The sequence below is a fragment of the Ammospiza nelsoni genome, chromosome Z (genome assembly GCF_027579445.1).
Source record: "Ammospiza nelsoni isolate bAmmNel1 chromosome Z, bAmmNel1.pri, whole genome shotgun sequence".
Taxonomy (NCBI): domain Eukaryota; kingdom Metazoa; phylum Chordata; class Aves; order Passeriformes; family Passerellidae; genus Ammospiza; species Ammospiza nelsoni.
Genome location: NC_080669.1, coordinates 22,847,199 through 22,917,310, shown reverse-complemented (window position 1 = coordinate 22,917,310; position 70,112 = coordinate 22,847,199). Strand labels below are relative to the sequence as shown.

The 70,112-nt window shown below is 44.3% G+C and overlaps 4 protein-coding genes across 4 annotated transcripts in view; 2 read left to right on the top strand and 2 right to left on the bottom strand.

Annotated features, from left to right (window-relative positions):
• Positions 1–2,401, bottom strand: part of LOC132087046 (serine/threonine-protein kinase PAK 3-like) — a 9,471-nt gene extending 7,070 nt beyond the window's left edge. Inside the window, exons 1-3 of the mRNA XM_059493074.1 lie at positions 2,137–2,401; positions 1,185–1,222; positions 667–780 (exon numbers count right to left, since the gene is read on the bottom strand). Of these exons, the coding sequence (XP_059349057.1) occupies positions 667–780; positions 1,185–1,222; positions 2,137–2,401 (417 nt within the window). The remainder of the gene's footprint in view (positions 1–666; positions 781–1,184; positions 1,223–2,136) is intronic.
• An 8,910-nt stretch (positions 2,402–11,311) lies between these two features.
• LOC132087045 (serine/threonine-protein kinase PAK 3-like) lies at positions 11,312–20,796 on the bottom strand. The gene is made up of 11 exons (XM_059493073.1): positions 20,555–20,796; positions 19,062–19,175; positions 18,425–18,547; positions 18,111–18,197; positions 15,730–15,778; positions 14,504–14,616; positions 13,864–13,981; positions 13,115–13,214; positions 12,503–12,699; positions 11,785–11,922; positions 11,312–11,401 (listed from the first exon to the last, which is right to left on the bottom strand). The coding sequence occupies exons 1-11, from the start codon at positions 20,794–20,796 to the stop codon at positions 11,312–11,314; spliced, it is 1,371 nt and encodes a 456-aa protein (XP_059349056.1).
• A 21,862-nt stretch (positions 20,797–42,658) lies between these two features.
• MARVELD2 (MARVEL domain containing 2) lies at positions 42,659–50,766 on the top strand. The gene is made up of 6 exons (XM_059493144.1): positions 42,659–43,738; positions 45,263–45,295; positions 46,375–46,511; positions 47,333–47,504; positions 47,840–47,890; positions 48,786–50,766. Exons 1-6 carry the CDS (start codon positions 42,659–42,661, stop codon positions 48,900–48,902), a joined length of 1,590 nt encoding a protein of 529 aa, XP_059349127.1. The 3' UTR covers positions 48,903–50,766.
• Positions 50,767–53,520: 2,754 nt separating this feature from the next.
• Positions 53,521–67,047, top strand: LOC132086469 (general transcription factor IIH subunit 2). The gene is made up of 17 exons (XM_059492168.1): positions 53,521–53,568; positions 53,705–53,860; positions 53,953–54,030; positions 54,975–55,011; positions 55,625–55,711; positions 56,556–56,606; positions 57,006–57,060; positions 58,428–58,533; positions 59,488–59,578; positions 59,744–59,831; positions 60,389–60,496; positions 61,638–61,701; positions 62,561–62,664; positions 64,490–64,592; positions 64,879–64,918; positions 65,356–65,469; positions 66,570–67,047. Exons 2-17 carry the CDS (start codon positions 53,805–53,807, stop codon positions 66,576–66,578), a joined length of 1,191 nt encoding a protein of 396 aa, XP_059348151.1. The 5' UTR covers positions 53,521–53,568; positions 53,705–53,804; the 3' UTR covers positions 66,579–67,047.
• Positions 67,048–70,112: the final 3,065 nt, after the last annotated feature.

Genomic DNA, 70,112 nt, shown 5'->3' with positions numbered 1-70,112 from the left:
AGACACTGCTAACCAAAGCAGGCACTTACTGATGATCTTTGCTCTGGCCCTGGGCTGACAGCAGGGGCAGGTTCATCGGCACCTTCCTCCTCTTTAGCCTCTTCCTCGGGTACAGAGGCAGCCAGAGCAGGTGCTGACGCTGCCCTTCTGCTCTGTGGACACACAGCAGCATGAGGGACAGGAAAGAACCTGTCCTTCACAACCTTACCTATATTCAGCTACAGGCCCCGCTGCATCTCAGCTGATCCTTTAGCTACTGACAGCTGCTCTCTGTGCAGGGCCAGGTCCCTCCTGGGGACAGTGTCTCCAAATATCCTGCAAGCTTCTGAACTGCACCTTTGCACTGCTCTCTTCACTGGGGACAGGGAGCCTGCACAGCCACTGGGCACCAAGGGCCTCACTTGTACCCCAGGAGCATCCAAAGACATCCTAATGCTACCTCTTTTCTCTTGCTAAGAAAAAATCACAGCCCCTTTCAGAACAGTAGGAAGGTGATGCCTGAACATCCAAGTTCCACGCCCCTTTTCCAGGCCTCACAGCCTGGGGGAAGGGCAGGCAAGATTCCAGCCCTCAGCATCTTCAGCCAGGCACGGGAGGTGCTGTCTGATCAGAAACTTGCAGCTATGCTTTGCTCCAGCCACAGGAATACCCAGAGCTGCCACTTACTGATGCTGGATGCTCAGGCCCTGCAGGGGCACTTTGCTGGGCATCTTCCTCCCCTTTGGCCTCTTCTTCAGGAAGACACGCAGCCACAGGAGGCTCCGAGGTTCCTTTTGGGCTCTGCAGACAGACAGCACTGTCAGGGACACGTAACCTTCTTTATATTCAGCTCCAGAGCCAGATGCACTAAGGAGAAAGCATCTGCAGAGAAATGGGATTCTAAGGTGCTCAAACTCAAGTAAAACGGGCCAGTTTGATGGGACTGCACTCTCTTGTACAGGAGAAATTCCATCATGGCTTAAAGCACCCAGCAGCCCCACTTTCAGCTGCTTAAAAGCTCTGGAAAGGAACTGGAGAAAACAGCCTGGGCTTCTCCAGCTCCTGCTGCTGCCTAAGCTGCAAAGGGCCTGGACTGTACTTTCATTCATCCAGCCAGGCTGGCACTGGACTGCAACAGGCCCAGCTCACAGCTTGCTCCACAAGTGTCAAATGCCACCAACGCCAGAGGCTCCTTTGCCACTCACCCAAAGACCGGATTCTCTCCAGGCAAGGCTGATGTGACCTGCAACACACAAGGGAAAAAGAACCAGATGCTGTAAGAAAACTGCCTGTGCTGGCCAAGCCCACCAAAAAGTCAACCCAAAGACAGAGCATTCTGCTTTCACTGCATCACTCCAGCAGCATCCCTTGTGGCACACAGCAAGCAAGACAACAGCAGCACAAAATACTGCCTGGTGTCTACCTTTTGTCCTCTTTGGCCACTCAACCCACAGAAACCTGAGACTGAGAAAATCTCCAAGTGGTTCTCTAACAGTCATTGCTTCTGCCCCACCCCAGCCTGCAGCAGCTACAGCTCCTCTCTTTCCTGTACTTCAATTTTCTCAAGACATTGCATGCAGCAATTGCCATGAGCTTACTGCAAACCTTTCCCCAGGGAGGCTTCACCCCTGTCCCCCTGAGCCATGGTGGCTGTTCTATGGTGACACAGCAGTGGAACAGCTCCTGTGTCTGGGAGCATACAAGAACTCCTCTAAAATGTCTATCTCAGAGGCCTTTTCCAAGCGCGTTCTGTAATTTCATCACAGAACAAACGGCTCTTTTAGCGTGCAGGAAGCGTCAAGTTCCACAGGCACATGCTGGGATGAGGGAATGCAGACAAGAAGACTTGAACTGAGGGACTTCCCCTCAGTCCTGGAGAGCAGCGCACAGCTTTTACAAGGACTCCTGCCAAGCTCTCCCAGTCTTCCCATCCTGGAAGTTGTCTTGCTGGAGCCACCAAACTGAGGAGACTCCAGACTCCATTGCCACGGCAGGAGCGGAACCCCTGCAGGCTACATTACAAATGCTGCCCACGCCCCACTGGCGAGAGACACCCCCTTCTTAGCTGGAGCTCGGGGCAGGGGCATTATCCAGCTGAAGGCCTCTTTGTGGCATTTGGGTTTCCATATGCTGCACTGAACAAAAACGTCTACTTACGTGCCAGGTGGGTGAAAAAGTACCCGGAATAAGCCACAGTAAAGGCCGTGAAAGCTGCAGCACACACTCCCTCCATGGCTTGAGCGGCGCCGGTCAAGTCTGCACCAGACAAGACCTGTAGGAAGAAAAGAAAAATATTCAGAGTCGTGCTGGCAGAGACCTCGTCGATGAGCAGGTTCCCCTGCAGTGAGCGTGCACAGAGCTGCTCTGCACACTGAGCCCTTCCGGGCCTCGGCACAGCAACTCTGCCTGACAACGCTGCCATGCGGCCGCTGACATCACAATAGCAGTGCCCTGGGCTGCTTTGTGAGTTCATGCACAGAACCACACCTTCTCTACAGAGAATGCCAAAAAAACCCTGCAGAGTTCTCCTCTGCTACAAAGCAACACAAAAAGCCCTCCCGGTCCATAACCTCTTGCTCAAGGCATCTAAAATTAAAATCACACTAAGCCCCTCTAGCCCACACTGAGAAGACGAGCACCGAGAAGGGACCAGGATGTGAGGAACCCCATTACTGCTCTTTGGCCATTATTGCTTCTGAGCAAAACCCAGAAGGCTTCTTCCAGCTGGACCTTCCTTAGTTCTAGAAAGCAGGAGAAGCACTACTTCAATTACATTTAGAGGTCTCTCCCAGGTGCAGTGTTGAAGCCGGTTTGAAAAATTCAGGAGACTTCCACTTGAGGCAATATGAAAACCCTTGTATTTAGTGTGAGTCAGAACACCCACCCATGATCCTCTTGTTCAATTATTCAAATGATTACTAGAAAGTTCTGATTTCTCTGCATTACCATTGGATAATTATTACTGCATTACTTGTAAAATTTCAAACCATTCCTTCTTGTTGGATCCATTCTTCAAAGCCCACCTTAACCCCTCCCCTTCTGAAAATGTATAAGTATTGCTGCAGACCCTAGACCCCGGCTTTTTCTGCTTCGTTCTTTGTACTGTGCACACTGTTTAGTTTGTTGTTGTGCTAGTACAATTAAGGTGCTTTTGTGAACAACTGGATCAAGCAGTCTCGCTCATCAAAGTCGCCAGGGCCGTTTCTCAGGAAAGCCACTGGCCAACTACCCAGGAAAGGACCAGAGGGCTTCAGTACAGAGGCAAGGCCATGCATCTTTCAGCACTATTTATTGAAAGCATTTTACACCACAGCCATGGGTGTGGTTTCAGCAGGGAAATGCCATGGCACAAAATGCAAGGAGGATCCTTCTCTCTGACTCACTCCAGCAGAGAGGCCTTGGCACCAACGCAGCACCACCATGTTTTCCCCCCACTTTTGTCCTTCAACAGTAAATTTTAGGACACGGGGCTCAGATGGGTGGCACTGAAGTGACAGCTCTGACGCACAGCTGAAACCATCAGGGCCAGGGTGGCATGTGGGACTGCTTTTCTGCTCCAGCAGAACAAGGCAACCCAGAGTGGTGACACTGATACCAAGTGAGTTCAGCCAAGCCCAAAGGGAGTCCAGCCAAGCCAAGTGCAGCCCAGCAGGGTGGCAGGAAGAGGCAGCGAAGCGGCAGATCCCATTCCCACACACAAGCCCAGCGTGGCAGACTGATGGCAGCAGCAGTGCCAAACAGAGCTCCGCAGGGAGAGAGAGACACCCATCACCATCGCCACTGCCACCACCGCTGCCACAGAGAGGGAGCAGCAAGCTGCCACTGCAGCTCCAGAGCTGCTCCAGGCTGCACCAGCAGCTCCAATCTACCATCAGAACCATTCTGGAAGCCCTGGCCATCCTGTCTTTGCTCCAGGGGCCCCATGTGACACTTCACCTTGCTTGGTTAAGCCATTACCTCTTTTGTACAATTTTCTTCTTCTTCTTCTTCTTGTGTACTGCTCTTTTTTTTTTTTCTCCTCACTACATTGTAACTCTAACAATCTCAGATTCTCACAGATTGTTTTTACCATTGTCCCCCTCCATTGTCATGGAGAAGGTGAGAGAGGACTGGCTTGACAAGGACTACCTCAAGAAGAGGACAAAGAAAGGAGGGAAGGCCTTAGAAAGGAAAAACAACCCTCATGCTGCCTCTTTTAGAAGGAGTAAAAGTGAAAGTTTCTTAATATCCCTCCGAAAATCTCTGGAGTCCTGACAGCCAAGAAGCACAGAAACCTGGAAACCTTGTTGTGAGACACTAGAGGACACTGCTGCCTCAAAACCTTTCGGGCGCTTGTAGGTGGGGAAAGGGGCAGATCAAGCCTTGCTCTGCTGAGGCGATGCCCTACTCTGCACGCCCCACACCCCCAGGCCCCCATCCCAGCCCAGCTGTGGCCGCTGATCCCTGGCACACCGGAGACAATGCTCCACACCTGTGTCTGGAGCCCCTAACCCAGCTCCTAAATGGCCAGGAGAGTGGGAGCCCCATGTGGGGCAAGGCCCCAGGAAAGCCAAAGGCTATTTACCTCGGGATGTGCGGCCACCACATCTCTTGACACTACCTCCTCTTGGAATTTCTATCAGCTGAACAGCACTGGAACCTCGAGTGGTAGCTCTGTTGGTTCTTTTTGGTCATTTTCTCTTTCTTCTCCCAGTTCCATCCTCTCAGATTTTTGAGAAATTTAAAATCTAACAGACTTGGAGTTTGTTAAGTTGAATGGGCTAAGTTAATGCTTCAGGGAATGTTTTATATTGATTAAATCTTGATCAAAAATTTTTTTTGCCTTTAAAGTTCTCTGATTTTCAAAAGTTGCCAGGGAAGGGTTTTCTGTTGTTCCAACCCCTTGAGAACATCGCTTCAGTATCTATCCTGCTTTTCTAGCTCAGAATACATGAACAAGTTTAAGTCCTCTTAAAGCCTCTCATAGAGCAACGTTTTGGGGCCTTTCACCTTAATTGGCACAGCAAGCAGGGTACTCTTGAGGTGACATGGGCCTTTTCCATACAGCAGGAACTGCTCGTGACATAATAAAGGAGAAATGAGTTTTCAGTCAACGCTGCTATTTTCTGGCAGAAAAGTAATGGAATCCCTCCCAGAAACTGATCTGAACTCTTCTCCACTGACAGCCTTGCTAAAAGCTTCAATAGAAAGCTTGTCCAGCCCTAAAGAGAGACGGTGACTGAGGGAAACTGGCACCATCCAAAGTTACTTGTGCAGCAAATATGACCTTTGGTAGAAGAAAATTAAACATTCCCAGGAAAGGACCATGCCTGGTACCCATAGGCATGGAGGTTTGACTCAGAGAGCTGAATGTTGCCCACAGCTAGAAAAGGAGCTGAACCAGTTGCAAATTGCCTCAGGGCCTGAAACAACAGCCGGCCTCAGGCCCGAGCAGCAACTGAATGCCGGGATGAAGGCAGCCCCCAAAACATGAGAAACCACTGAAACACGCTGGTGCAAAGCCAAAGAGCTTTAGAGCTGCAATTTAACACTGCCGGGGAAGGCCTGGAAGCAGCGTCTTCCACACGCCAGCAACAGCCGGGCCGCCCTGCCTGCAAGGCCAGCCCCGCAGCCCCGGGCAGGCCTTTAACGCCTCAGAGTCCAAGCCCGGCCCTCAGCCTCAACTGCGCCCGCCCCTCACAAACACAGAGGCGGGACGGCCCCAAGGGCATGTCACCTTCCTCTGCTCCCTGCAGGACGCGTTCCACTCTGCACAGCCAATCTTCTTCCCTCCTCCTCCTCATCCCAACCCTGCCCGCGGATAAAGAAGGAATTCGCTTTTCAGGAGGCCGTGTCCGGTAGTGGTACCTCAGTCTGCGACAGAAGTGGTTGAATCACACGGGAAAATTAGCGATGATCCCAAAGAAAGTGAAATGGAGAGTGTTTTGAGAATTTCGCTATTGGGAGGAATGAAATAAATCTTTTGGAGAAGGGCAACAACCTGTGGTTTGCAAAGTTTGGACCCCGTGGGGAGGGGAGAACCTGCAAGCAATGCATGAGAAACAGCTGACGTCCCATTCACCTCCTTCTGTGTTATTGATCAAATTTATGGATGAAGGCTGAGAAAACAAAATCTCAGCACCACCTCCACAAAGTGAGTTGGGAGAGGGTGGGTGGTGAATTCAAATATCCCTAGACGCTCTCTGGAAAGAAAATGGGGAAGAAATGGAGACTCAGTTTCCCTGGATTCTCAATGAAGCTTTGCAAACTGCTCCTTCTGTGCCTCCTCCTGGCGGCCGTGGGCATTGAGCCTTGTCTGCCACCAGCGGCTGGAGGCCGAAATGCTGCTGGCTAGAGAATCTGTAACCTTTAGGAGCAAATGCTTTCATCAAGGTGCAAGTTTGTTGTTTTGGTCTCGCTAATGTGATAAATGGATGTGATTTTGCTAACAAAATTGCAAAAAGTATATCAATAGTTTTGGAAAATAATGGGGAAAAGTATATGTGATCAGTATTATGGAGCAGATGGGTTTTTTGAGCTGATACATCTACAAGGAGACAGGATAGAGGGATTGGATTTGACCTTGGGAATGGACTAGGTCAGGAACTGACTCCCAAACCAAAATTGGCAGCAACTGAAGTTAAGGCAACTCCCTGTGCAGGACCAGCTTTGGATATGAATAAAGTGGGGGCAATTCCAGATGGGGAGTCTAAAATAGTGGTCTTATCTATGAAATAAATAAGGGTTAATTGGAACATAATGCTTACTTCTATAACACCAAGCTTAATCTGCATGCACCACCTGCCAGGTTATCCAGAGGACATGTGAGGAAGACCTTCAGCCTTCCTCCAAGAAGACCCCAAAGAGACCAGAAGACCCCATGGCAACACTGGGAGCATGCGCTGTGCAGGAGAGTGACACAGATTGCAAGAATGGAAAATAGGAGGAGATTTATGGGAAACTACTGATGAATATGTATTAGCATACTGTATGTAAGTTGTGTCTGGATCCTTTTGCCTTCGTACGTGAGGCAGGGTGGGAAACCCTCCCCGTAGCCCGATCAATCGGTTTTTGCTTATGCTTTGTCCGAAGCACTACCAAATTTCTGTAACGACTGAATTTTACCTGATTGTATTATTTCATCTCAGTTAAAATTGCTGACCTCAATGAAAACTGCTGCTAAATTTTAAGTATGTGGTTTATGGAATTGGACATATGAGACCTCATTCTTAACACTAATAACCCTGAATGTTCAAGTGTATCCTCACCAGTCAGGAGACTGGGTGTATGTCCAGACCTGGAATCAAGAGCCACTTAAGCAGAGGTGGAGAGGACTTTTGATCCCATGGCTGTGAGCTTTACAGCGGGAGGCTCCTAAATGATGTGATTCAAGTTAGGTCTGGACACACGGAACTGTATTGGACAGTACAGGAAATGTGACCCCGCTGCAGATAAAGCTGCAATGCAACATGTCTAAAGTGAAAAACATCAAATGGTTTATCTTTCTGCTCATTTCCAGAGCAATGTCCCTAGTATGGCAGCATGGCTGTTTGTTTCTGAATCAGTCAACCATCCTAGCAGGACCTTGTACCTAATGACTACAACAGCAAGTGTGGCTTTGAGTGCCAGAGGGTGGAAGAGACCAAGAAAGAAAAGAGAGCCATGTCCTTCTCCCTAAGGACCTCTCTTAACATCACATACACAGAAAAAATCCTACCTGACCCTTGGAAAAGAAAGTTGCGTTTCTAGACTTCAGTCCAAATTTGCAAACTGGAATGGAACAGAATGTGTAGATCCAACAAAAAACCCAAGTTACCTAAATCTGAAAAGGTCTCAGAAGGACGGTTGCCTACTTCAGCTCAAGTTTGCCTACATGGTGCTAAGAACCCTCATCAGTATTGAAAAGGTACTGGAAAATTAAAATAAGATAACTCTTGCCAAATAAAGGTTTTTCGTGATTGCCACTTTGTTGAGGTCTTCTAAGTTTCTTTTTACAGACTTTTACTGTTGGTTTGATTAAAGCATCACCAAAACTTTCTCAGGCAGAGAACACAAAAGAATGCCAAGTGGATAGTTCCTCTGTATGAAGTAGGTCCAAGTGGGACTGAGTTTTCTTCTTCGAGAGCTGTTTCATGGAAAGATGAAGTGGTGACAGGACTGAAGAAGTGCTGTTCTTCGCTGCATTGAGTGTTTACATGTCTTTATCTTGCTAAGTTGTAAGACATTCACGTTCATATGTTTTATAGAAGTTTGTTGCGCGTAATAGTGAGAAATTTCTGTATTTTCTCTCTGGTAGCCACAGTGGGTGGGGAAGATTCCTCCCTAAACTTATCTTAGGAAAGTCTTTAGACCTCTTGCCATCTCCTCAGAGCAAAACAGAAAATCACTCCAGCAGGGCAAGTATGTGTAGTAATGGTAGGCGATGTGTAGAGCATGATTGTGCAGAAGAAAGGCATGTGGAACTGTTGGTGGTCCCTGGAAGCAGGGAGAAAAGGGGCTGACAGAGGAGCAGAGGTGGCAGCTGCAAAGCTCTCTCCAGCTGTAGATAAAGAAGGCAGAAGTGGTTAAGCTGACTGAAGAGAAGAAGGAAGATTTTGGGTTTGAGAAGCACTGAAGGGTTAGATAAAGTCAGGAAAGGTATTTGGTCTGAACCCAGTACCTTGAGTGAAATGATATGCTGAGGAGGTTGGAGCCTCTTGAGTTTTGTGATGTCTTTGATCCCCCACCCCGAGGCAATCCAGCCTGTTACGACTATGAAGTCATTTCATATGACCTTCCTGAGAAAGGCTGCTGTGCTGTCATTTTCTGAAACACAGTGAGAGGATCTCTCTCTGGGTGCCTGTTCCCTTCTCTGGCCCACATGACAGCCAAAGTGAGTCCATTGCCAGCGGGAGGGGTGTGCAAATGGAGGATGTCCTGGGGACAGCTGGCCAGCATGCAGCACTGCTATTGGGATGCCAAAATTCTGGTGGGGAGAAAGCTTCTTGTGTCTCATTTGCAAGCTGAGCTTCCTATCCCCTTTCAAACCCTTTCACAGTCTAGTGCTCTGTCAACACTACCTGAGTTCCATGATGGGAATTGTCAAGTCCTTTCAAAGAAGCCTTGCCGGAAAGAGAACAGGTCTGGCTTGCAGAGCATTGCTCTGTAGGCCTTAGGAAGTCGCTTTGCCAGCCCTTACCCACCTACTGCTCAAAAAACACATGTGAAAGACTGAAGCTTTGCCAGCTGGGACAGTGGCCCAAAGAGAAGGCGGTTAGGGGCAAAAGAATGAGAATTATTTTGGTGTTGGCACGTCAGGTACCAGGTGGGTGAAAAAAAAGCCCTCTGTGAATAGCTTAGCGGACAATCAGGGAGGGGAAGGTGCAAAGAAAGGAAGAGGTAGAAACATCAAAGGAATGAGAGGACTATGTACAGAAGTTGAAGGTAGCAAAAAGAAAACAAAAAAGAGTAATTGGATAAAATACGGAAAAAATTAAGCAAGTCTTCTCCTGGTGCTGGATGGTGCACTGGGGAATAGTGTCGGCAGATTTGGGTGCCCATCCCAAAGCCATCACCTGTTTTCCCTCTGCCCTGATGGGTCCAGGCAGGCTGTTGATCTGCATGGCCACTCCCAGTCAGCCCTTGAGTCCTCTGCTCTCCATGATAAGCTCACCATAAGCTGTCTGGCTGTCACCCGTTGTGGCTTCTCTTCTCCTGAGGCTTGGTGTTGGTGGTTGATTGTCTGATGTGTGGCTGTGTGGTCAGTTCTTGGCCCGTGCCCTCCAGAACAAACCCCCACAACTGCCCATTGTTTTGTTTTATTTAAAATTCAAAGTATAACAATCATAGTAAAAATAATAATCTTCTCTTAACTAAAACCAATACAATATTTAATAGACTTTACCTAAACTTGAGAATTAAAATAAACAGGTGGGTTCGTATTGCAGAGCATAACCAAGCAATACGTCAATACAATTTTCATTCCCCCTCGCTTCTCAGGGCCTGAGTGCTGGGCGCCTTCCCACCACTTCATTCCCCCTCACTTAGCCACAAAACAAAAGAGAACACAAAATCAAAAGGACTTGTAGTGGCACCATTCCCTGGTGCCCTTCAGCAAACGCACAAGTCAAAAGAAAAGGTTTCATGGGGGACTAGACCGGGGGGGACCTTCTGGTGGGGCAGGGCACAGGACTCCTTGTGGGGGCAACAGAGTCGGTCCTCCAGCTGTTTTATTGTCAGCTTTTCCTGTAGGTTTGATCCCTGAAACATGTATTACAACAAAAATGGGGGACTGCTAATACAAGAGGAAAGCAGGGGCAGGATTGAGGGCTCTCAGAAAGTGGGTTAGGGTAGAATCCAGGGCACCATGGCCGGTGCCGTCCTGGCAAGGAGACAGAAAAGGAGGGGAGATGGCAGATGGCTGGTGGCTCGCCGCTGCTCTTGAGCAGGTTCCATCTCCCGGCCTGTCCTTCTCAGGGATTGTGGGTTCAGGGAAGTAGGGGCAAACCACAAAAACTGGGAAAGGAAGTCTGTTGAATATTCTGCAACTACAATTTAAATTTAAATGGTTGTCAATTAGACCGTCAGTTACCGCCAAACATCGCAAAGTAAATGATTTTCAAGAATCACTGTATCGAACGTATCTTGAAACGATAAACAGAAATCCATGGGAGAGGTTAAAGTCTAGGGGAAATTCTTCCAGGCCACAGCCCCAGGAAGTGCCCCAGCAGGCCCACAGGCCTCCACAGTGGCTCAGGCAGATCCCAGCTGCACAAGTTTTCACTCCCTCACGTTGGCCTTAGTTCCCGTGGCAGAACTTGCCTTCCCGCTGGACACTCGCCTGCACCTGAGCCCGTGGAGAAGCCCGGCTCCCTCCCCCTCTGCCCACAGCCACAGCAGCATCCCCAGCAGTGACACCACTGCTCTGCTCCACTTTGCCCTACTCTGCTCCTCTAGTCACAGCTGCAAGCCTGTATCTCCTCTAGTCACAGCTGCAAGCCGGTATCTCTACAAGAGGTTATGGCCTGGAGGCAGTGAAGGAAGAAGACCTTCTAACAGGCTTCCAAACCCTGCCACAAACCCCATCCATGGGTCTTCCCACATTGAAGAAACACCTGCCCATTCAGAAGCAAATTTAGAGCTTATTCAGAGGCTGAGAACAAAGGGAAGCTTCCTGCACAGTCAAGGTTTTATTTATGACAGTATTTATTTTGACTACCAGTCTCAACACACTACAACCTATGATCTATAATCTTCAAACTACAAACTACGAGCTATAAACTACAAACTACAAACTACAAAATACAGACTACAAACTACGAGCTATAAACTACAAACTACAAACTACAAACTACAACAATGGCCTCTTCCAGGGCTAGTATCTCCTGTCGGCCATAAACTGCTGCGTGGCCATGATGAGAGGCGTCAGGTCAGAGGTTGGCTTGGCTGATGTTACGAACGGATGCTGCCCAAAGAGAAAAAGAAAACATGAACTTGACCTTTCCTCACAGGCTGAAACAGGCTTTCTCTGGCTACCAGAAAGATACAGAAAGCAGAAAGGAGGGCATTCTGGGCACCTCTGTCTCCACATCCAGGACCTTGCTACATGAGGCAAACATGGCTCCCAATCCCACAAATCCATGAATCCAGATGAGGAGATTTGGTCTAGGTGACCTTGAAAGGCTCCCTCCAAGGCATCCTAGGCCACGATTCTCCTTTGTTTTCCTTTGCAAGCCCCCAGACTGGAGATACTTAGGAGCGGGGCCCATCAGACGCCTTGGACTTGAGCAGATGAGGAGCCCCTGGCAGCGGGCAGCTGGCGCAGCCTGCAGCCGCTTTGCCTTTTACCTGCAGCAGTTCCTGGGCAGACCAGCGCCTGTCCTCGTCCCTCTCCAGGCAGCAGTGCAGAAAGTCTCGCAACCACGCCGACTGTTGCCTGGGCTTCTGCAGCTTCGGCCTGCCCCCGCTGCTGATCAGCTCTTGAACCTAGAGAAGAAGGAAATGCCACACTCTACCTGTCTCCTTCGCACCCCAAACTGCTCACACACACCCCACTGGAGAGCCTCCACTCTCCAGTGGCACTTCACTCCCTGCTAGATCCTGGGAGATACATTTCCAACCCCTGCTGAGAGGACCCAAAGCAGCCCTAGCCAGTCCAATATGCAAAGGCTCTTGCCTTCACCCCTGATTTCACTGGCTGATGCAATTAAGAGCAACTCCATCAGCAAAAGCACACTTGGCTTCTCTGAGAACTGACACCAGCTCTACAGGCGATTTGGAGGATGAACTTTGGTCTAACTCTACTGTTTCCAAGGATTATTCCATACAATGCAGCTCAGCACGGCTCACTGCTCCCTTAGGCAAAGCTTCCGTCAAGCAAAAGGCATCACGATTCTTTGTGCTGTTCCTGCACTGAACTGGCAGAGGGGATGATCTGGACAAGGAGCACGAGACACTATGCAGCCTGGAACCTCTCATCTCAAGGTGTTAGCAAGCTTGCCAGGCAGAGGCATGGGAGCAGATTTTGTTTGGGTGACAGCAGAATCTGAGAGCAGTTGCAGCGCACCGTGCGGGAGGTTTCATTCCAGTAAGGAGGCGCCCCTTCCACCATCTCGATCGCCACAATGCCAAAGGACCAGATGTCCACTTTGGGGCCATAGAGCTTCCTGGTGAAGATTTCAGGCGCCATCCAGTAAGTGGTCCCGACAGCTGATCTCCGTTTGTTCTGCTCAGCGGTGAGCTCAGCAGCAAGGCCAAAATCAGCTGAGGAGAAAAAAGGAGGCAGCGTGAGTGAGGAAAGCAAACAAAAGGAGTCCCCACTGTACCCATGTCCAAGAAGGCAGCGTGGAACCCAGCTGCCATAAAGGGGCCATGCTGCCATTCCTTGGGCCTGCAGCAAAAGAAATGCAGAACTGGCCACTTAGCAAAAGCCCCCAGTTTCAGACAGTGGCTTTTAGTGCCCTGAAGCTATTAGACTGTGAGTGCCTTGCTTGGGAAGGGACACATCCACAAGCCAAAGGCACTCCTGAGCCCTTGTTCCCAGCAACACCTCCCTGCACCTTGTGGCTGTGCTCTGCGCTTGCAGCAGGGCAGCCTGCGCTGCAAGGGAACCGGCAGTCACCCAAAGGCAGCCCCACACCACAGCCTGCCACGGCGGAGCCTGGTCAGCAACACCCACCCAACTTGACAGATCCGTCCAGACTCAGGAGAATGTTGCGGCTTTTGACGTCCCGGTGGATCACTTGCTTGGAGTGAAGGAAATCCAGGCCTTGCAGGCACTGAGAGGAAAAAGAAACACCAGCCTAAGTGGATTTTATCCCACAAGCAGGGAAGTGGCACATCTGCAACACTGCCACATTCCTGGGCCACGCTGAGCCATGGCAGGACAGGCTGCTGGCAAGGGCAAGAGCTTGCTGCTCCAACACGAGGACAGCAGTGCCTTTCTAAGTGAGGGTGCGTTTGCTTCTGAAAGAGAAAGGGCAATTGTTCCTCCGGCCGTGCCCTGCAACCACAGACTGACGGAGCACTGCTGCAGTGGCTGTGCTCTCTCCAGTCAGGCAACAGTGGATGCTTTTGCAAACACCACTTTGGGTGCAAGGCTCTCCTTTGAGGCTCAGCTCTCTGAGAGTCCTGCAAGTATCTCTTTGTCTTTGCCACTTGCTTGACATTGCACCACCAGCACTTTTGCCCTTCAGGGATGCAGGAATGCAGCTCACACAGGCTCCAGGCAAGTGTTTAGAGAGGCAAACACAAACACACTAGAAGAAGGGCAGGGACACTGGCAGGCACTTCAGGTGCTCTTACTACTGCCAGTCATAAGAGAAAGGCAGCAAGGAGGCTCAGGAGATGAAATCTCTCCTCTCCTTACCACTTGTTTGGAAGGACCATCGCGACCAAGCCATGGGAAGCACAAGCACCGTCCCTTACCTCCCGAGAGACAGCTGCTATCTCTCCTTCTGCCAGATGAGTCTCCCTGATGACATCGTGTAAGGAACCTCCGTCCATGTATTCCATCACCAGCCAGAGTTCCTCGTCCAGCAGGTAGCTGAAAGGGGGAAACAACAGCCTGGAGATGAATGTGCGCACTCACACCACCTGATGCATTCTCGTTTCTGTGTCTCTCTCAGAGGAAGACAGGAGGAAGTGAGGAGTCATTCACTATGCTCTACAGGCCTTGAACTCTGGGCAGTCTAAAAGACTGCTTGGTATCCACACCAACGCAACAGGCCAAGGGAAATACAATCTACAGTGCTTTGTCAGCACTTCAGACGCATGGGGGAAAAATCAAACCCCAAACCAAATAAAACCATGGGGAGAGAGCACAGGAACTTTGAGGCTGTTGGCTCAGTAAGATAGAGCCGAGTCTGGCCTTTGAAGGCGCCCTTCAAACTCGGTATGCCAGGAATGATTAACACAGCCCCAATGCAATCTCCTCCCAAGACGCTGTAGATCAGCCCAGAAACAGGAATGAACAGCTCCATCCTCTGCCAGCCACCAAAGGAGTGGCGGAACCTCTGGCTTGCAGGATGTGAATGACCTCTCGCGGCAGAACAGCAGAACCACTCACCTGTCTACATAGTTGACAAGGTTGGCATGCTTATTGCCACGCATGACCTGGATTTCATTCAGGCACAGTTCGCTGCCGCTCTCTTGCAAGAGACTGATTTTCTTTATGGCCACCTAAAACGACATAGAAAGCCATGAACCAAAGAAGTCTGTGGCACAGGACCACAAAGGCAACATGGAGACAGTGATTATGGGATGATAGTGCTGGGCTGGGCCAAGCTGCCTTGTGACAGGACATCAGAGCGCCTGCTTGGGCACTTCCCAAGACACGGAGCCACATATCCTTTGCCTTGGAAACCTGGGAGAAACACGCTCTAAGCTCTCCACCTCCAAGCTCTAACAACCCTCACTCTGCCCCAGGGCCAGTCTTCTCCCAAGGTATTACTTTATCATCCCCATGCTCATTCACACACCTCTTGCAAGCAGGAAGCCATTTTGTGCTGGTAGAAATGGAGCAAAACTGCTGGGAAACCTTTGGCACTTCTAGGGTGTTTGGTCATTCCTGCAGCAACCACTGGCATTCTCTATTGCACAACAACAAACCCAGCTCTTACAGACACGACAGAAAAAATGCCGTCCATAAAACATTCTGAGGCTTCTTCCCTTTAAGAAATACACCCCTACATACTTCACGGAAAAAATGCCTCCAAAAAGGACAATCCTAGCACTTCCTCACTTCAGGAACTTTTATTTTGCTCCACTAAAATATTTTCCTTCACACCACTGACATTTGCAATTACTGCCTGACTGCCAAAAGACATAACTCCTGCCTTGATCTCCTAGGCGTATACACCAGGCTCTGAGCAGGGCTTAGGCCCTTGAGAGACTCCTTGCAGACCACTCTCTCTGAGCACACTTCCAAGGGCAGCACTGCAGGTGCCTACAGAAGGACCAGCACCATTCCCATGTACTTGCTGACAGCCAGAAATGAGAACTCAGCAACCCTGCAGCCCCAAAGAGCAGTGCCATGCTCTGAGACGCCAGCTGGGCACTAAGACCCAGGCAGCGTGTCCTCCTCTGACAGATACCGCCTGGCCTCCTTGCATTCCCTGGGGCAGCTGAGGAGGACAAAATCTGTCCCCGCTGCATTTGGCAGGCGGACACTGCTCTGCACTTCATTCCCCTTTGCAGCAAAGCTCTACTGGCCACCCAAAGCTCAGCCACAGCTCACAGCCGAGGGGAGGGCACTCGAGAGCTGCAGAAGCTGCAGCGCTGCTTGACGCTTACCTCTTCTCCTGTGGCAGTCTCCACTGCCATGCACACCAGGCCAAAACCCCTAGAAACAAAACAGCAGCAGAGAAAGAAGAAGACCTTTAGTCCCTGCAAGGGCAAGACACTGCAGTCCAATGGGAAAAAAGCCCGTGGGCAAACAGTAAATGGAACAGGACCGATTCTCATCTTGATGTTTTCCCCCTTTTCTCTTTCTGTATCTGTACATGTGTGGGTTTTTTCCAGGAACTTGCTGGTTGGGCCTTCTCCCACCTCTCCTTGGAGTCTGTCTGCCAAACTCAAGCACCACCACTCAGGCCTCCTGAGAAGCCTGAAGCCATGTAACAGCCATGGAGGAAAGCCTCTAGACACAGATTCCTTCTTCAGCTTGCAAGCAATTTAGTGTCCAGCAACAGCCAGAGCAGGCAAAGGCTTCCATTGCTGCACACACAAATGGAGAAGTCCTCAAAACACAGCATCCCTGGACAGCTGTGTTCTGGGTCCAGAGCATTTGGCAGCTGCTTCTCTTCAATGCATCAGACACAGGGAGGACTCGACTTTTCTGCAGACTTCTTGTACATTTGGCTTCTCACAGAGGAAATGTTGCAAATCAGTCCCATTTCCAGGCAGCAGAGCCGGCTTTCAAAGGGAACAGCTTGGTGGATTCTTTGCAGGAAAGGCCTCAACCCAACAGGATCCACCAGGGGTCTGCCATCAGCCAGATGATGCCTTTTCCTCTGGAGTGCGTTGGCACTGGGCATTGCCCTGAAGCTTTGTCTTTTGCCACCTCAGCTACAAAAGACAGCTGCTTCTTTCATTTCGGCTTTTGCCTTGTAGACTAGGCGGTGGCCATCCTGACCACTGAACCCTGTTTTCAGCAAACTACTGGAAAGAAATGTTACCGAGAGCTGTTCCCTGACAGCTGTCAGCTGCTAACTTGACCTTTGAGGCAACAAAGTTTCTCCTCTTTTCATGCCCACGCATTCTGTGTTCTTTTGAGACATGCAAAAACGATTTCTCCTGGGAAAAGCGGCAAACAGGTGCAACACACTTGAGGGGCAGGAGATCTGCCAGGTGCTGCTCTTTGCTGCAGAAAAGACATTGCCAGCATCCAGGTGTCTTTGCCATGCCTTCGAACCACAGCTATAAATGCTGACCCGTACTGAGAGATCATCAGGCATCATCTTAACGCAGTGTCTGAACAGCTTTGGAGCTTGCCTGACGTCGCTCTGGGCAGATGTGACACCAGCAAAATGCACAGGCCCTCCCTTTGAAGAAGGAGCTGTGGCTGCACTCACCCTTTGCCAATAGTTTCCAGTTCTGTGTAGACAGCCTCAGGATCTCCCTCGCTCACCAGCATCTCTGTAAAAACCCAAGGAAAGATGCTCACTTCAAAAGAGATCCCACCCTGCAGCAGATCAGAAAGGCAGCCCCACTCTCTGCCACACTGGGCCCTTTCAACTCAGGCAGTCGGGAAGCAACAACACCACCGCACCGCCACCACCTCAAAAACAACAGCAGCAAGACAAGCAGCCCTGCAGCACAGATGGCCTGCACCAAACTAAAAGGCTAAACTAAAACCTAAGCACATGCAGAAACAGTCAGAGCAGACGGGGATCACAAACCTGTAACCAAGAGAAGTGATTGTTGTCTGGAAACATTAAGGGCAGCAGGAAAAACAAAACCTTGCTGTTCTTGGCAACCAACACTCTGTGACATTCAGCCAAACCTTGAATCCTTGCAAACATCAAAGGCATCTTGGCTCCTGGCATCATTGTTCTCAACAGCTGCCCTTTGCAGCACAGCAAGAATATTGCAAAGTGCTTCCAGCAGAAGCGCAATCTCCAGCTTTAAGCAGGACAATTTTGCCTAAACAATGGCCTTCTGCCTTTCAGGAGCAGGAGCTCATGTTCCAACCTACTGTGATGGGCCTTAGGAATGAGGTGCCTCAGCCCTTAGGACAGGCTGAGTTCTGAACATGACCTTGGCCGTGCCCCACAGGAGCTCCTTGAGGCCTGAGACTCACTGGCTGGGTCACGGCCTCCTGCTCAGCCAGAAACAATCTCTGGTTTGCCTTTTGCCTCCAGGGAAGCTCAGGCAAAGCCTAGCCAGGCTGAGCTGCTCTCAGAGGCAGGAGCAACAGCCCGGTGACCCCTCACCACCTCAAAGCACAACAACAGGTCCTGTGTGGAGGCCTCAGCACCTGGCGCTCAGCTGAGGAGGAACAGGAGCTGGCACAGCTCATGCCGACACACACGCACACACAGGGCACTGCTCCAGCAGACAAGGATCACAAAGGACCTACTCAGCATGGCCAGGCACTTGTCCTCTGTCCTCTCTCCCAGCTGCTCTCTGCTGCCAGAGGAGCTACTCGTGCTCCAGATGCACGAGCTGCTCACGCTTGACTTGCCAGCTTGGGGACTGGAGGCTCCTTCAGAGCCTTCTGCTGCAGCTCCTGCAGGTGCCAGGACAGAGGAGGTGGAGCTCTGGGACAAGAAATGAATGAGGGTCACAAATGTGCCTGGCAGAGATGCCCCTCCCATCCCATTTCAAATGCAAGCCCCTAGGAAGATGCTGCTGGCCACATCCAGGGCTCTTCACCTCTCAGCTTTTGCAGCCCGCTTCTCCAGCTCAAGGCCCAGAATCCAAAGGCTGCTTTTACACCACGCACAAAATTACACCACAGACACTGCTAACCAAAGCAGGCACTTACTGATGATCTTTGCTCTGGCCCTGGGCTGACAGCAGGGGCAGGTTCATCGGCACCTTCCTCCTCTTTAGCCTCTTCCTCGGGTACAGAGGCAGCCAGAGCAGGTGCTGACGCTGCCCTTCTGCTCTGTGGACACACAGCAGCATGAGGGACAGGAAAGAACCTGTCCTTCACAACCTTACCTATATTCAGCTACAGGCCCCGCTGCATCTCAGCTGATCCTTTAGCTACTGACAGCTGCTCTCTGTGCAGGGCCAGGTCCCTCCTGGGGACAGTGTCTCCAAATATCCTGCAAGCTTCTGAACTGCACCTTTGCACTGCTCTCTTCACTGGGGACAGGGAGCCTGCACAGCCACTGGGCACCAAGGGCCTCACTTGTACCCCAGGAGCATCCAAAGACATCCTAATGCTACCTCTTTTCTCTTGCTAAGAAAAAATCACAGCCCCTTTCAGAACAGTAGGAAGGTGATGCCTGAACATCCAAGTTCCACGCCCCTTTTCCAGGCCTCACAGCCTGGGGGAAGGGCAGGCAAGATTCCAGCCCTCAGCATCTTCAGCCAGGCACGGGAGGTGCTGTCTGATCAGAAACTTGCAGCTATGCTTTGCTCCAGCCACAGGAATACCCAGAGCTGCCACTTACTGATGCTGGATGCTCAGGCCCTGCAGGGGCACTTTGCTGGGCATCTTCCTCCCCTTTGGCCTCTTCTTCAGGAAGACACGCAGCCACAGGAGGCTCCGAGGTTCCTTTTGGGCTCTGCAGACAGACAGCACTGTCAGGGACACGTAACCTTCTTTATATTCAGCTCCAGAGCCAGATGCACTAAGGAGAAAGCATCTGCAGAGAAATGGGATTCTAAGGTGCTCAAACTCAAGTAAAACGGGCCAGTTTGATGGGACTGCACTCTCTTGTACAGGAGAAATTCCATCATGGCTTAAAGCACCCAGCAGCCCCACTTTCAGCTGCTTAAAAGCTCTGGAAAGGAACTGGAGAAAACAGCCTGGGCTTCTCCAGCTCCTGCTGCTGCCTAGGCTGCAAAGGGCCTGGACTGTACTTTCATTCATCCAGCCAGGCTGGCACTGGACTGCAACAGGCCCAGCTCACAGCTTGCTCCACAAGTGTCAAATGCCACCAACGCCAGAGGCTCCTTTGCCACTCACCCAAAGACCGGATTCTCTCCAGGCAAGGCTGATGTGACCTGCAACACACAAGGGAAAAAGAACCAGATGCTGTAAGAAAACTGCCTGTGCTGGCCAAGCCCACCAAAAAGTCAACCCAAAGACAGAGCATTCTGCTTTCACTGCATCACTCCAGCAGCATCCCTTGTGGCACACAGCAAGCAAGACAACAGCAGCACAAAATACTGCCTGGTGTCTACCTTTTGTCCTCTTTGGCCACTCAACCCACAGAAACCTGAGACTGAGAAAATCTCCAAGTGGTTCTCTAACAGTCATTGCTTCTGCCCCACCCCAGCCTGCAGCAGCTACAGCTCCTCTCTTTCCTGTACTTCAATTTTCTCAAGACATTGCATGCAGCAATTGCCATGAGCTTACTGCAAACCTTTCCCCAGGGAGGCTTCACCCCTGTCCCCCTGAGCCATGGTGGCTGTTCTATGGTGACACAGCAGTGGAACAGCTCCTGTGTCTGGGAGCATACAAGAACTCCTCTAAAATGTCTATCTCAGAGGCCTTTTCCAAGCGCGTTCTGTAATTTCATCACAGAACAAACGGCTCTTTTAGCGTGCAGGAAGCGTCAAGTTCCACAGGCACATGCTGGGATGAGGGAATGCAGACAAGAAGACTTGAACTGAGGGACTTCCCCTCAGTCCTGGAGAGCAGCGCACAGCTTTTACAAGGACTCCTGCCAAGCTCTCCCAGTCTTCCCATCCTGGAAGTTGTCTTGCTGGAGCCACCAAACTGAGGAGACTCCAGACTCCATTGCCACGGCAGGAGCGGAACCCCTGCAGGCTACATTACAAATGCTGCCCACGCCCCACTGGCGAGAGACACCCCCTTCTTAGCTGGAGCTCGGGGCAGGGGCATTATCCAGCTGAAGGCCTCTTTGTGGCATTTGGGTTTCCATATGCTGCACTGAACAAAAACGTCTACTTACGTGCCAGGTGGGTGAAAAAGTACCCGGAATAAGCCACAGTAAAGGCCGTGAAAGCTGCAGCACACACTCCCTCCATGGCTTGAGCGGCGCCGGTCAAGTCTGCACCAGACAAGACCTGTAGGAAGAAAAGAAAAATATTCAGAGTCGTGCTGGCAGAGACCTCGTCGATGAGCAGGTTCCCCTGCAGTGAGCGTGCACAGAGCTGCTCTGCACACTGAGCCCTTCCGGGCCTCGGCACAGCAACTCTGCCTGACAACGCTGCCATGCGGCCGCTGACATCACAATAGCAGTGCCCTGGGCTGCTTTGTGAGTTCATGCACAGAACCACACCTTCTCTACAGAGAATGCCAAAAAAACCCTGCAGAGTTCTCCTCTGCTACAAAGCAACACAAAAAGCCCTCCCGGTCCATAACCTCTTGCTCAAGGCATCTAAAATTAAAATCACACTAAGCCCCTCTAGCCCACACTGAGAAGACGAGCACCGAGAAGGGACCAGGATGTGAGGAACCCCATTACTGCTCTTTGGCCATTATTGCTTCTGAGCAAAACCCAGAAGGCTTCTTCCAGCTGGACCTTCCTTAGTTCTAGAAAGCAGGAGAAGCACTACTTCAATTACATTTAGAGGTCTCTCCCAGGTGCAGTGTTGAAGCCGGTTTGAAAAATTCAGGAGACTTCCACTTGAGGCAATATGAAAACCCTTGTATTTAGTGTGAGTCAGAACACCCACCCATGATCCTCTTGTTCAATTATTCAAATGATTACTAGAAAGTTCTGATTTCTCTGCATTACCATTGGATAATTATTACTGCATTACTTGTAAAATTTCAAACCATTCCTTCTTGTTGGATCCATTCTTCAAAGCCCACCTTAACCCCTCCCCTTCTGAAAATGTATAAGTATTGCTGCAGACCCTAGACCCCGGCTTTTTCTGCTTCGTTCTTTGTACTGTGCACACTGTTTAGTTTGTTGTTGTGCTAGTACAATTAAGGTGCTTTTGTGAACAACTGGATCAAGCAGTCTCGCTCATCAAAGTCGCCAGGGCCGTTTCTCAGGAAAGCCACTGGCCAACTACCCAGGAAAGGACCAGAGGGCTTCAGTACAGAGGCAAGGCCATGCATCTTTCAGCACTATTTATTGAAAGCATTTTACACCACAGCCATGGGTGTGGTTTCAGCAGGGAAATGCCATGGCACAAAATGCAAGGAGGATCCTTCTCTCTGACTCACTCCAGCAGAGAGGCCTTGGCACCAACGCAGCACCACCATGTTTTCCCCCCACTTTTGTCCTTCAACAGTAAATTTTAGGACACGGGGCTCAGATGGGTGGCACTGAAGTGACAGCTCTGACACACAGCTGAAACCATCAGGGCCAGGGTGGCATGTGGGACTGCTTTTCTGCTCCAGCAGAACAAGGCAACCCAGAGTGGTGACACTGATACCAAGTGAGTTCAGCCAAGCCCAAAGGGAGTCCAGCCAAGCCAAGCGCAGCCCAGCAGGGTGGCAGGAAGAGGCAGCGAAGCGGCAGATCCCATTCCCACACACAAGCCCAGCGTGGCAGACTGATGGCAGCAGCAGTGCCAAACAGAGCTCCGCAGGGAGAGAGAGACACCCATCACCATCGCCACTGCCACCACCGCTGCCACAGAGAGGGAGCAGCAAGCTGCCACTGCAGCTCCAGAGCTGCTCCAGGCCGCACCAGCAGCTCCAATCTACCATCAGAACCATTCTGGAAGCCCTGGCCATCCTGTCTTTGCTCCAGGGGCCCCATGTGACACTTCACCTTGCTTGGTTAAGCCATTACCTCTTTTGTACAATTTTCTTCTTCTTCTTCTTCTTGTGTACTGCTCTTTTTTTTTTTTCTCCTCACTACATTGTAACTCTAACAATCTCAGATTCTCACAGATTGTTTTTACCATTGTCCCCCTCCATTGTCATGGAGAAGGTGAGAGAGGACTGGCTTGACAAGGACTACCTCAAGAAGAGGACAAAGAAAGGAGGGAAGGCCTTAGAAAGGAAAAACAACCCTCATGCTGCCTCTTTTAGAAGGAGTAAAAGTGAAAGTTTCTTAATATCCCTCCGAAAATCTCTGGAGTCCTGACAGCCAAGAAGCACAGAAACCTGGAAACCTTGTTGTGAGACACTAGAGGACACTGCTGCCTCAAAACCTTTCGGGCGCTTGTAGGTGGGGAAAGGGGCAGATCAAGCCTTGCTCTGCTGAGGCGATGCCCTACTCTGCACGCCCCACACCCCCAGGCCCCCATCCCAGCCCAGCTGTGGCCGCTGATCCCTGGCACACCGGAGACAATGCTCCACACCTGTGTCTGGAGCCCCTAACCCAGCTCCTAAATGGCCAGGAGAGTGGGAGCCCCATGTGGGGCAAGGCCCCAGGAAAGCCAAAGGCTATTTACCTCGGGATGTGCGGCCACCACATCTCTTGACACTACCTCCTCTTGGAATTTCTATCAGCTGAACAGCACTGGAACCTCGAGTGGTAGCTCTGTTGGTTCTTTTTGGTCATTTTCTCTTTCTTCTCCCAGTTCCATCCTCTCAGATTTTTGAGAAATTTAAAATCTAACAGACTTGGAGTTTGTTAAGTTGAATGGGCTAAGTTAATGCTTCAGGGAATGTTTTATATTGATTAAATCTTGATCAAAAATTTTTTTTGCCTTTAAAGTTCTCTGATTTTCAAAAGTTGCCAGGGAAGGGTTTTCTGTTGTTCCAACCCCTTGAGAACATCGCTTCAGTATCTATCCTGCTTTTCTAGCTCAGAATACATGAACAAGTTTAAGTCCTCTTAAAGCCTCTCATAGAGCAACGTTTTGGGGCCTTTCACCTTAATTGGCACAGCAAGCAGGGTACTCTTGAGGTGACATGGGCCTTTTCCATACAGCAGGAACTGCTCGTGACATAATAAAGGAGAAATGAGTTTTCAGTCAACGCTGCTATTTTCTGGCAGAAAAGTAATGGAATCCCTCCCAGAAACTGATCTGAACTCTTCTCCACTGACAGCCTTGCTAAAAGCTTCAATAGAAAGCTTGTCCAGCCCTAAAGAGAGACGGTGACTGAGGGAAACTGGCACCATCCAAAGTTACTTGTGCAGCAAATATGACCTTTGGTAGAAGAAAATTAAACATTCCCAGGAAAGGACCATGCCTGGTACCCATAGGCATGGAGGTTTGACTCAGAGAGCTGAATGTTGCCCACAGCTAGAAAAGGAGCTGAACCAGTTGCAAATTGCCTCAGGGCCTGAAACAACAGCCGGCCTCAGGCCCGAGCAGCAACTGAATGCCGGGATGAAGGCAGCCCCCAAAACATGAGAAACCACTGAAACACGCTGGTGCAAAGCCAAAGAGCTTTAGAGCTGCAATTTAACACTGCCGGGGAAGGCCTGGAAGCAGCGTCTTCCACACGCCAGCAACAGCCGGGCCGCCCTGCCTGCAAGGCCAGCCCCGCAGCCCCGGGCAGGCCTTTAACGCCTCAGAGTCCAAGCCCGGCCCTCAGCCTCAACTGCGCCCGCCCCTCACAAACACAGAGGCGGGACGGCCCCAAGGGCATGTCACCTTCCTCTGCTCCCTGCAGGACGCGTTCCACTCTGCACAGCCAATCTTCTTCCCTCCTCCTCCTCATCCCAACCCTGCCCGCGGATAAAGAAGGAATTCGCTTTTCAGGAGGCCGTGTCCGGTAGTGGTACCTCAGTCTGCGACAGAAGTGGTTGAATCACACGGGAAAATTAGCGATGATCCCAAAGAAAGTGAAATGGAGAGTGTTTTGAGAATTTCGCTATTGGGAGGAATGAAATAAATCTTTTGGAGAAGGGCAACAACCTGTGGTTTGCAAAGTTTGGACCCCGTGGGGAGGGGAGAACCTGCAAGCAATGCATGAGAAACAGCTGACGTCCCATTCACCTCCTTCTGTGTTATTGATCAAATTTATGGATGAAGGCTGAGAAAACAAAATCTCAGCACCACCTCCACAAAGTGAGTTGGGAGAGGGTGGGTGGTGAATTCAAATATCCCTAGACGCTCTCTGGAAAGAAAATGGGGAAGAAATGGAGACTCAGTTTCCCTGGATTCTCAATGAAGCTTTGCAAACTGCTCCTTCTGTGCCTCCTCCTGGCGGCCGTGGGCATTGAGCCTTGTCTGCCACCAGCGGCTGGAGGCCGAAATGCTGCTGGCTAGAGAATCTGTAACCTTTAGGAGCAAATGCTTTCATCAAGGTGCAAGTTTGTTGTTTTGGTCTCGCTAATGTGATAAATGGATGTGATTTTGCTAACAAAATTGCAAAAAGTATATCAATAGTTTTGGAAAATAATGGGGAAAAGTATATGTGATCAGTATTATGGAGCAGATGGGTTTTTTGAGCTGATACATCTACAAGGAGACAGGATAGAGGGATTGGATTTGACCTTGGGAATGGACTAGGTCAGGAACTGACTCCCAAACCAAAATTGGCAGCAACTGAAGTTAAGGCAACTCCCTGTGCAGGACCAGCTTTGGATATGAATAAAGTGGGGGCAATTCCAGATGGGGAGTCTAAAATAGTGGTCTTATCTATGAAATAAATAAGGGTTAATTGGAACATAATGCTTACTTCTATAACACCAAGCTTAATCTGCATGCACCACCTGCCAGGTTATCCAGAGGACATGTGAGGAAGACCTTCAGCCTTCCTCCAAGAAGACCCCAAAGAGACCAGAAGACCCCATGGCAACACTGGGAGCATGCGCTGTGCAGGAGAGTGACACAGATTGCAAGAATGGAAAATAGGAGGAGATTTATGGGAAACTACTGATGAATATGTATTAGCATACTGTATGTAAGTTGTGTCTGGATCCTTTTGCCTTCGTACGTGAGGCAGGGTGGGAAACCCTCCCCGTAGCCCGATCAATCGGTTTTTGCTTATGCTTTGTCCGAAGCACTACCAAATTTCTGTAACGACTGAATTTTACCTGATTGTATTATTTCATCTCAGTTAAAATTGCTGACCTCAATGAAAACTGCTGCTAAATTTTAAGTATGTGGTTTATGGAATTGGACATATGAGACCTCATTCTTAACACTAATAACCCTGAATGTTCAAGTGTATCCTCACCAGTCAGGAGACTGGGTGTATGTCCAGACCTGGAATCAAGAGCCACTTAAGCAGAGGTGGAGAGGACTTTTGATCCCATGGCTGTGAGCTTTACAGCGGGAGGCTCCTAAATGATGTGATTCAAGTTAGGTCTGGACACACGGAACTGTATTGGACAGTACAGGAAATGTGACCCCGCTGCAGATAAAGCTGCAATGCAACATGTCTAAAGTGAAAAACATCAAATGGTTTATCTTTCTGCTCATTTCCAGAGCAATGTCCCTAGTATGGCAGCATGGCTGTTTGTTTCTGAATCAGTCAACCATCCTAGCAGGACCTTGTACCTAATGACTACAACAGCAAGTGTGGCTTTGAGGGCCAGAGGGTGGAAGAGACCAAGAAAGAAAAGAGAGCCATGTCCTTCTCCCTAAGGACCTCTCTTAACATCACATACACAGAAAAAATCCTACCTGACCCTTGGAAAAGAAAGTTGCGTTTCTAGACTTCAGTCCAAATTTGCAAACTGGAATGGAACAGAATGTGTAGATCCAACAAAAAACCCAAGTTACCTAAATCTGAAAAGGTCTCAGAAGGACGGTTGCCTACTTCAGCTCAAGTTTGCCTACATGGTGCTAAGAACCCTCATCAGTATTGAAAAGGTACTGGAAAATTAAAATAAGATAACTCTTGCCAAATAAAGGTTTTTCGTGATTGCCACTTTGTTGAGGTCTTCTAAGTTTCTTTTTACAGACTTTTACTGTTGGTTTGATTAAAGCATCACCAAAACTTTCTCAGGCAGAGAACACAAAAGAATGCCAAGTGGATAGTTCCTCTGTATGAAGTAGGTCCAAGTGGGACTGAGTTTTCTTCTTCGAGAGCTGTTTCATGGAAAGATGAAGTGGTGACAGGACTGAAGAAGTGCTGTTCTTCGCTGCATTGAGTGTTTACATGTCTTTATCTTGCTAAGTTGTAAGACATTCACGTTCATATGTTTTATAGAAGTTTGTTGCGCGTAATAGTGAGAAATTTCTGTATTTTCTCTCTGGTAGCCACAGTGGGTGGGGAAGATTCCTCCCTAAACTTATCTTAGGAAAGTCTTTAGACCTCTTGCCATCTCCTCAGAGCAAAACAGAAAATCACTCCAGCAGGGCAAGTATGTGTAGTAATGGTAGGCGATGTGTAGAGCATGATTGTGCAGAAGAAAGGCATGTGGAACTGTTGGTGGTCCCTGGAAGCAGGGAGAAAAGGGGCTGACAGAGGAGCAGAGGTGGCAGCTGCAAAGCTCTCTCCAGCTGTAGATAAAGAAGGCAGAAGTGGTTAAGCTGACTGAAGAGAAGAAGGAAGATTTTGGGTTTGAGAAGCACTGAAGGGTTAGATAAAGTCAGGAAAGGTATTTGGTCTGAACCCAGTACCTTGAGTGAAATGATATGCTGAGGAGGTTGGAGCCTCTTGAGTTTTGTGATGTCTTTGATCCCCCACCCCGAGGCAATCCAGCCTGTTACGACTATGAAGTCATTTCATATGACCTTCCTGAGAAAGGCTGCTGTGCTGTCATTTTCTGAAACACAGTGAGAGGATCTCTCTCTGGGTGCCTGTTCCCTTCTCTGGCCCACATGACAGCCAAAGTGAGTCCATTGCCAGCGGGAGGGGTGTGCAAATGGAGGATGTCCTGGGGACAGCTGGCCAGCATGCAGCACTGCTATTGGGATGCCAAAATTCTGGTGGGGAGAAAGCTTCTTGTGTCTCATTTGCAAGCTGAGCTTCCTATCCCCTTTCAAACCCTTTCACAGTCTAGTGCTCTGTCAACACTACCTGAGTTCCATGATGGGAATTGTCAAGTCCTTTCAAAGAAGCCTTGCCGGAAAGAGAACAGGTCTGGCTTGCAGAGCATTGCTCTGTAGGCCTTAGGAAGTCGCTTTGCCAGCCCTTACCCACCTACTGCTCAAAAAACACATGTGAAAGACTGAAGCTTTGCCAGCTGGGACAGTGGCCCAAAGAGAAGGCGGTTAGGGGCAAAAGAATGAGAATTATTTTGGTGTTGGCACGTCAGGTACCAGGTGGGTGAAAAAAAAGCCCTCTGTGAATAGCTTAGCGGACAATCAGGGAGGGGAAGGTGCAAAGAAAGGAAGAGGTAGAAACATCAAAGGAATGAGAGGACTATGTACAGAAGTTGAAGGTAGCAAAAAGAAAACAAAAAAGAGTAATTGGATAAAATACGGAAAAAATTAAGCAAGTCTTCTCCTGGTGCTGGATGGTGCACTGGGGAATAGTGTCGGCAGATTTGGGTGCCCGTCCCAAAGCCATCACCTGTTTTCCTTTTGGCCTGAATGGTGTTGTCACACAGGGGTCACAATAAATTATAAGCCTTTGCTTATCTTGTTTTCACGATTAAGAGAGTGACGTCAACTTCCCTAGAGAAGCTTCCTCTAGGGAATACAAAATGCATTTGGAATCCAGTTTGAAAACATAATTGGTCATTGCTTGAAAAACTCCCCAATGATAACTTTAGTACTTCACTGAGATCTCTTGCCAAGATTTAATTTTAAAGGTTTAAAGAATCTGGTTTTTTTAAATGGATTCATTATATGTCTTATTACCTGCGAGCATACACTCTTCTGCTATCAGGATCACCTGTCACCTGCAAAATATGTCCAAAGAATCACTTTCTGAAGGGAATGCCGTACCTTTTCAAGCTGTTTGTTTGTTTGCTGTTTTGTTTTGTTTGAACCAAAAGAAATATGCAACCTTAGAAGTATTAGAAGACAAATTATTTAATCATGGTGGGGGTAAAAGCCCTATCTGTTAATGTAAAAATGAGTGCAACAAAGATTGGTATCCCTGGGTTTTGGGGCTTCCTCAGGCAGCAGTCAGGACACACACAGAAGCTGACCTTCAATGTGCTGTGTTGGTTCAAGTGTCCCATCCCAATGAGCTGGACATCCCATTGTGATGTCACACATACAGTCACCTGGCAGTGAACTGTGATGTCTCCAGGGTTAGACTGCGACCTCACATCCCTTGCGACTTTCTTTCAGGCACAGAGAAAACCTGACTCAGGCTGACTCAGGTCTGATTTCCTGCCATGTGTGTCCACAAGGTCTGGAGGACTGAGAACAGGAACAGCAAGGGACCAAGTTTTCTGTTTTGTTGCAGTTTGTGAGATTCTTTTGTAATTCCAGTGATGGGGAGCAGCTTCTCAGGACTCCCTGAATTACCATGGAGAACAGACAAAGCCATGGGGGCAGAGTGGAGCTGTCCCATTTGCCATGATGAGCAAGAGGGTGTCGCTTATGTGACACCCTGTGGCCATGAGTTCTGCATGGGCTGCATCCTGCGTTGGGCAGAGAAGAAACCAGAGTGCCCACTCTGCAGAAGGTTGATAGAGTCTGTCAGATTTTCTCTGCAAGAGCAAAAATACCTAGAGTGTGTCATCACACCCCAGGGAGAATCACCAGACACCGGCAGCCAGGCAGAAAGATCTCTTGGCCTCCTGGATAGAAACAGCTTCCAGTGCCCTGGAGGAGTTCCTGTGCAAGGAACACCCTCCCCAGCTGAGCAGGGGTCTGCAGGGAGAGAGGCCGTGGGTAGCCTGCTGCCCAAGGTCTGGGCAGAACTTTTCCAAAAAGAAGAACATGTTCTTGACCCTATGCTGCCCTGGCTGCGCCAGAGGCTGGAGGCAGTGTATGGGTCCCAGTGGTGGCTGGCAGTGAGAGCAGAAAACAGCATCTTGTATACCCTGTGCCTCTGCGGTCCAGATGAGGAGGTCATGGTCCAGATGCTGCAGCCTCTCCTGGAGGAGTACACCGAACAGCTCGTTGATGCCACTGTCAATTTCATTGTGCGCCAGTGCAGTGAGGAGGCCCACAGGCTGCTGCGCTCCCATGCTGCTGGGAAGGAGGGCAACAGCCCTGAGGCCAGTTCCTGCCCCACCAGCTCCCAGGGAGAGACTCCCACCTGGCATCCAAGTCCTGCCAGCAGCCCGGCAAGCTCTGACATGGAGGATCAACCCAGCACATCAGAAGCTGCCCTCTGTGCCCTCTGCATGCTCCAGCCATCTGTGCAGATTGATAGAGAACAGGTGCAGCCCCAGAAAGAGCAGAGGGAGGTGATGCTGCCAAGTTCCTCTGCCCAGGGCAGCAGCCACAGTCCCATTGCACCTTTTCAGGACTGGAAACACACACACAGGGGGCCCCAGCACCCCACAGAAAGGAGGACCCCCAGTGCCCAGGACTCTCCTTTGGGTACAAATAGGCCCACAGAGAGAGAGAGGAGCTGCCCCATCTGCCATGATGCTCATGAGGATGCTGCTTATGCAATGCCCTGTGGCCACCAGTTCTGCCTGGGATGCATCATGCATTGGACAGACAGGAAACCAGCGTGCCCAGTCTGCAGCAGAATGATTTTGATTGTCAAGTTTTCTGTGCGTGAAGAAGACGACTATCTACAGTGTCTTGTCACACCCTCTGGAGAGTTGCCAGAGACCTGTAGCCAGGCAGGAAGAGCTCCCAGCCACGTGACTGAAAACAGCCCCCACTTCCCTGTGCCATCTCTGCCATCTTCTGTGCAGGGAATACTGTCCCCATCTGAGCAGGGGACTATGAGGCCAGAGACTGTGGGGACCCTCCTGCCTGAGGTGTGGGCAGAACTTTTCCAAGGTCAAAAGCATCTCCTAGACCCCATGCTGCCCTGGCTTTGTCAAAGACTGGAAGCGATATATGGGTCCCAGTGGTGGCTGGCAAAGAATGCAGAGGGACATATCCTACAGGCCCTATGCCTCTGTGGTCTGAATGGGAAGTTATTGTTCCAGATGCTGCAGCCTCACCTTGAGGGATATACAGCACCGCTGGTCTATGGCCTTATTAATGTCATTGTGCATGGATGCAGCATGGAGGCCCAGAGGCTAGTGCAATCCCACACTGCTGGGAAGAAGGACCACAATCCTGCAGCCAGCTCCACCAGCTCCTGGAAGCAAAATCCTGCCTACCCTACAAGCAGCCCTGAAGGCTCTGATATGGAGGACCAAGCCAGCACCTCACAAACTGCCTTCTGCAGGGATTCTGACTGTCCCTCATCTGTGTCGTTGTCTGCAGAGCAGGTGCAGGCCCAGGAGGAGCTGAGGGAGGTGGAAGAGGCAGGTTCTGCCCAGGGCAGCAAATGCAGACCCTCTTCTTCCATCCAAGGCAGGAACTTCTCACACAGGGGGTCCCGGTACCCCCGGAAGAGGAGGACCCCTGGCCCCCAGAACTCTCCCCGCCCTGCAAGAGGCCACTCCAGGGGTGGCACAATCAAGGCTCCAGCGAATCTTTATTCAAAAGACAGGAAATAAATTGTTATTTCCCTGACACAGTCACTGGGTGCTGCTTTGTCTCTCTCCACTTGGGGTCTGTCCCTCATCCATGATCCAAAGATCCATGGAGCCCCAGGGCCCTGTTGGTGGTACCTCCTCCTGCAGGAAATCCTGCTGCAGCCATGACAGTGGAAGAGGTTCTGAAAAGGGAGCAGTGCATTTACGTGGGAGAATGAGCTGAATAAAGGCTGATGGTGCCTATGCACAGATAGAATCAACATGCTGCTCCATGCACTGCCTTGCTCTGTGGCCAAGGGGACAGGAAGGACCCTGTGATCCCTTGGTCAGAGGAGTTTCTGGGCAAACAGGCTGGCAGGATGGCTCATGCCTGCCAGTCATGACAAGCTATGTGACTGAAAGGATGGTGTTCCTCCCAGGGTATACAGGGCACTGGGGCATCAGAGCAGTTTCTCTGAACCCAAACACCACTTTGTAGGAATAACCAGAGTTCTGTGACTGATCACAGATTGGCTCTGGCAAAAGAAAACAGTGTCCTTGATGCTGCTTGTAGAGCTACATTTGCATGAAGAAATGGGCTTCAAGGAAGACATTCTTTAGGTGGCCCCTTGGCTGATCCTTAAAGTCAGGAAGTGTCTGGCTGATGGAGTGATCCTCCCTCCCTCCCTCCCTCCCTCCCTCCCTCCCTCCCTCCCTCCCTCCCTCCCTCCCTCCCTCCCTCCCTCCCTCCCTCCCTCCCTCCCTCCCTCCCTCCCTCCCTCCCTCCCTCCCTCCCTCCCTCCCTCCCTCCCTCCCTCCCTCCCTCCTTTTTCCATTTTCTTTTCTCTATCTCTCTTCTGCACCTCTGTCTCACTGAAAAAAAACATTTGATGGGACAGCACATCCCATCAAGACCAGGATCTTGGTCTTGCTGGAGTAGAAAGAAGGTTGTGCCTTTTACCTTATTCTGGAGGGACAACTACAGCTCCGTCCTCTGTCTATGGCAGCAGGTTCCATTGCCAGTGGTTTTGAGGAGCACCAGTACAATAGCTGGCCAGAAGCACCAGCTTCCAGAAGCATGGCAGACATGGTAAGCAGAGAGGGACCTGGCACTGTGGCCCTGTGCCAGTGGCAGTGGATAGGAAGGTATTGTGGTTTAACCCAAGTCATCAATCAAGCATCATGCAACCACTCTCTCACTCCACTACCAGGGGCAAGGGAAAAAGAGCTGGAAGAGAAAAAGTTACAAAACTCCTGGGTTGACATAAAGACAGTAATAGGTAAAGCAAAAGCTGGACACAGAAGGAAAGCAAAGCAAGGAATTCACTCACTGCTTCCTATGGGCAGGTGATGCCACCAAGAGGCTATTTACAAACCACGAACAAGATGGGGCAGCGCTCTGGAAAGTGTCTCGAGCTGTTTATTTTTCAGCATCAGTCTCATTACATGATTATGATACTGCGAAGATGCTAGCAGCTCACAATCCAGGCAGCAGGCCAAAAAACTTAATGTTACAACATACTTTATAAGCTTTTTGACTAATCACACAAAGCAAAAGCATATTGACAGTAGTTCTATCCAATCACCATAAGCACATATACCTTTGGTTAAAATAATGCTTGCTTATTTCAAATACAATACCTATTTGTAAGCCTTAAAATCCAACACACAGAGCTTCATTCTTGAGCTTTAACCTTCCTAATACCTTGCTAGATAAGTTTTCTGCAATTTAGAGAGCTATTCAGACAAGCAGTAATATGCAGGCTATTGTTCAATTTGCCCTTGCTTTTTCTACAGTTTAAATACTTTTTCTGCTGACATAACTTATGACTGCTGCTTTAGCTCTTCTCACAGTTCTTGCTGTATCTGAGGCCTGCCTTTTGCAGCTTTCCCAAAACCCTCTAATTTTATGGATTCCCACAGGCAGGCAGATGTCCAGCCATTCCCAGGAAAGTAGGACTCCATCATGTGTAATAGTTACTTGGGAAGACAGACATTACAGCTCTGCATGTCCTCCCAGTCCTCTTTCCTTACTCTACTTTGCATGCTGAGCATGATGCTATTTTGCAGTTACTGCATCAGAAGTCATCCATCCCATCTTTGTTTCCTCTGTGCAGCTGAGTGTTCCTGATCACCCAGAGTTGTTCTTCCTGTGTACTGACATGCAATAATGAAATATTCTCCAGCAGAGACTCCAAACCTGCCTACCAGCTACTGAGAACATTGTCCAACCACTCCTTGAACTCAGACAGGCTTGGTGCCTTAACCACTTCCCTGGGAACCTGTTCCAGTCCACAGCCACTCTCTGGGTGTAGAAACTTCTCCTGAAATCTAACATAAACTTCCCCTGATACAACTTCATGCCATTTCCTTGGTTCTATCACTGATCACCAGAAGAAGAAATCAGTGCCTGCCCCTCCACTTCCCCTAATGAGGAAGCTGTAGACTGCCATGGTTTCCAGAGTTTCTTCTTTTGCTTTTTTTATTAGGAGGCCTCGTTGTGTCCATCACTTTTCCTTCACAGACTGTGTCCATACTTGGACTTTTTTTCTTTTTGTTGCACTTTGTCTCACTGCATGCTAGAAACCCTGAAAGGCTGTGTTCATCTGTGTAGTAGTCACTAATTTATGATAGTTTTGTCAAGGTCATTTTCTCTCCCTAGACTTGCAAGCTCCTAAACTGTACTCTCCATACCAATTTTTGTATTTCCTTTATCCAGCAGATTTTTCACTTTTTATCCTGCTGTTTTCTCCAGAAGCTGCCCAGTTACTTTATCAGTTTCTTGATCTGCTGCTTTTTTCAGAGCAGTAGCATCTGCTGTGGTGTCCCCTCTGGCTCTACAGACCTCTCCATTCAGTAAAGGATTTTATTCTGTTCAATAGATTGCCATAAACTGTGACCAATAGCCTGAACCCTTCTTTGCAGAAGGATTAACAATTATTTTCAACAATCTTACAAAAAGCAGAACCTTTCCAATATTTACTATGCTTACTGTCTCTTCTATAATATTGATTGCTATATCTGCTTCTTTATCTCCTTTTGTCTTTTTCTTTACTACACAATCCTGATCTGCTTACTTCTCTGAATGTAGTGCTCTTATGACTCAAAGAATGAGAGGCTGTCTGTAGAGAATGCAGAGAACACAGAAGCACAGCATGGTTGAGGTTAGAAGGGATTTGGCATTGGTGCAAGAGGGTTAGGTCAGGGACTACTTCAGCAAACTAGAAATAATTAAGTCCATGGGCCCTGATGGGATGCACCCATGAAATACTGGGTGTTGAGGAACTTGGCAGATATAACTGTGAGGCCCCTCTCAGCATCCTCTGACCAATTGCAGCAACTGTGGGTACTGCCCAAAAACCGGAGAAAGAAAATGTCATTCCTATCTTCAAGAAGGGTAAGAGCCCTCTCCTACCTTTTCCTGTTACTTTGAATGTTGTATATTCCTTGCAGAATAAAGAACAGAATTATGTTCATGCAAGAGGCTCTCTAGATGTCATTTGCAAGGTTTTTCAGGTGATGCAATAAACAATTTCCCATTTTCTTCTATGACAGATAAAGGCATATGATTTTTGTGAAAGTTAAATGACCAGTTCTGCTATTAAGGTTCCCTGTTAAAACTCAGTAAAGACAGCAGTGCAAAATATTTTTGATGTATTCATCTGGAGCACAAATAATATTTTTGATAATGAATGTGTAGAAGGGTTATGTCTGTCATGTAAAACCTCAAAATTAGTTAGCCCAAATCCAACATTAGATATCTGTTATGTAAACATTGATGTAATTTAATGCAACACCCTGTATTCTAGATACTTTTTTTTACCACTGTGACTTTACAGACCAAAGCTATTATGGCATAACCTTTATTTCGGGGAGGTATTTTCATTGTTATGTTCCATATACTTACCTCGGTTGTTACCTCCACACTTACAGCATTTATGAAATGACTTTGTGTATGGCACTTCTGAAAGTATTTATTTTGCTTTGAAGTGGTCTGCTGGTAAATTGAAGAGCTGGGATTACATTTGAGATATATTAGCTGTATGTCAGAGGGTAGAGAGTTGTGTTTCTAGGTTTAAATTGTAAACATGAAAAAAAAATATTATTCTGGTGGTAACATTCTATGTTTGTATTGTTTTGTGAGCCTTAGTAAAAAATGACAAATACCTCTCATTAAAAACATTTTGGCATTTTGCAGTTCATGCCATTACATGGGTAAATGGATGAAGATATCCAAGAAAGGTTCACTGTGGCTTACTTAAAAAGATCATGTATAGTGTAGAAAAACTAAATAGGTAACCTTAAATTTTAAATAAACTATCTTGCACTATATAATCACCAGAATTACAAAGAGAACTTCAGAAAAACAAAGATAACAGTTTTACAACTTCTACACCTGATATGTCAGAATTAGATACTCAAATCATATTGCACCAAACACTGTTGTCTTGCATTTTATTTAATGGAGACTAATGAGAAGGGATGATCGTGTCAAATGAAACTGCTCAGTCATTCAGGTGTATTACTTAGATAACAGATTTGTTCTCAGTGATATTTTGTAGATTTTGGGGAGACCTCACCTTGATGCTGATCTCTTGAGCACTATCAGAATATAATGTTGTTTTTTGCACTGGTAATTTTTGTTCTGCATTTCTGTATGTGTAACACAAGCAATACATTCCCTTTGGTAGTATTAATGGATAAAATGGATGCATGGTAATCATGGGGAAAGAGGCAGATAAATATATAACTGTTAAGTTCTCTCAGTTCAATAAAGAGCTTTCATCAGCCACTAAATCCAAGTGAGGGTTTAAAATCTGAGTATTAAGTTAAAGGAGGGTTTTTTCCTTGTAGTTCATATCACTGTAAAAAGAGTTCTTAGAAAAATAACCTAAAAGAAAGGTTTTTTTGCCTTCTTATATTTCAGTGAGAACATTTTAGAGGTCATGCAAATAGATGAGAAATTATTAATTGAAGAGAATGCAACTGAAAGATTATGTATATTTGTATTTCTGCTTTATTTATAAAGAAGAAATTTAAAAGAAAGGCAAGCTGTACACTCATCAGAGCTAGAATAAGTAACCAAGAATGCCAGGTTCTCTTTTAGATCAGTTATTCATTATTCAAAAAATACTCCACACCCTGTGTTTAGCTTAAGGCACAAAAGTCAAATGGAGATTGCTAGTTTAGGTGACCATGTGCTAGTTTAGGTGACTAGGGTTGCCTTCCTAATAAAAAAAATTCTTTTAATGCTTTTATTTATAAAACCTTTTCTGTTCTTTTTTTTTCTTTCTTTCCCAATTTAGAACATTGGCAGTAGTGGGCTTAAAAAAATGAATCATGCTCTTTTTCAAATACCAAATCAAAGCAATATCAACAAATATCAAATCAAAGCAATATCAAATTATTGGTGTTTATTATCTCAAACATAAAGTGACAGCAGTATCTGGAACAAGGAAAGCATAGTTGATATTTCAGAAAAGTAGGAGATGCAAGGGGCAAAGATACTTTGATCTCTGTTTTCCATGCTCAAGGGGAAATAATTTATTGCAAAAGTTAGAAGTCTTTTATTCATTTTTCATTCTCAATGAGAAAAAATATCAGCTTCTAGTAGCTAGGTTTGCTAAGCGAGGCTTAGGTTCACCTCTAATTAATGCTTGGACATAATAACAGTATAAAAACAGTATTAAAAGTTTGTGGTAACTTGGATTGTAGCTGTCTACATCTATTAGCTAAATAGCACACGCTTCAATAAAGATCTACTACATGTATGTAATAAAACTGGATAACTAGTTGCAGTAAGTTCATGTGCCATCAACACAGCAAGCCAGGTAAAAAGTCACCACATCTGCTGCCTTGCATAAAAGCAAAAATTCCTTTTTGTACAGAATTTACACAGTGGTGTGGTTATGTTTTGTATTTCTCAAAGATTCCGAAACAGTCCTGCAGCCCCTCAGCTACTGCTTCACTTATTTGTGTACATGAGTGTGACTCCTTCTGCTGTTTTTTCCTCTCTCCTTTTATCTCACCTCCTTTATGTCTGTTGTCAGAGAGAAATATGTGTGAACTCCTTCCTGACCTGGAAGGTTCTTCCACCTCTCTTTGCAGCCCTGTCTCACTTTCTACTTCTATATAATGCTTTCCACTTTCCTATTATTGAAAATATGACATTTTATACACTCAGATTATGTACATTTACTTCCTGCCTGCTCCCTATATGGGGCCACAGTGTGAGTTTTTAACATTTAAAAACTGTGGTTCATAAGAATTTTAAACTTATTATACTGCAATACTATTTGCACTCCACTAAATCAGGACCCATGATGCCATTGGCTGTCCATGTTTAGGCAACAATTTGAAGTTCTGTCGCAGACATTTCTTCACAGAAATCCTTTCTTTCGGATTTCTGTGTCTTCGGGAGGCCAGAGGCCTCCGAAGACAAGGTAAACAATTATTATCAGCTGCTGGGGAATGCAACAGGGGCACCTATTTTGATTGGTGATTGGTTCATGTTTTATGTTTATAATTAAGGGCCAATCACCAGTGCAAGCCAGGGGACTGAGTCCTTGGCCACAGCTTTGTTGTGGATTCTTTTTCTATCTATGTCTAGCTAGCCTAGCTGCTCTGCAAAACCTCTCTCTATATTCTATTAGTATAGTAATAATGTATTATATATAATATCTTAATAAATCAAGCCTTCTGATTCAAGAAACAAAATTCACCGTCTCTCTCTCACCAGCTGCGCCCACTCAGGCGCGGTAATAAAGTTCCAAAGTCATTTGAGGAGAAGTAAGGAGATGAGGGGATATGAAAAAAATTTAATAAAGCATAATGTAACTAGTTAGATGTCAACTATGTAACACAGACTGTGCAATTAAGTACTTATGCCTACATCAAGAATACCCTGGAAACTGAAAACAATGTAACATAATGGTCGATGGAGTCAGAAGTTACTATAAATCTTGTTCCAGATACATGTTAAGATGCTATTCATTCAGCTACACAACTCCATTCTTGCTTCTTCTCATCTGTATTCTAATTTTTATAGACATCGCCTCTCTTTCTCTCTGACCAGCTGACTATAGGGGGTGGAACTTTCTTTGCTGCAACCTTTTTTCACAGCTGCCTTTGATCCTTCTGCTCCACAATGTCAGAAGGAATCTGAGCTCACCTTTCTCTAATCACCAGAGCTAAGGCAGCAAAACCTTCTGTCCCTGCACCTCACCATTAGCTTTTGCTGTGAAGAAAACAACCTTCCTCCTGCATGACTTCTCAGGTCATGAATGCCAGCTCCCTAACCATCTATCTTAGATTTTATAGGATATTTTTCCTTTTACAATGCATAAACCTTGGACTATTTTTTTTTTCTAATTTGTTTATTTCTGTTTTGTTTGTTTGTATGTTTTTTCAATAAGGTGCTGTAAAAAAAATCACATGTCTACAAAAATGTTCAACCTATATCTTCACCACAGCTGTGCAAACTTTTTTTTGTACATGGATGATGTCAGAGATACAATGAATACTTAAGTACTGCTGTTGTCCTTTATAGGAATAATACCTACAAATGCGAATGTAATTTCTTATTCATATATGCATTTTTTAATACCCTGAAACTGAACTTCTAGATTCTTCTCTAACTCTTCATGAAGGCTACAAGACAATTATTTTCTTACAAGCTAGATTTCTTCTAATGTCTAGTTTAGTGTAGGTGACAGTGACCTTAATGACTGTTAAACTACAACCAAAGTAAGAGGTTTTGGGCTATATCTGAGCCCTAGAGGTTCCTTATCAGTAAAAACATAAGTGCTTGGTGCTTTGAGGGAGATACCACACATAAATCTGTTAGATAAGTAAGTAGTGCAGATAAGATTTCCATTCAATGTTAAACTGGTCACATATTTTACTAAAAGCTACCTTTATGGAAATAGCTGTTTGAAGAGGTATATTTGTATTTTTCCTTGAATGGAAGAAGAAATTCATGGCCTCTTACAAATTTTGTTCTCTGTGTCCAAGTTAGTATCTCTCTGTATTTCTGAGAGAATCGTAATTCCTTGTTCATGGAAACAAAAGTCAGGTAGAAATACCGCAAAATATTCCCAACATTAACTTAAGCTTGTGCAGTTTCAACCACATTAACTGTCATGTAAATGTGACAGTTTTTAAGTGCTTATCAAAAGTAGCTTGCTTATGAGATACCAAAGCACTTGTCAATTTTTTTACATTTGAACCAATACTTTCATAGAGTGTAGCAAAAAAAAGTATATTTGTCTGCACTGATGGCAGAATTTAAGGTTGAAGGATAAAAACTGTAATTATGATATCCAGTAAAGGCAGAATTTGCGGAACTCACCATATTTGTGATCTGTATTTATTAACTGCTTATATATTTTCTAGATTCAGTCTTCAGCAGCTTATGTGTAGTTATCATTAAAGGCATCTTGCTGTTTTTCCTTGCACAGAGTATATAGACTAATTGTGGCATAGCAGGTTTTTCACTCCTGTTTTGGTGTTATGTCCCTCTCTTACAGTATCAAGAGAACAGTCTTGCTCCAAAATCTCTTTTCAAGCTGCTCTTTACAACCAAAGCACAGTTAGATGGAGCTACTGCCTTAAAATGCTATGTCATTAGCTGACTGAGTGTAACTCTTGCATTTAATTGTGAGGTAGTTGTTCATTCGTTGATTTTTGGGTTGGGTTTTTTGGTCAGTAGGCATACTGATACATTTTTTGTAACTGAAAGTATCAATACTACCTCTCCTTTTGCCTAAAACCTCACATATCGTGTATAGATATGCTGGGTAAATAAATATGCTTCTAGTCACACAGACACATAGCCAAGACTGAAGCTCTCCTGTTAGGTTTGTGTTGAGAGGAACGGGTTACAGCTTGGGAAACTGTTGAGAAGGATTGTAAATCACTCAAGTGACCTTGCAGTTGGAAATAACTCTTGATAAGCCTCTGAGAACCACAGTCCAGTGATCCTCTAGCATGAACAATCTCTGCTTGTGTGCCTCTGCCTGGCCGCTGCTCTGGGGATCCCTCATTAGCAAGGTAAATGTAAATAAATTTATTGGTTTTGTTCTAACTGCAAGTTTGTAGCTGTTCTGGCTGCCTGCCTGTGTCAACTCACAATTTGAAACAATACCAATAACATCTTTAAAACTTAACTAACTTTATAGAATTAAATAAGTATCTGTCCTGTCAGAAATGAGGCATATGTTATGCTTTATAAATACATGAGTCAGGGTCCTCATGTTGCAGTATTTTAAATCCTTCATCTCTTTTTTTACTGCATGGATTTCAGGTGTTTGTGTATGTTGAATTTGTGATGTTATTTGCCATGCAATCTCTAAAGTCCTGGCACAATTCTTCTGGCAGAGCACATCCTTACAGGCCTAACTTAGCATCAGCAGCAAAGTTGCTCATCTCAGTCTTCATAGGGTTCCCTTTTTTTCACAAGGTTACATTTAGGAATGCACTGGATAGCCCAGGTCCCAGCACTGATCTCTGCAGAATTGTAGCGGCAAGTTTCCTCCATTCCAGGAGTTAACCATTAACTCATATTCCCTTCTGCAATTTCCTTCCCATCTGTTAATTATTTATCAAACCTAAGAGTGAAGTTCTTATTTTAGGCTTAAGCGTTCTTTTATGGCTTAAGGTTCTTTCAAAATAAGTCTGCTTCAGGAGATGTGGTGAGAAGCCTTTTGGAAATCCCATAGACTCTATTAACTAGATCCTCATTGCTTACTGATCATTTTTAAGGCTTTAAAAGCTTTTCCTTGTGATAATAAACAAAGCCAAAGTTTGCAGCACATTTTAAACATGTGTATGATGCGGCAAGTACCAGGTGATTACTGTGTATGGTATGTAATCCAAAAAACAGTGTTTAGACACCTGGGTCACTAAGCTATGTTAATTACTCCTAATAAAAGGAGTCTTAACCAAGGCTTTCCCATCTGGATTAATTCATTTTTCAATGTATGTAATGATAACTGTGTGATAAATACATAGCTTAGGGACTGTAGGGGCTTTTATTATTTGGAGGCAATCTGTAAATATGTTATGAAAATGTGAGAAACACTTCAAATATATATCAACTTTGGTATCCAAACTAGTGCAAACATAAACAGGACCACTTAACTAAACATATGAAATAATTATTTTTCCAGTGCCTTTAATTCTAAGTGCATTTTGATCTACCCAAAATGGTACTGGTGATTATTTTTCTTAGATCAGATTTCTTTTATGCAAGATATTAGGAAGACACTACTGTAAAGGTATTTTGGGAGGTAAGCTTAGAACTTATTTTTTTAAGAACACCTTTTTTATTAAATTAAGGAATAACTCTTTATTTTTAACACATTTTATTTACTTTGCATTTGTACAGTTTGTTTCCAGAGCCCACGATTAGTAAGTTGAGAGCATTTGAAGGTTTAATTAAAATTGATACCTTAAAAATTACCACTGTTTGGAATTTTAAACCTTGTAAAAGAAGAGACGGAAGCATAGCATAGACAATTTGATAGGCCATACTGACAATGTAAATAAAGCTCCTATGCATTAATGCTGTTTTGTACTTATCTGCAGATTTTGTGATGAATGTAGAAAGCCATTTGCAGAAGACAACGGTGCAGCACACCAGATTTCTTCTTCAGCTCCCAAACCTGAAAAACAATGGCAGAAGTGTTGATTTTTCAAACAGACTGCTCGGTGGCTTGGCTTTCCCTGTCACTTGGCCAGCTCTGTGCCAGGTGTCGCCCAAGCACCAGCCGAGGCTGGGACTGAAGCGCAGCTCTGTTGGAGAAGGACCACGGGGTGCTACAGGACAAGCAGCTGTCCATGAGCCAGCAGTGCCCCGTGGCCAAGAGGGTCAACAGGATTCTGCAGGGCATTAGGAACAACCTTGCCAGCAGGTCGAGGCAGATCCTGCCCCTCTACTCAGCCCTGGCAGGGTCACACCTGGAGTGCTGTGTCCAGTTCTGGGGTGCCCAGTACAGGAGAGACATGAAGCTTCTTAAGGGGAGGGCAACAAGGATGATGAGGGGACTGAAGCATCTCTCTTACCAGGAAAGGCTGAGGAAGTTGCACCTGTTCAGCCTCGAGAAGAGATGACTGAGAGGGGACTTTATCAATGTTTGTAACTACCTACATGGAAATATCAAGAGGATGGAGCCAGGATTTCCTCAGTGGTGGCAAGCAACGGGACAAGAGGCAAAGGGCAGAAACAGATGCAAAGTAAGTTCCACCTGAATATGAAGAATACCTTTCTTTCTGTGCGAGTGACGACGCGTTGAACAGATAGTGGAATCTCCTTCACCAGAGATATTCAAGAAGTGTATGGACGCAATCCTGCGCGATATGCTCTAGCACGACCCTCCCTGAGCAGCTGAGCAGGCAGGTTGGAATACCTGTCCCTCTGCGGTCCCTTCTAACCTGACCCCTTCTGTCATGCTGTGAGTCACGGCGCCAAGCCCGGCCGCGCCCCGCCGGCACCGCACCACGATCTCGGGAAAGCTCCCGCCGCTCCTGGCCGGGGCGGTCCCGCCACTCCCGGCCGGAAGCTCCCGCCTCCCCGGGCGAAGGCCGTGGGGCCGACGCAGGTGAGGCCGCCGGGACCCCTCAGGTGTTGGGCGACTGCTCCCGGGCCAGTGGGCGCTCTCCGCTCGGCTCGTCCTTCTCCGGCGCCGGCTGCCCTTGGGACCCCGCGGCAGTTCCCTCTCGTTGGTGAGGCGAGCGGGACCGGGGAGCGCCCGGGGCCGGGCTGAGCGCCGGCCATGTCGCGGAGCTCGCAGGGCGGGCGATCCGGCAGGTCCCCGCTGCCCCGCGGGCCCAGCCCCGGGTCCGCCGCCGCCCCGCTGCCGCCGCCCCCGCTGCCACTGCAGCCCCCCTTCGGCCCCGGCAGGACCAGCCCGGGCCCCAGCGGGCCGGCAGAGCTCAAGCCGGTTCGGCGGTTCATTCCGGACTCGTGGAAGAACTTCTTCAAAGGGAGACGCCACCCCGGCTCCAGCTGGGATAGCACGGCCTCCGACATCAGGTACATATCGGACGGGGTCGAGTGCTCGCCGCCTGCCTCTCCCGCCCCCCTGCAACCGGGGACCAGGACGGTGCCTGGCTCCTACACCGACCCATTCGGGGGGTCGGGCGGGAGCTACAACTCTCGGAAGGAGGCCGAAGCCATGCTGCCCTCCGGAGAGCCCTCGGGCTCGCTGGAGCGCCGCGGCGGCACTGGGCAGACTTACAGCGAGCGAGTGGAGGAGTACCACCTGAGGTACGCCTACATGAAGTCCTGGGCAGGGCTGCTCAGGATCCTCGGCGTGGCCGAGCTGCTGCTTGGCGCCGCCGTGTTCGCCTGTGTCACCGCCTACGTACACAAGGACAACGAGTGGTACAACATGTTCGGGTACTCGCAGCCCTACGGATACGGGGCGGGCAGCGCCTACGGAGGATACTCCTACAGCGGGCCCAAAACGCCTTTCATCCTGGTGGTGGCGGGAATGGCGTGGATTGTCACCATAGTGCTGCTTGTGCTGGGCATGTCCATGTACTACCGAACTATCCTCCTCGATTCCAACTGGTGGCCTTTGACCGAGTTTGGGATCAATGTGGCCTTGTTCATCCTGTACATGTCGGCTGCCATAGTATATGTAAACGATACCAACCGAGGTGGGCTCTGCTATTACCAGTTGTTTAAGACGCCGATAAATGCGGCTTTTTGCCGTGTGGAGGGCGGTCAGACTGCGGCGATCATCTTCTTGTTTGTCACGGTGATCCTCTATCTAATTAGTGCGGTGGTTTGCCTAAAGTTGTGGAGGCACGAAGGGGCCAGGAGGCACAGGGAATTAATGGAACAGGAGGTAAGTCATTACTTATCATTTTCTGTCTACCGGTTACCACATGAGGGTGAGCAGCTGTAAGATCTTATCATGGAATAGACGATGTCAAATCAAGTGTCTTCTCTACAGCAGATCTGTAGTCCTGAGGTTGAAAAGGCGTTTTTAAGGTGTCAGAAACAAAGTCTTGGACATGTTTTTTATTTTTTCTTGTTCTTTTTAATGTTTATAATTCATCTTGAGTAAGGACCTGGCTCTGTTCTCTTCATAATACTGGGCTCTGTTCTTGAGTCAGCTGATGAACTACTTCCTAGTGTGTATTTTCCAAACAAAGGAAGAAACGAACAATGTTCATCTGTTCAGCAGGGTTAGGTGGCTTAAAGCCACCTAGCATTTACTCAAAATCTGTGCGTTCAGCACATCAAGTGCTAGTGTGAATAAACCTAAGAATGTGAAATACTTATTTTTACTTTGCAAGCAAATCTCCAAACAACTTCTTAATACCTTTTCAGCTTTCTTCACTATAGTTATCAGCAAATATTTGTAGTAACAGCCTTGGCTAGATTTTGATGTCTCAAATTTTAGTCAGCCACCTCTTTTTCACGTCAAATATTTTGCTTGACTACTGTCCTTGCCCATACTAGAAGCATTCAGTATCTGTCTGGTTAATGATAAACTATAATAGTAGAGATTTAACACTCTTACCTAGATTTCAAAACATTGCCAAAAGACCCTTTAAAAATGAGTGAGACTTAATATAGCATGAAAATTAATGCATGTGAAACGTACATAAGCCTAAATTAAGGAGGGGTCTGCCTTTAAGGGATTTTAGAAGAGAATTTAAAGCTGCATATCCTCTGCTTTCTGACTGCAGTCTGATTTCCAGCATTTTTATTTAACGATGGTTTCCAGTTCAACATCTTGCATAAAATTGAGACTTTTCTTTTGAAAACTAGTTATAATTCTTCAGTAAAAGCTTTTTAACCAACTGATAGTGTGTCCTGCAAGAGTGAGGGGATTGCCAGAGTTGTACACAAGTTGTTCATTCTTCCTTGTTGCTATCCAAGTTCTTTTAGTCCACTGACTAAACATTTCTAAAGGGAGTACTTTAATAATAGAGGTTAGAGACTGGACAGTGCTGTGCAAAACAGCTGCAGGTTGAGCTGCTGATTAGTGCACTGTTGTGTGTTCTAGGCAATGAATTAGGATCAGCCTGTTAGTGAGTTAACGTGGGCTGGAATGTGAAACAATAATAAAGGAGCTTGAGAAGTGGATGGAGTATTTCCTGCAAGCTGTTCCTTACAGCTGTGCTTTGGGAAGTCCTGTTGTTCTAGGGTTTGGGTGGTTGTTTTCCTTAAACAAGTCTTTAAATAGTGGATCTGAAAATACTCCTTATCCTACATTTCATCATACCTAAGTGTAAATGTAATTTTCTGTATAGTATGTTTTTGAAAGTGTTTAAATTTTAGGAGTCTGTGCTTTTCCATACTATTTTTGCTGAAAATAAAACTTTGTTCTTTCCTTTTTTTTTTTTTTTTTTTTTTATAGATGAAAACGCAATCCTCTTTTCCAGAAAAAAAGGTAGGAAATAGGAATTTATTTTTCTGCTTACTGGTAATTCTAAATTATTATTATTTTCCTTGTGACTATTTTAATTAATTAATTTATTTGTTTATTTGACCTCAAAGAGATTATGTTTCGTTTTTTAAGCTAGTTTGGACAGCAGTCTCCGGCCTAGAAGATTCAAAAGGAGCTTGTAACAAACTTACTCCTAGTTAGGCTAGGTTATAAAATCTACAAAATTGTAAAATAGCAGATGTGATGGCTGCCTCTCCGTGTGCTTTTACCCTTTTCTCTGAGGTGACAAGTTCTGTAGCATTTATCACAGAGTTAGTAGACATGGCTGAAACAGCAGGTCGTCTGATGCATGATAGGTTTGAGTCTCTCTTTATTCCTGGCTGTGCGCTTAATTTGCAGGAGAGCCAGTGGAAGCACAGAGGAGGTGCCCTGTGAGTTGAGCTTCTTTCTTTGTCTCTGAGACTGCTCCAAAGACTCCCTTGCCACTTAATGCCTCAGCAGTGTTAGTGTTTCAGCCACACAAGGTGTCATTGCATACACTGCAAAGATTGTATGGGCTTTCCAGAGAAATTACAACATTAATTTCACCCTTAAATGTCTCCTGATAGACACTGTGAATTTCCTACCACCGTTTTCTCTGTTGATTCAGTAGTGGATCAAGATCCTTTTGTTTATGTTCTAAGATTTCACATTTTTTTATTTCTGGATCAAGGGATGAATTGTACAATAGGAATCAAGGAGAAAAGGGAACTCCAAAGAACTGAATGATTCCAGTTCATTCACAAATTAAATGAATACTGAAGGAAACTTCCTTGCAATATTTTTTTAAACATGCAAACAATTCTTTCCAAAGGTGCAGAAATATTTATCTGTACTGTTGTTAGGACAAACTTAAGAAGAATACTGTGTGAGAAACATTATTGTAAGTCAATAAACTGATTTTCTAATTACAATAAGTGTTGTAGAAAATATCTGTGATTTGCTTCTACTGCTGCTCAATACATGCATCTCTGTCTTAAGGTGTATTTTGTGATTTATGTAAAACTGATTTCATTAAGAACAAATTTTCTCCTTTAAAACAGTATGAAGGTGATGACAGACCAAGGGAAGAAGTCAGTTACAGGCAACTCAAATCACTGGAAAGAAAACCAGAGCTACTTAATGGTCATATACCTGCAGGCCACATTCCTAAACCTATAGTGATGCCAGACTACTTAGCGTAAGTGACTTGATTTTGATGGGCCAACTTAGTGGAGGATACTTGAATCATGTTTTTCACTCTGCATTTCTCCAATGGTTTCTCTCCCATGCACATGATATGGGAACTCGTAATTGTGTGTTAAGTTAACATTAAAAAGCAGAGAGGGTGGGGCTGGTAACAGTGGCATAAGTCCCGTAACTATAAATAAGGATTCTTAATTTAAAAAAATAAACCCCCACAAACCTCAAATGTTGAAAAAGAATATCATAATCTAGCAAGTACGTTAACTGCCAAAGGAAGAGAAGACCATTACATATATATTAGAGGAAAAAACCAAAATACATGGGAAATTGCCTTTTTAGGGCTAGAAATTTGACTACTCTTACACTTTCTAATGCTGCATCTCTAATGTGCTCCCTTAATTGGAAAGGGTAGGCCTTTCCAATTAATAAATTAGTTTGTATACTATTTGCCATGGGCACAAGTAGAAACAAGGGAGGTTGCACCTGAATATTAGGAAAATATTTTTCTCTTTGAGGGTTGGCACAGGTTTCCCAGAGAGACTGAGTCTCCATGCTTGGAGATATCAAAGCTGTATGGACATAGTCCTGGTCTAAGTGTTCCTATTTGTGCAGGAGGTCAGATCAGATAACCTCCAGACATCTCCTATAACTTCAATTATACTGTGATTCTCTGATTTCAGTGCTTTACAGACATGCAAATTTCAGCAGCTTATGAGATTAGCAAAAAATACAGAAATACTCTGTCAAGGTGAAGAGTCTAAATGTTGTTAGTAAGCTGTATCTCTAAAATTAATTCCTAATTATTTTTCTTTTTAGGAAATACCCTGTAATTCAAACAAATGAAATGAGAGACCGGTACAAAGCAGTATTCAATGATCAGTTTGCTGAGTATAAAGAACTGTCTATGGAAGTTAATGCTGTATTAAGAAAGTTTGATGAGCTGGATGCATTGCTGAAACAGCTTCCACACCATCCTGAAAGCATATATGTAAGTACCTGTGAAATGGGCTCATGAAAAATAGCTGTATTAGGTGGTATTAGACAGTTTTTGACTGTCTTTAGTTAGAGCACAATGTCTTACAATAGTTAAGAACTATACATGGTTTTCTGGGAGTTTTAGTTTCTTTGTTTCATACTAGTAGCTTTTAAGTTCTAGTGAGTCACAGTTGATGTATTTTCATTATTTCCCCAATACAAGATTTACATCTAAAATGTTATAACCACAAGGTATTGATCAAATGAGGATTCTGATGAGTATTCTGTAGTATTTACATGCATATATGGAACACACTCAAAGTTTAAAAATCTGTGGTTTCTCATTAGGAACAGGAAAGGATATTAAAAGTTCTGCAGGAATACAAGAAGAAGAAAAATGTAAGTGTTTTAAATTTACATTGCTATTGAATCTAATGACTAGCAAAGAGAGTGTAAACAGACAATACTTCTGATGCTGGGCAGATTTCAGTATCTCAGGGTACCTGTAGTGTTTTGCATATTTTGTCTTTTAAAACTTCAGCAAAGCTATGGCACAACCCATACACTCATGGCAAAAGCATTTTAGAGAGTAATGATTCCAGTAGCCACATGTGGGGAAAAACCCATCCCAACAGTTGAGCATTTTCATCTTCTGAGAGTATGTTTAATCACTGAGCATTCTGCATTCAGTTATATTCACTCACTGACACAGCCAATGGATAAAAACAGAAAACATAGTCTTACATTTGAAAAGACATTTTTGTATTTTTTTGAGGCATGGAATTAGACACTCTAAAAAAGTAATTACACCTCTTGGAAGAGGTTTCTCTCTGTAATTTTTAAATGCAGACAGCAAATATGTATCTGCGTTCCATTAAAAACATTATGCATTTCAAATACAATTTTTTTCCCATGAGATTCAGAGTTTATGTCCATGTTAGTTAAGCTTCATTACTTTTTGAGGGGGGAGGATGTATTGCACGTACAGCAAATACATGTGTAAAATCTAAATTATGTACTAGGATGTCATTTATATTTGCAAATTTCTGCTTTAAAACAGCTCTATTTACTAAGAGAGCTGCCACAGCATATAAAGGCAGAACATTTTCTTCTGTCCTTTCATGAAGGAAGGGGAAACAGGAAATAAGAAAGGGCCAGGGGAAAAGAGTGTGATTTTTTTGAGAATTTTTACATACTGTCCTTTTAGTCAAGAAGATAATTGATAATAGACTATTCTTGGAAGAGTCTGAAAGCCTAATATATACTAATGTATAGGTTTTTGTATTTTTGGTAGGATCCTGCATTTCTGGAGAAAAAGGAGCGTTGTGAATATCTGAAGAATAAGCTTTCTCACATAAAACAACGAATTCAGGACTATGATAAAGTTATGAATTGGAATGTAGAAACCTAGTAATGACTGCACTTCATGGATACTATTTTCTGGTTTTAAAATTGATATGTGTATTTTAAGCTATTTATTTACTCTTTAAACAGTACACTTATGGGGATTACTTAATCACTGTCATATGTTTGGATGTTGTACATTACTGATAGTTTTGTATGCAGATCCAATTGTAATTGAAGTTATGACATAAGTTAGGAAACTGCTGCTAACATTATGCTTTCATTAGTGCAAATCCTGGCCTCTTAAATATGAATACTTTATTTGAAAATACTTCATTTGCAAACTTGCAAAGCCGACCAGAAAAAGCAGTTTCCATATATCTTGTGGAAACTTTGCATAGAAATGCTGTTAACAATTTTGGATTTTATTTATATGTGACGTCTTAATAATATCAGAAGAGCTGAGCTGATCTTTCTGTGTGGGGTCTGATGCATTTTCTGATTCTGTTGAATATTTTGGGCAATTCAGAAGCTAGTTTAATACGAATTTTTGTATTGTATTTCCAAATGCTGTCAATTATACCAGAAATCATCTTGAATTTTGCCTAACAAGTGAGGAAAAATAGCTTCTTATTTAACCACCTGGGGAAGAGGGACTTGGGTTTGGTTTTTGTATTGTCCTCTTCAGAGATGACGCAACAAATCTATACTTGGCCTAAAAGGTACAGGACGAGGCATATTTAATGTCTCATTGGTGTTGCTATAGGTCAGTGTGCTCTGCCTGCCTTCTGGATCACGCTGTTCGGGGTAAATGTGTTTAAGGGCTTTGCTCTTCATCAGCAAGTAACAGGACTTCTTGTCTGTACAGCTGCTGCTAATGAACTTGGCATTCAGAGAGCGAGTACAGCAGAATGAATTCTCATTCAAAGTATAAATTGTTAGTATCTTCTTTAAGGCCAGATAAAATGTATTAAAAGACATACTTTCCAGAGCATATTTGCATAAATTCTATATATTTTTATATTTTCTTGGGGATATTATGCTGGCATTAGGTCTGTATGTGCAAGTACTTTCATAAGCCAGTAAATTTTCTCTTTGCATCCTTTTTCATATCTTTATTTACTTTAACTTTTTTACTTACTATAATTGTTAGAAGCATTGATAGTTTTTGTACAGTTTTCTACAACTGCAATTTGTCTGTTCTGAAATATGTTTTTTAATATTAAAAAAACCCCACCAGTGTAGCCATATTACTCTATTGCTTATAAAGATATTTTGTTTGAAAAAGGTGCTCTGATTACAGTTACTGCAAATTTTTGTTAGTGATTTGGTTTTTTTCTTTGAAAGTTTTAACTTCTGCCTTAATTTTAAGGAACAACATCAGGAAAGCCATTTCCAGTTTAGTGTGATCATGGTAGTACTACCTCTGCTCTTCACTGCTGGAAATGTATTAACATACCTCACTCTGACCATTGTAGCCCTGCTGGTTTTTCAACCCTTATCATTGATGCTGCAATCCTGATGGCCATGCACCCACCTTCATACTTGTAAAATTGACATTCAAATTTTATCAGCCATTTAATTCCAAGAGCTTTAGTGGATGAAGTAAATAGCACAAGATGCCATGAGAACACTCAGAAAATTTGAAAATTTGGCACCTCTTAATTTCAAAGCTTTCAGTCTCATCTGCTGGAAGGTGCCTCAGTATTTTCATCATTCTGAGAACAGGTGACAGCCAGTGCAATGCCTTGTTCTCTCTCTTCAGTGCCTTTCTATCTGGTTCTGGTTTGTATTCATTTCAAAGGAAAAACCTCTCTTCCTTATAAAGGAGATGGGCCAATTTTTTATACTTGCGCTGAATACCTGTTAAATTGTTCTTTGTAAGAGAAGTACTTGTCTAAATCTCCACAATCTAAATAAATTACCTGTCACACCCCGGTTTCTTGTTTTTTTCTCAGTGAGAGTTCTGGGCTTGCATCAATAACAGGAGAAGATTAGCACAGGTTTGAGGATCAACTGGTGCTTCTAAAGTTCTAACAATAACATAACTGATGTTTTCTTTGGAAGATTCACAGTCTGCACACTTAATTTGTCTTCTTTCTGTAGCACCAAGCTTCTTTTGACAGTGGTGTGAGTTTTAGTGTTTGAGAAACTGGCTCCTGGTCTCTCAGGCAGTGTCTGCATAGCCTGTGGAGAACCATTGTTTTGCTTCTTTCCTACAAAGTTTCCAACAAATGGATTGGGAAAAGGTAATAGCATACCTGTGCCAGGAATAAGGAGATTAAGCAGCAACATCTGTATGTGGATTCTCGTGTTTCCCAGTAAGATGCTATAGGTGTGGCTAAGTAGATTTTCCAAAGGTTGGAAAGAGAAGCTGGGAGAGGTATATTCCCTTCTGCCTGCCTTTTGGATTTCAAACAGAATTGATGGAGGGCATGACAGAAGCAAGCTACCATCCTAAGGTACACAGGCCGTCCTAAGGCTGCAGCAATGTGTTGCAATCATTACAGTAAATGACTTGCCCAGTCCTGTGTCTTGTTTCAGGGCTGCTGAGGCACCTCTGGTGGGTACAATCTGTGCACTTGTTTTGCTCTAACCTACCAAGGGACAGCTGAAAAGGGTCTTGTCTACAATGCTACAGCCACGCTGGAGAAAAACTGTTACTCTAAGATTAGTCTAACGTGTTCATCTCTCAGAGAAATTGAGATGAACTAAATAAGAATTAATGTCTGGAAGCTGAAGGAACTTGAAGCAAGGCAGAAACTAGGAGGAAAGTGATGGGAGAGTCCCCCAATCTGAGTTACCATAAGAACTATCAAGGAAAGTGGCTTCTTGATATTAAAGAATAGAACGCCTACTCCAGACAAAACTGGAGTTTTGGATTATTATCACCTCAATCTCTCTGTGCAGTCCCTCTAGGCTCAGCTCTGAACCTGCATTTTTGCATGTATGTGTAAATGATGTGCTGTGTGGTCTTATGTATGTGTCTGGGTTTTTGCAGAAGGTAGTTAACAAATTAATCACCAAGGAATACTGCCTTACATCAGTGGCCTTGCTTTTAATTACAGCCTGTCCTCAAACCCTGAGTGTATACAACAAGAAGTTTTATCATTCAGCCTTCCTCTTAGAAAACACCTGGCTTCACAGATCTACAAATCGAGATGCTCAAGATTCTTAGTGTTTCTACAAATACCATAGTTTCTAAACTGTATTTGTGTTTCTTCTTGTCTTTGTAAGGAGTTGATCAAGACAAATGTGGCAAGATTGGCATACATTTTACTAAACTGTACATTTTTTCAGGCCACATAAAGTAATGACTAACAAACATACCCAAAATTTTGTCTTGCCTAACAGCCTGACGAGCTTTCATGCCAGCACAGTGACTACAAACGCTCATGGCAATGAAAAACCTAACTGCTTTGAAATTGTAAGTGAAGGTGTCCAGTATGTTATTTATGAATTTCAAAATCATGGTGGGATTTCAAACACTTGTACAATAAAGTTTTACAAAATTACTGTATATCCTGTGTTCCAGTCCAGCACTGAGATTCTTGGTCTTGAGAATAAAAAATACTCCTGTTCTGAAATAAGTCTCATTTCTCACTTATTTTATTCAAAGTGCTAGCTTAGAAGACACTTCATTTCATTGTTTTAGAGATTGGACTTTTTCCTTCTAAAGAAAAAAATGGTGTATGTTCTAACTGGAGTTGTTCAAACAACAACTATTTCAGTTCCAAGAAGAAAATGCTGAGTTTTCAAAGAATTCTTCTTTTCCTGTCTTCAGATTGCTTTCCTTCAAAAAAATAATTGCTTTTCCCCAGGTATGGTTTAACTGAAAGCTAATTAATTTTTCCTCTCTTTCTGTTATAATTATACACTTATCCTGATAAATGCAATAAGCTGAAGGGTACAAAAATGGTTAATCTTGCCCCAGTCTCGCTTCAAGGATTGTTACTACTCGTTTCTTCCTCATGTATTGTCTTACTTGGATGCAGAGTGAGACTCCTTAGAAACGGATGTTCAGTAACTTTCCTGCAATTCAAGAGCTGAAGCCCGGTCTTGGCATACTTCCACGTATCCAGTAAAGTTTTAATTGCTCTGCAGAGCAATCAGCAATTAGCTCAGCTAGCTCTGAGCTAAACCTCACTGTGGTGCTTATGAAATGGAAACTCTTGGTGATGTGACATGAATACTCAGAAATATTTTAGGTAGATGGAAAACATGATTACTTAACATCAAAATACCTGAAACTTCTTGCTCTTGCTGGTGGGGTGATAGATGGCTGCCTTCATTAACCGGTGTGTGAGCACAATCATGTGTTAAAATCCAGTGCTTTTTCCAGGCTCCTGCGTTTTTCCATTAATTACTGAAATGTCTTCGGTTAATTGCAGAAGTGCCACCGACACCCAGGCAATGCCGTGAGCCTGGCGGCTGAGCCCGGGCACACGAGCGAGGCGCTCCTCACGGGGCTCCGCGCCATGTCTCCGTCAGGCGTCTTCCCTAGGCGCTCGTCCTCTCCATCGATGTCTCCGTCAGGCGTCTTCCCTAGGCGCTCGTCCTCTCCATGACCGCATTCGGAGGATTTTGATGATGCTATGGAAAACACAACGGAACCTTCCCGGAACGGTCGCTCCGCGGCCCGGGCGGCGGCCGGGACGGTTTGGCGCCGCACCGAGGCGGAAGAGGGCGGACGCCAACGTGTCGGGGACTGCGGGGCCTGGCAGCGAGCGCGGGTCTGGCTCCTTTCCGTGTCCCGCGGCGCTACTCAGCCTTCCTCGGCTGCCCTTGAGCCCCTTCGGCCCTTCTCACCCCCCTCAGTGTCCCTCGGCTCCTCTCAGACTCCCTCTCGCCCCTCTCTTCTTCCCGCAGTCCCCCTCGTCTGCCCTGAACTCTCTCGTCTCCCCGGAGCTCCCCTGATATTCACTCAGCGCCTCGCATCTCCCCTGGTCTCCCCTCAGCTGCCGCAGAGATGGATGACGAACCCGAGCGGACCAAGCGCTGGGAAGGAGGCTACGAAAGAACATGGTGTGTTCTTCCCCCCTCACCTCTCTCTCCTTTCTGGCGAAAGAGGAGGAAAAGTCTCCCCTCTGCCCGCTGCAACAGTCTGTTCTGCCTAGGGAAATTCTTAAGGAAGACGAATCCGGGTCTTTGAAGGCAACCATCGAGGACATTCTCTTCAAGGCGAAGAGGAAAAGGTACGCGGTATGCTAACAGCACTGATTTGGTCAGTTAGAAGGGCTTGATCATCCCAAAACTGGTTCCTGTGGGATAAATTAACCATAAGGCATGCCTACAGGATGTCTTTAGGGCCCTTTTCCTTCAGAGGGGGAGGTGCATGCCAGGAAAAATGATGAAAAATCAATTTTTATCTTTTAACACTGAATGTATACAGGCTGTGTATCCCATATGTATGCAAGCTGCAGGTCTTGATCTGATGACAAGCTGCAGAGCACTGCAGCTGCAATCTGCACAACTTAGAGGAATCTTCCATCAGTGGTTTTTTTTTTGTTTAGTATACAAATCAGAGAATCGCAGGATAGTTTAGGTTGAAAGGGACCTTAAAGATCATCTCACTCCAACCTGCCATGGGCTGGGACTCTTTTCATTGGACAGATTGGTCAGAGCCCCATCCAAACTGGCCTTGAGCTCTCCCAGGGATGGGGCATCCGCAGCTTCTCAAGGCAACCTGCTCCAGTGCCTCACTACCCTCGTGGTAGAAACATGTTTATCTCCAATCTAAATCAACCCTCTTTTAGCTAAAAACATTGCCCCTTCTCCTGTCACAGCAGAATCTACTTCTGGTATCACAGCTACAGATTTCTGTTTCAAATTTCAGAAAAATGGCTAGAAGAAAATCCTAAGTTTTATGTTATTTCAAGTTATGCTAGAACTTGATTTGTCAAGTTTGGATAAAATTTTAAAGCTTCATTAAACCTTGTAGTAAGAAATAGTTCTTATTTATTTTCTGAGAGTTGTGAAATCTGTGATTGATCTGTGGGGTTTTTCAGCTTGAATAACTGTCTGCAGTTTGTTGCTTCTACATTTTAGCTAGAAGTCTAGTATTGGATTTGTTTGGACTTTTGTTTTGGGTGCCATTCACTCATTTGAATTTGACTTAAAACCTTCTGTGTTTTGTTAGACTCTATGAACACCATGGACAAGTTCGGCTTGGAATGGTATGTTAATACCTTAAACCTCTTCTGTCCTTAGTCCAAAACTATTTGGCTGGAGGTGGTATGCCAGATCTGAAATGCACTTCTGCTGGCCTGGCATACTTCGTACCAAACCCTGTGCTTTCCACTGTTATTTATTGGTTTTTTAAAGCATTCTTTGTTTGTTGGCAGTGTGTATGTGTAGCATGGCTCTTCAGGGTTGGAGGGTTTCCACACAGGGTGTGTTTGGCAGTGGAAGTTTGATCACATGTGCTCACACTGTCCATTTCTCTTCATGTGAAAAATAGACATAGTGGAAATGGTTTGTAAATAACCACATAGCTTTGTACAACACTGAGCTCTTCAGGTGAAGACATGAATGTTCAAACTATGCATGTTTTGTAGCTTGTCATGAGATGAGAATAACATGTGCATTTTTCAAGAGAAGGGTTTTTTTTTGATTTTAAGAAAAAAATGGAAGAATGCATTACTTTTCAGTCGCTATTAATTGTATCTCTTTATCTACTGAATTTTCCTTGTCAGAGGGAGGAAGTAGTGGCTTTTTAAAGTAAATGGAATAATTAATTCATTTCAATACATATTCTGTGAGTGATTTTCACATATGGTGGAAATGCAGATGCGTCACCTTTACGTGGTTGTTGATGGATCAAGAACGATGGAGGACCAAGACTTAAAGCCAAACAGACTTACTTGCACTCTGAAGGTATTCCTGCACTCAAGTTTTTTCTTATTGAGCCACTGTTTCTCTATAAACTGGTTACATTTTGCATTTCAAAGAATTGCAGTCTCCTGTGTCTGCGTAGCCTCATCTCTCATCCCTACATTTGTCTCCTTATTTCTGCCTGTCACTTTCCTATTTTTTGAATAGTAAAATCTGTGTGGCATTATTTTGCCTTGCACATGTGCTTCTGTACAGCAAAAACACTTTGCACAGGCATATTATAGGAAGACACATTTGGAAACTATTGCCCAGATTAAGGGGATGACATGTTCTCATTACACATCTAGAATTGGTTTGTATTTTTTTCTTACACTTGGGGTTTTTTATGAATTCTTACTTGAAAGGATGCTAGATGAGTGTTGAACGGGATTGCTGTTCCAGATTGTGGGCATATTTCCACTGTATCTGGTATTGGTATTGAATATATATGAATGTATAATATTGAACTGTATACATTATGTTCTGTGTGGTCTTCTCCAACAATACTTGAGCCTGAAATCCTGCATTTTGATGGTTTTGTACAGAGTAGTGCTTTTTGGTGTATTGAAAACCTCCACTTGAAACAGCAGGAATCTAGAACTTTAACATAGGACATGAATAAAATAAGGGGGGTGTAGTTTCTGAAATCTCATTTAATTGATTACTTGGGATGAAGGGGGAGGGATAGGGTGAAAGAACAATGGAAAGAAAAGGCTCATTCCCCCTTTTTGTGCTACTCAACTACTTTGTTTTGCTTTTTTAGTTTAGTAGATGTTTTGCATCTACTTAATGCATATGTGAAATAAAAGTATAATTAGTTTTTAACTGCCTTAACTTTTCTTTATAGTTATTGGAATATTTTGTTGAAGAGTACTTTGACCAGAATCCTATTAGTCAGGTATGTACGACCATGCAAGAAACAAAAAGCAGAAAACTATTTTAAACGGTAGTTTTGGTTATAACACTACCAAGTAAACTGTTTTCAATTTATGTATACCTTCCCATCCTTTATTCATCAGTCTAGTGAAATTCTTATTTCTGCCTGTTTCTACAATTTAAGTCTTAGAAGATTTCTTTTTGTACTTTTTGGCAAAAGTAATGAAAGTATGGGAGTGTTTATAAATTAATGCATCAAGTTGTGCTGCTGTTGTTACACTTGAAGTAAAACTTTTATTATAGCCTTGTATGATTAAACAATTCTGGTCCATAAAGACGTAAAAAAAATACAGAAAAATTCTAAATAAACTCACTGTAAAACTTTCTAAGAAAAGTTTGGTCTTTTTTTTCCCTGTTTCAGATTGGCTTAATTGTAACCAAGAGTAAAAGAGCTGAAAAAATGACGGAACTCTCAGGTAGGGAAGTAGTATTCTTTTCTTAAATTGCAGATGTTTTTGTCCTTTTCATTGGTGTTCTAAGCTGTGCTTGATACACTGCTGAAACTGAAGTTATGTTATCATAATTAGTTTTAATTTAAATGATAAATTATTGCAAGTTGTTTGAAACCATAATCTACATTCTGATCTGCTTTGATCCAGAATCATCGTTGTGTGCTTGTTTGTGATCAAGTTTCAACCAGAATGCAAGTCTGATATGTTCTGGTTTCCCCTATAGTTAATTTTCTACCCTGTTCGTTAATTTTGTATGTTACAACATCTGTGGTTTTTGTGAGATCTGATCAGATGTTAAGAAGTCAAGGTTTGTTTGGTTCCTGCCTGCTGTTAGGCCAGTCTCTATGGCTTCAGCAGGTTTCATGGGGGAAATTGGGGATCAACCAATCTTTGAACCATGTTTTGAGGATAACAGAGTGTCCTGGTTTAGGGCAAATTTGGTAGAGAATCTGCAAAGGAGGGTCCCTCCAGAAAGCAAAACCTACACGGCCCCTCCCCCCCACCGGTTCGGGAAAAAAATCCTTGGAGAGAGGTGGAAAGAACCTGTTTATTTCAGGCACAGCACCCCCCAGCACACAAAATGAACAATACCCGGTGACACCGCTCTGAGAAAGATGACAAAATCAGAAAGTCTCTTTCGGGGGTGGTTGCTCTGTTCTCAGTCCCTCCGGCGCTGGGGCAGCTGCTGCAGCCGAACCTTCGGTGTTCCCGGGTCCCAGTCCAGAGCAGGCTCGAGATGGCCACAGAAACAGGAGAGGAGAAACAGTCCAGGAAGGAATGTGGACTGTTTAGCTAGAACTAGCTAATAAGCAGAGGCCAAAGCAGAGCAGAAGCAAGAGCAGAAAAGGGAGCAAGCAAAGCAGCAAGCTGAAAAGCAAGAAGTGAAAAACAGCCCTATGTACTGCTCGTCTCTGTGTCCCTGATAAGAGAAACCCAAACAAAACTTCCACTCTTCAGAGCCGGTCTTAAAGGCACAGAACAGATGAATGGGGATACAAGCATCATAACGTCACCCCAGGACACAGAGGAAACAAAACTCTCTTTCTGTTTGTGGGAGATGTCACGCTCATGTTGAGTGCTTAATGATACCCAAAAGTGATTTTACTCTTTTTGGCTTCTAAACTTTCTAGCATCTGAGTGCCTATGGAGTAAAAGTCTTTTTTACTCTTTTCTGCATTCTGATCAAAATACCAATTTCTAAGGAAAAATACAGACCTGCCTCTGAAACCAGTTCCTGTTGTACAAGTACACTTCATTACATATGCACTTTAAGCATTTCTGTTCTTTAACTTGTTGTATCAGTTAAATTGATTTCATTTTTTCACTTACAGGAAACTCAAAAAAGCATGTAACTGCTCTGAAGAAAGCAGTGGATATGAACTGCAGTGGAGAGCCTTCTCTATATAATTCCCTAAATTTGGCCATGCAGACTTTAAAGTTAGTATATACAAGGAGGTTTTTTTTTTGTTTTCTTTGTGATTGTGGCTTTTGAGAGGCAGAGACAGAATTTTTTCTAAGTAGCATGTTGCATCATGGTGACTCGAGTCTTTTAAAGGCGACTCTCCTCTTACAATACAAATCTTTAAGTTAAATACTCCAGTAGTGCAGAAGTTTATCTTCTTCCACTAGATGCTTGTATTTAGGGTTGTGTTTCTTACAGAAATGAAATTTGAAAACCAAGTTGATGATGGTATGTAGATATTGTGATGAAATATTACTCTTTATTACTGAAGAGCTGCAGTATGAGAGAGATCATAGTTAGGGGTTAATAATGTAAGAGAATAGGAAAAGAAACAGTATTGTGTCACAATAAACTTGTGAGAGTTTTGGCATACTTTAGAAAGATCAGTTTTCAGGTAGGATAGATTCAGAGCACTTTTTTGCAATGTGAGGTATTGAGATGCATCCCAGTTTGTGGAAAACTGAAAAAGAATTACAGCTAAAGATACTGACTGAACAAAGTGGATAATCAGTGTCATGAAAAGCCATTTAAATACTAGCAGGAAGAGAGTTTTCGACTAAGAACTTCAAGTAATTAGAAGTAATGGATTTACACTTAAAAACTGATTAGAGCTTTTTAAGAAGTCAGGAAGATTTACTACAGTGTGCTAGTTTGGAGATTAATTTTACATGTGAGTTTGGCTAAGGTACAAAGGATTCATTACAGGAAATAATCAGGTAACAACTACCCAATTAAATACTGTATTTTAGATATTGGAAAGTTTGGCTTTCAGAAGGTGAAAATCTGGTGCTCGGACAAGGATCTTACCACAGTTTGTAGAGGACTTCATATTGTGTCATCTTCTGACTTCAGCACACTAAGATCCTTGGAGATGTTATCATACAAGTAGTTTAGTGTGCATGAGTAAATTAACTGTGTACTTTCCTTAGGCACATGCCAGGACATACAAGCAGAGAGGTTTTGGTAGTCCTCAGCAGTCTGACAACATGTGATCCAGCCAACATCTATGATCTAATTAAGGTACAGAACTGAAGTTTCACTACTGCATTGAACATCCAAGCTGCTGGACAAAAGACAGGCAGTTGCAGTGTTATCACCAATTAATTTTCATTTAAGACTTAAATGTTTTTACTGTTTCTTGTTCTGCACGTGAATTGAGTATGCTTTTTTTTTCTCTATTTTAAGTGTTTAAAAGCAGTAAAGATCAGAGTATCTGTCATCGGCCTAAGTGCTGAAGTTCGAGTTTGTACAGTACTTGCCCGAGAAACTGGTGGTATGTATCTGAAGTTCAGTAATTATATTACTAACACAGGTTTAAAATCAAAATCAAGTAATTTGTTATATATTTATTGCTGCATTTTCTAATTTTTAAGGATAAATATTTCCCATTTTGCTGGCAGAAAATTAAAGAGTTGCCCAAATACACAAAATATACAGTAGTAAGTGAAATTACTAGCAGCTGGTAGCTGCAGCTCTAGAGGGAAAAAATACATATATTTGCAAACCTTTTGTCCCATATATAAAGCTATGTGGTGTGAAACTTCATCAGTGTAACATGTTAATATCCATTGCTACAGTGGTAACTCTTGCAGTATGGTTACTACAGTTAAATGTTGAAGAAAAAGCTCTGTGTCTTCATATCTAACTTAACATTGTTATTACTAGTTTTAAAACTTGTCATTTAGGGTAGCATTAACAGGGCTGCTTTTTAGGAAGAGGTTTGGATAAATTGTGTTTTCTATCTAAGTTGTTTTCTGTCATTTGGAGTATACGTTTGTATTTTTTTTTGGCTCGTAACCTGATAGTAAGGCATCTCTTTGTCTGTGACAGGAACATACCACGTTATTTTGGATGAAAGTCATTATAAGGAACTGCTGATGCACCATGTCAGTCCTCCACCTGCCAGTTCAACTTCTGAGTGCTCCCTTATTCGAATGGGTAGGATATGGATTTGTCAAACTCCTAGCAAGAGATTTTTTCTTTTTCTTTAATTGCCTCTTCTGTGTTAAGGCAATACAAATAGTAAGACATGTAGTAAAGACATTGTGTAATTTATTTTTGTTTTAACTTTTATTTTGCTAGATTGATGTTATTCCTGCATCGTAGTCAGCTTTCAAATAAAGCTTATTAAGTAAGACAAATTACTGAACAGAATTTGGAAACAATGAAGTGGAAAGATATTGATGGCACAGTGATTGTTATAAATTTAATACTTAGAAATGAAGGGTGAAAAACTAATATTTCTCCTTCTGCTTTTTTCCCTGCAGAAGGCAACTATTACAACTATTAATTGATTTAGGAACTGTGGGTAGTACACATTAGCAACTTCTTGAGTGTTCTTTCAAGAAGTAGATTACCTTTTCTTTTCTTGATCTGTTTCTCAATAAATTTAAGCTTGGAGTTAAACCAGTATAGGAACTGTAATGCTAAAGTAGAGTATTGAGTTCTCACTTTCATCCATCCTTTTCATAGATAAGAATGCATGTATTTTTATGTCTAGGTATAGATAATGAAAAGGTTTACTTCTCGTAGGTAAAGCCTGAGCAGCAGTTGGAAAAACCAACTTCTCACCTCTCATGATCTGTAAAAAATAAATGATACAAGGAAAGAAAGAAAGAAAGATATCAGTCTCCAAAAAGTCCTGTAGTCTCATCTATCATATACTGCACTTAGAAAGTGAATATAGGCTGGATGAATGCTTACAAAAATATTTCCTCCTTAATTAGAAACTATTGTTTAAGTGAACATTTGTATGCTGCTCAATCTGCTTTCCTACCATTTCACATATTTTACTTTTTAACTGTTCTTCTAAAATGGGGTTCCAGTGCACTTCAGTTAACACAAAGTCTGTGGCAAAGACATTTTTTCAGCTGAGGGGAAGTCAGAGAGGTGTGGGTGTAGGTAGAGACCTTTGGGAAGAATTTGATATAGCAAGAGTGTATCAGTTCTCCTGTAATAACAAATGGGAAAGAAAAAGGCCTGAATATCTAGAATAAACTTTGAACTTCTTCGTTGAAGTAAGAAATGGACACGTTATTGCATGTTTAAAATTTTTGCTATGGGATGTGTTTCTCTTCAGGTTTTCCTCAGCATACTATTGCTTCTCTATCTGATCAGGATGCAAAGCCTTCCTTTAGCATGGCGTAAGTAGCATTGATTTGAATTCAATGAACTGATAAGAATTCAATATTAATTAGTCATATTTAGAAAATCTGCTCAACAGTGAAAGTATTGCAAAATAATCTGAAAAAAGACTAAGACATGTCTTGTGACTTCTTAGTAGACATTTTATTTCCATTAGTAGCTCCAGTATTAAAAGTATCCTCTGTTAAATATGTGTTTTTAAATTTGCATTTAAGTTTTTTCAGAGTAGTAAATGGTACTTAGTTCTGTTACACAGTGATTGGGGCATACAGGTGTTACAAGGTGTTGAGTAATTACTTGCAGCTCTTGATTTAATTACTACTATCATTATAAAAGATAATTATGAGGATGGAAGAGTATTATCTGAATAAAGTATTTTTTATGTATTTCTTAACATGACTTTAAAGGGAAGTTTAAAGTAGAGGCCTCATTTGATGACTGTACCAGTGCACTTCTCAATGAAAAGAGTCATTGTTTTCCAGGGTGATAGGGGAGTCTGAATTTCAGAATGAAACAACATCTAACAGCTGTGTGCTATTTGAAAGAATAGTTACCATGTGCATCTTAGAGGCAATAGAATGTTTTTGTCTCTAAAAAGAAACAAGCATGCAGTTATTGTTCATATCTTTATTTTTAAAGATTGGCTTCTTTATATGGAAATGTTTGGTCTTTGGTTCCTGTGTGAAAATGTGGTCACTGATATCTGTCCATATCAGTTGTTTTCTGACACTTATACATTAAACTGTTACATGCAATCTAGTGAAACTTTTTAAATTATTTGATGTGAAAACATTATTTGTACTTATGTAGTAGCATGGTATTATTTCTTAAGTACTGAATTGTTTCTTTCTGCTGTAGGCAATTGGAAAATAACAGTGACCCAGGTCTTACACTGGGTGGATATTTTTGTCCTCAGTGCAGAGCCAAATACTGTGAGCTTCCTGTGGAATGCAAAATCTGTGGTGAGTAGTAAGAAGAGGTGAGCAGATTAATCAAGAGTTCATGATAAGAGAGTTAAGGGGTAGAAAAATTCAGCTATACTTATTTTGAGTCCTGCATTTCTGTGACCTGGGATGTCAGTTTCATAGAAATGTCTCTCAGGACTGTACCTGTAACAGTAAAGCTGTATCATATTCGTTGGTATAAGGAATATACCTAAGGCAAAATAGGGAAGAGAGGTGATGCACATGGGAATGATAACTTCCCAAGAAGCCTCATTTAACTTAACACACCCATGTTTCAGAGTTCTCAGTGCAAGGCCATGAAAATAGAGTGCTTTGGAGCAGGAGGACAGAAGTACTCTCCTCTCCATGTGCATATGGGTGGAAGATTTCCAAGTTGAACCCAAGGGCAATCTGCACAGTGACACAAGACAGGCTGTAGAGTTGTAAACGGGGCCCTTTGGTCTTGCAAATGTTAATGGACTGTGCAAGCAATGGTGCCTCTCTCCATTGCTCCTAGTGAGGGTGGGAGGGAGGATTAGTGTGGTTTATAATATTAAGATTGTGAGGGGGTGCTGTTCTCCTGGCTTCCAGAGGCATATGACTGAAACACAGTAGGTATTACCAGGATGCCTGTATTTGGCAACAGGATGATATAATTATGGGTTTGGATCACTTTATCCTAGTTTAATTTCAAGTTTTTCCCACCGGCATGAGTTTCGTTCCAGCAAGGGGATAGTGTAACTGGAGAAATCCTGTGTATCTGCAGTGGATTCTCCACAGCTGCAGTGATCAGGAGAACAAGTTTGGACATGTACAGTACGAGTGAGTGAGTGAGACATTTGTGCCAGCCCATGCCCCACCTGTTCTCATGGTGTAACCCCAGCTGTCAACTCAGCCCCACACTATCCCACACCCTGGTGAGATGGGGAGAGAATCAGAAGAGTAAAAGTGAGATAACTCACAGGTGGCATTAAAGGCAGTTGAAAAGTTATGGCAATAGCCATGCACACAAGACAAGCAAAGTAAGTAATTCATTCACCACTTCCCATCAGTAGAATCTCCAGGAAAGCAGGACACTGTCATGGGTAATAGTTACTTGAGAAAGTAAATGCCATCATCCGGAGCGTTCTCCCCTTTCCACCTTTTCCACCCAGCTTTGTAGGCTGAACATGATGCCACATGGTGTGGCATATCCCTTTGTTCTCTTGGTGCACTGTTGACTGCAGTCCTGACTGTATCCCCTCCCAATGCCTTGTGCACCCCCGAGCCTACTCACGGGTGGAGTGAGAAACAGAAAGGGCCTTCTTGATTGTGTGTAAACACTGCTCAGCAGTAAAGGAAACACTCCTGCCTAATCAACCTTATTTCCAGCATAGATCCAAAACACAGCCACATGATAGTTAATGTGACAAAAACTAACTGTTTTAAAACCAGCAGACCAGTGTTAGCTGAGATGGGACTGTGGCGTGGTTTTGGCAGTAGTACAGCAAGCTGTAGTAGAGCTTTGTAACAGGACATCATTTTAGCTGGTGGTGTGATACAGCAGAGCCATCATTGCCAAAAGGAGCTTCCTAACTTCACCACTGTGTGTTGTAAATGTATTTCTGAAGGCTGAGTTAAACCTTTTCAGTAGAAATTTTATTGATTTTCTTGTTCTTTGTGTTTGGATTTAAAACTGGATTACAAGTTTAGGTAATGGAACAAGTAATTTTACTTTTTAAAGTTCTTCGAAGCTGTCAACTGCTGAGTAATTAAAAATATTATTTTTCCTTTTTACCTTATTTTATACAGAAAAGCTTTTCAGTACATCTTTCCTTGTAACAATTTTGGTGTCTGTTTGCAGGTCTTACGTTAGTGTCTGCACCTCACTTGGCTCGGTCTTACCATCACTTGTTTCCTTTAGATGCCTTTCAGGAAGTTCCACTGGAAGAATACAAAGGGGAACGGTATGCAAATCTTACTTGTGATAATGAGTGTGCTTGTAGATTCCATAACTTTTTTGTCACAAAAGTAAGAATAGCTGGCAACAGCTTCTTTGCTGCTGGAGATCCTGGGTGTTTGGGTGGTGTGGGGCATCTCTGGCATTAAGTAGTTTCCATGATCTGTGAGTTCAGTTGAATAGGTGAAGTAATTGCCAGAAATTGTTACTATGTATGAGATCTTTTTAAAACATTGATTTACACAGTCTTGACTCCTTTTTTTTTCAGTTAAAATATAAAATTTTTCTTTTAGGTATTGTCAAGGCTGCCAGGGAGAAATGAAAGATCAAAATGTAAGTATGTTGAAAGGCATTGTAACTTGCATTGAGGGGTGTGAGAAATAGAGATGATCCTTTAGAATTATATTCTAAACATCAGAATAATACTTATAAAAGTTAATGTCATGGTTAATTAGACTTAGGTGTTAAACAGTCACAATTTATGGACTGCAAAGTCTGTAGAAGTGTGGGAAGTAATTTTCTAGGGAGCTGCATAAAAAAAAGCTTCCCATTTGGAAGCATTTACACTCAACCATTTGGAAGCATTTACAGTGACCTGAGCTCAAGCCTGCGAATGCATTTGCTGTCAGAAGATTTAATTCAGTTGAGTTTCTGTGATGCTAGCAGAGCAGTCTGTTTACATTATCATGATGATGTAACTGTTGCCCTACTGTAGTGCGATGATGATAAGTTCTGCTAATTTGACTTGTCTTTCTATCCTTCCCACACAGGTGTACATATGCAAAGTGTGTCAGAACGCGTTTTGTGTGGAATGCGATCTGTTTGTTCATGATTCGCTGCACTGCTGTCCTGGCTGTATTCACGAGCACCCTGCTCCTGTATCTGTATGATCTCATATCTTCTTAAATTGCTGTATCTTTGTCATTCTTGCATGAATCTAATTAGTTTATTCAGCCATCGCTCTAACTGATGCACCTCTGAACAAGATGATTACAGAGGGATGAACAGTGGAGTAGGAGCAAATGTTAATTTTTAAATTTTTTTATTACTTTTAATATATACTTTTATTACTTTTAATATATGAATTATCTGTATCTATTTTTTGTTCTTGTCTAAAGAACTGTGGCTTTTTCCAGCAGTTATTATAATAACATGTATATTTGTAAATGTGAAAGTGATAAAACTGCTTTTTATGATAATGTGATGATTCATCTTCATTTCATTACTTGTTCAAAAAGAAGCCCTGAAAATACATTTTACACATCTGTTGTTCCAAACTTTTGGTTTTGGCAGATGGTGGATTTCTGTAGATCTGTCTTGGTTTGAAAAGACAGATGTCTACTGAGAAAGGCAGGAGCCTCTCTTGAAATGGAAAATGTAAACCCTCTCCCTCTGTATTATTACAATTTTGAAATTAATGACCTCTCAGGCAAAGATATGAGAGTAGGAATAACAGTTCTTTATTAGGAAAAATAGAAATAAAAAAAGGAGAAATACAAAAACCACTGACAGAGTCAGAATATGACCTGACACCCAATGGGTCAGCGTGTTGTTAGCAGTCTGATTGAATGGTGGCTGCAATCCTCCTGCAGTGACAGGTGTGATTCTGTTGGAGCAGGGATCCTGTAGAAGGGTGCAGTTTTCCTCTGACGGTCCAGTCGGGCCTGGTATACCTCTGGGAATCCAGTGGGAAGAGTGTCCTGGGTTGAATATATGATGCTTTTATCCCCAATCATCTCATTCTGTTTATGTTGAATAATAATAATTTTGTACCTTTAAGAGTGTTACAGAGAGTGAAGGGGGGAGAGAAGAAGCGTGCAGTTTGTTTTCAGACACTGCACTCCTCCTCCACATTCGTGCTCCTGGACTGTGTTGTCTGCGGACAGACAGCGGGACAGAGAGCCTTTCTTTTGCTTTTTAGTTAGTTTAGCTAGCTGAGGCAAAGAAGTTCCCTGGACTGTTTTTTTTTTTCCTTTTTCTTCAGACCTCTTGAAACTGCTCTGGACTGAACACCCAGCAGAGCACCGGCAGCTGCAGCTGTGGCCCACTGGGCCAGGCCTGGCCTGCGACAATTCCAGCACTGGAGGGACTGATCAGAGACTGAGTGAGCTGAGCTTCAACCCGGGGTTTTCTCAGTTTGTCATCTCTTTTAGAGTGGCAAGGGGTCTCATTGTTTTGATATTGTTTTGGTTTTATTGCTTAATAAACAGGTTTTTTCCACCTTTCTTCAAGGAGGTATTTTTTCCTCCCGGACCAGTTGGGGGGAGGGGCCGATTGTATCTGCTTTTCCCACCGGAGCTCCTTTGGGGGATTCTTCCCCAAATTTGCTCTAAACCTGGACAAAGAGGCTGCCTGTTGTGTTCTCAGATTGTATTTCGGAAGGAATGCTTGGCTCCTCCCCCTGGGCGAAGCATCTCACAATGGGATGATGTGATTTTATCAGTCATGCAGTGAGACTCAATGCCCCATTAACAGAGGATATTTCCTGGAGAGAGGATTGGCTGTGGAAGAGATAAAGAAAATGCCCAATTAACAGACAATAACTGCCCCACTTCTAAAAGATGGCAATAGAATACACACCCCCAGCCGCATCTTGCATTTGCAACCTAAGACAAGAACAAAATACTCTTTTCAAGAATTTGACAAAGATGGTTTTAAGCAATTAATTGGTGGACATTTCATGTAATAATTTCAAGTATTATGAGTATTCACCATGCAGTTCGGTAAGGCAGCTCAAATACAGCTGTTATTAATGTGGTGAAAACATATTTTAGGTTTTAATGGTGCAACTCAAAGCTAACTGAATTCTATTACTCCTGTGTCTGGGTTAAGTTTCATTTTTTTTTTGTAGGAGGGTGAGGTTGCTGAAAGGCTGCGAACTTGCAAAAGGGCAATACCTGAGTTAATACAAACTATTGTTTGGTGGACTCAGTGTTAAAGACAAAAAGACACGCTGTTTGGTTCTGAAGCTATACTGAATTGACAGACGTGCTTGTCATCTTCTCTCCTTGGCTAAACCCTAGAGCAACGGTAAAGTAGGTGCAGGAGGGGAAGTGTCTATCCTTACCTGAACTTTGAACAGTAGAAATTGAGACAAATGCAAGACTGCCATTTTGCAGTGTCTGTTCAAAGTGTGTTTGCAGCTTGAACCTGTGAGAATTGTGATGTGCTACACCTCAGTAAAAGGAAGTTACAGGTGCAGTGTCTGAAGCAATACATCACAATGGGTTTTCTTGAGTTACCTTGTAATGATGGTAAATATATCAGTGACTGAGTTGCTCTGGGTGTATATGACTTAATTTTTGAGCTTTTTTTTTTGTCAGATTGGAAATGGCAATATAACAGCTGAAACTTAACACAGAAACAAGCAACAAACCCAAACCTCTCATCTTATGTTAGTTCAATTTTTCATGCTCACTTCATATAAGTTATACATGCTACTTTTCACTTAACTTCAGGAAGTTTTCATTCAATTGTTAGTAAGCTGTTTCTATGCTTTTTCTACTGATAGTGCCTGCTTGCTGGATAGAGTGCAGTCATTCTCTTGTGTTGTCAGAAAAATTACTGTTGAGCATCTGCATCTCATTTTGTGCTGAGTCAGACAATCCCTATATAAACAGTTGGTGCTGTCAGGTGGTTGCAGTCCTATTACTAAAAACTAGCAGAAAAAGGAATTGAGTGTTGTGGTCTAACAGGCCACTCCAAGCTCTGAGCATCTGGCTCTTATATATTCTGATGCTGGTGATAGCCTCTTGAGACAGCGTTTTCTGGTAATATTTTCATCTTTGCAGTCAGTATTTTCTAATGGAAATAAAAGGGATTTGTCAGAACACTTCTAATCCTCCTTCTCTTGTTAGATACCAAAATAACATACTCCTATCCAGCTTCTATTAATGAAAGTAAAAACTGTGTTGGAGTTGCAGTTGTATACTCCATTATCAGCTTGTGATCACAGCGATAATTTGGTTTGTTCTTTCCTACCCTTCTCATTGGTAGAACAGTTCAAACCAGAAAAATCAGCTTCTGAAAAATCTCTACTAAGGCAGTATTTCTCTTGTGTATGAAGACTTCAATCTGTATCATGTGTATTTAAAGCAGCGTGGAGGAAATCTTCCCTCCACCTGTTCTCTTTGGCTGGGATTCACTGGCTCTCAAGTCTTCCTTGTGTGTGGGAAATTCCAACCTTCTTAATTCTTGTTTATTTCCTTATTTATTCTATCTGCCATAAGATCAATCAATGAGGTTATTAGGAGACCTGTGAGAAATTCTTGTAGGTCTTGAAGATGTGTAAAAGGTTTCAGACTTAAAAGTGCTGAAGGAAGGCACCTGTGGTGCTGTTGAGGATGCAACTGTGGTAAGAATTTTTGAGCCTAGAGAGTGCTGCCATGTGGAAAGGAGAGGATTTCAAAAAGGCAAGAGCCGTCACTTTCCTTCCAGTTTTTATTTTCTTTGTAGGAATAGAAGTTTCCCTCTGCAGCAACACTCATAGCTAATTTCCAGGAGTGGAAATGGTGCAAATGCATTCATTAGTATAGGAGTGAAAGAGGACCCCCACTGGAGCAGGTGAATGCCTGAAGGAGGCTGTGACCCTGGAAGGTCCACACTGAAGCAGATTCTGTGCCCCATGTAGTCCGGGAGCAGGTTTGCTGGCAGAACTTGTGACCCTGTTGGGGATTCATGGTGGAGCATGAACATCTTGAAGGACTGACTGTACCTTGTGGAATAGACTGGATGCACACCAGAGCAGTCCTTTAAGAACTGCAGTCCTTGAGAAGCAGTCCCACAATGTGGAGTCCCACATTGTAGAAGTTCATGGAGGACTGTCTCCCATGGAAGGGACCATCCTAGAGTCGGGGAAAAGTGTGAGGAGTCCTCCCAAATGGAGAAGGAGCAGTAGAGTTGTGTGATGATTTGATCACAGCCCTCATTTCTCTGCACTGCTGGGGGGATGGAGGTAGAGAAAATTTTAAGTGAAGTCCATAGAGAAGGCAAGGGTGGGAGGAAGATGTTTCAAGATTTGGGTCTATTTCTCATTAACCTACTTTAATTTGGTAGCAAATTAATTTCCCCTGTTTAAGTCTGTTTTGCCCAACAGTAACTGGTGAATAATTATTTGCCTGTCCTTATCTTGACCTACAAGCCTGTCATTGTGTTTCCTCTCCCCTGTGCAGCTTTGGTGGGCACCTCTTGTCCAGCCAGGGGCAACTCACCACAGTAATTTTTCAAAATACAGTAGGACTGGAAGTATTTTATTATGATCTTAGCACGTTTTGGTTTGGCATTTGGATGAGAGAGAGGAATGTGACTTTTATAGCCAGTAAAGAAAAATAGATTTGAGATCCTGGATTTAGAATCACTTTCTTAAGGATGAATTTGTTTGGCAAATGTTATAAAGCTTTATGATCCCTCAATAACTTGAGAAAACATAGCTCTTTAGACTTATACGGAGCATAATTTGAATATATATAGCTGAATTGCAGACATCTGCTACATTCTGAACCATTGCAGAGCAAAGTATTTTCTATCA

Excerpts from the sequence above, each read along its gene's own strand:
- LOC132086469 (XM_059492168.1), top strand. The coding sequence starts at position 53,805 with ATGGATGACGAACCCGAGCGGACCAAGCGCTGGGAAGGAGGCTACGAA. Across the intron at positions 57,061-58,427 it reads AAAAATGACGGAACTCTCAG|GAAACTCAAAAAAGCATGTA; the intron begins GTAGGGAAGTAG and ends TTTCACTTACAG. Across the intron at positions 64,593-64,878 it reads GAAGAATACAAAGGGGAACG|GTATTGTCAAGGCTGCCAGG; the intron begins GTATGCAAATCT and ends TTTTTCTTTTAG.
- LOC132087045 (XM_059493073.1), bottom strand. The coding sequence starts at position 20,796 with ATGGCAGCGTTGTCAGGCAGAGTTGCTGTGCCGAGGCCCGGAAGGGCT. Across the intron at positions 11,923-12,502 it reads GGAATGAAACCTCCCGCACG|GTTCAAGAGCTGATCAGCAG; the intron begins GTGCGCTGCAAC and ends CTTCTTCTCTAG. Across the intron at positions 11,402-11,784 it reads CTGCCCAGGAACTGCTGCAG|CATCCGTTCGTAACATCAGC; the intron begins GTAAAAGGCAAA and ends CTCTTTGGGCAG.
- MARVELD2 (XM_059493144.1), top strand. The coding sequence starts at position 42,659 with ATGTCGCGGAGCTCGCAGGGCGGGCGATCCGGCAGGTCCCCGCTGCCC. Across the intron at positions 46,512-47,332 it reads GTGATGCCAGACTACTTAGC|GAAATACCCTGTAATTCAAA; the intron begins GTAAGTGACTTG and ends TTTTCTTTTTAG. Across the intron at positions 47,505-47,839 it reads ACCATCCTGAAAGCATATAT|GAACAGGAAAGGATATTAAA; the intron begins GTAAGTACCTGT and ends GTTTCTCATTAG.